The sequence below is a fragment of the Cupressus sempervirens genome, chromosome 6 (genome assembly GCF_028749045.1).
Source record: "Cupressus sempervirens isolate cs-2001-9-10 chromosome 6, ASM2874904v1, whole genome shotgun sequence".
Taxonomy (NCBI): domain Eukaryota; kingdom Viridiplantae; phylum Streptophyta; class Pinopsida; order Cupressales; family Cupressaceae; genus Cupressus; species Cupressus sempervirens.
The window spans coordinates 538115659-538187747 of record NC_143123.1 but is presented as its reverse complement, the minus strand read 5'-3'; the positions used below and the strand labels follow the sequence as shown (position 1 = coordinate 538187747).

The window sequence follows — 72089 nt, the reverse complement described above, 5'->3', positions numbered from 1 at the left end:
GTTACATTGCTAATAAGTTGTTATATTAGTCAAGTGATTTTATGAGTTTGAATAAGTTGTTTGAAGATTGTTAAAAGTTAATTGGTACATATGGACCTAAGGATAACTACTTCACCACCCCCACCCCCCCCCCCCCCCCCCCCCCCTCTTCCCCTTTCTTCTCTCTGTTATGCTGAATATTTCTAACACAAGGGAAATGTGGTAGTGGTTGTGGGGGGAATTTGGAATCATAAGGATATGATGAATGATTTTAGCTACCAAATGGAATTATAACTTTTATTTCAATGGTGGATTATTTGTTAAGGGAGAAGGGTTAAATATTTAAGAAAAGAAGAGATGAAATGGATGGTCAAGATGAAAACTTGAGGAAGGGTCACATGCAAGGAAGGGAGAGCACATGGATTTTGTTTTCTAAAACTCATAGCCTTGAGACAAGTGTCACAAGGAGAGAGATTGTGAGAAGAGATCAAATCCTTTGGGGCCAATTTATTATTAGAATTAGAGTAGAATTAGGATTGTCAAAATCAAGGATTGAGATTTATAGTGTCTATGCTCAAAAATTGAAAATGGAATAAGTATTGTTAATTCTCATTTACCTCCAAAACCAACATTTTAATCTTCCACCTAAATAGGTGGATTTGGAAAATAGATTCCAATTCCATTTAAATAGGGATTAGGGAGGGACAACACAAATTTTATAACATTTTAAAATCTATATGTATAAACATACATCAAAACGATAGTATTTTGTATTATATGGTTGATTCTTCTATTGCTTGTTGCCATGTTATACTTTATAATGTTATCAATAGTATTTTGTATTACATGGTCGATTCTTTCATTGCCTAGTGCTGGTAGATTGTGACAATTAGAATAAAAAATATTGTACTTCTTATTTCATTTCAAGTTTTTTCTAAATTCAATGAAGCCCAAGCCCTAATCCTTGCCCTAAGAGTCTCAAGAAATAGGTAGCAAACATTAAATCCACACATTAGTAGAGTAAAGAAATTAATTGTACCTCACACATGGCTTCATTGGTACATTGGATTGGATTCACCTTTCATTTTCCCATACAAGTAATTAACCTTTCATTTTAATTTTGTTGTGTTTGATTGTTGCTATTTCAATTTTCTTGACTTTCATCTTGTCTTATATGTGTGTTCACCAAATCCTCTCTGATGATGACCACCTTAAAAATGTATTTTATATAGAAAAATAAAAATGAATCTGATCTATGTGTTGTGGATTCTTGGCTTTGTAGAATTTGAGTCTTTATTTTATAGAAAGGATTTGAGTCTATGTTTCTCCTATTTCTATTATTTTGGGTGATTTCCTCTATCTTTCTAGCTAGTATTCCAAATCCAGGGAACTAAATATAAAAAATAAATCTTCTCATTATGAATTATAGGTGAAGAAAATGGGTCCATCCATATTCTTAAAATCATTTATGGGGATTTAAAACTTCCAGAATTGTCAACTACTAGAATTTGATAGTTTCAACATTATCTAATTCTAGCAACCAAATGAGCCCTTGAGGAATGTAACCACTTTGGGAAGAGGTATGAGGGAAAAAATTATATGATATGGATGGAATATGTAAGAGGGATGTAAGAGCATTTAAGTGTCACATTAGATCTAAGGATTGAGACATGTGAGAATGTGGCAAGAGTTGAGTTAGCTTTGAGTTAGGATTTATTAATACTTATACTTAAGGTTGTGAACATAATTAGGGTGAGATTAGGAGTGGACTAGGATTTTATTAGGAGGAAGGTGAGAGTTTATAGAGAATGCAAGTGGATCAATTAATTAACTAGGGTTAATTAACTAATTAATGGGGGCTTAGTATGAGTTAATGGGTTGGGTTGAGTCTGAACCAAGGATCTTGGGTTTGGTTAAGGATCAAGCTTGGGCTAAAGTTGATTAAATTGGAATTATTTAATAAAAATGGTAAAATGGGAATTAAATTAAATATAATTATCTATTTATTCACTTTAATAGAGGAATAGGGATTTAATTAATTATTTGACTATAAGTTATCATTTCAATAATTAATTGGATTGTAGTTAATTAATCAGGTTAAATAACTATGTGATTAATCTAATTAATATCAAATATTTAATTAATAATATACTATAAGAGAACTAAATAGGATTACAAATTGTGTAATCGGATTCAAGTGTTTAGATTGTGTAACCATCAATGAAAAGGGGGAGATTTTTGTATAATTAAGCATAACAAGTGATTAAGGAATCATTAAGGATTTTTTGGTATGGTTGTCATTAATTTCAACTAGTTACTGTCATATGTGATTATTTTTCTATAATTAGTGTTGATTATATTGCTCTGCATACTTTGTAGATTGATAATATATCGATGAGATGTTGACATTGTGTTGAAGACTCTTTAGAGAAATCTACTTCAAATTTTTGAGGTTTAGAATGTAGTACAATGGATTTAGTAGTTGTATGTATTTTGTTATGACTAACTCTAGTTTTTGTGTGAAATGCAAACTTCACATTTCTTCACATGAATTTTTTTGATGGTACACTTATAGAAATGTGATATTGATCTCCTTAGCTTCATTCTTTTCAGTTGGCACGAGATTGTGGATTTTGGAGATTTGGTTTCAAAGTTTGATGGTGTTTCTACTCTAGGTTTGGTCAACCTTGGTATTTACACTTTATTATTTGATATCAGTTAATGCAAGATGGAGTAGAATTTTTACAATGTTATTTTTTGGTCCCAAATACAACATTTTGTGGTCCACTACTCATTTATTCCCCCCACAAGATTATTTAGCACCACCCTATTTCAAATTATATTCGACTAGTTGCTTGGTTGACTATAGAAGACTTCACAAGTTATTGATTGATATAAATAGAAGAAAATTTATTATGGATCATGCATAATCGAGAAAGTGGAGAGTGGAAATTGTATAAACTAGACTTAAGTACAAGTGTGTACTAATGTGAAGAGGACATATGGAAAATGATTTGTCTCCCTGGTTGATTTTCTATGAAGAGTATATTTGAAAATAATGTGGACATTCACGTGTTATAACTATTAGTACAATGAATATTAATTGGTTGAGTTCATGTGTATTACTAGTGGTTAATTATTATCTTTTATTTTTCTTCTTTGGCAGTGATTTGTATGTCTTTGAACAATAGGTCCTTTGGTAGTGAGCCCTTGGAAGTGTGCCTTTCTCTATAGCAATCACCTTTAATAAAAGTTCTTATATTTAAGAATAATTTTCTTTATGATTTTTCTCTTAATATGGTTCTCCACATTAATCTTTTGTTTGATATGTTTCATAATCGATGTGCTTTCTTGTTAGCATCTTTCTACAGTTAAGGATAAAAGTGATTTTGGTAGAATTGATTAACAATGTTATTAAGTATAAAATTTTGTGGATAATTAATTCATGTCTCCTCTCTGTTAACTTGCATATTTAATAATTCGACACCCATTTGTGAATGATCCATCCTTTATTTATACTATTCTTGAAATTGCAAAGTCTTGTTCAATTGATTGAACATAATTTAGAATTGGTCTCGACACTAAAGAATCTCATGGTGGACATGATTGAGAAGTGGACCAAAACATGTGTTATGTGGGACCAAAAATATTATCACACACATTACATATCAATTTTCATTCTATGAGATATTTAATTCAATTCTAAACCCTTGAGGTCGGCCAAACCTAGAGCAAGAACACTAATAAATATTAAAATTATGCCTCTAAAATTCAAACTCTTGTTCCAACTTAAATAAATTAAGTTAAGGATGTTAACAACTTGGTCCCAAAACAATGTCATAAAGAGAAATTATGAAAACTAATATAGACCATCCATTTTACAAAAAAAATGTCAATTAGAGTGTTACTCAAACAAATGTCAATTCCACTATTCTACAATAAAAAGAACGAAAATGTTAATTTATTGAGTTAAACCATCTTTCAATAATGTGCCAAAAACTCATAATCAAATATTTAACATAAAGTATATATACAATAATATTCTCAACAAAATTACACATAGAGTTTGTTGAATTAATGTACTAATGTGTTGGTATTAATGAAAACCATACTAAATTATCACATATCAAAACCAACTCATTTTTCTTAATACTAAAACATAAGGAAAAAAATACACCATTACTAACACAACAGTAGAACAACTAGTAACTCACATCAAGAGTGCATAAACAATTCACTCACAACATAGGGAAGATAATGACAAACTGAAGAACAATCTTTGTTATAGCAGTGGATGATTGTTTCGAGAAATACTATTATTAGGATCTCACCACAAGGGGTATCAAGTAGATAAATCATCTTTGTGAGATTGTTACTATATCGTCAGAAAATGGAAGCACTTCCATTTAGGACTAGGTTATCCCTCCAAGCAGGTGGTTTAGGGTCATGTCAAGTTCCTTGAATGGGTATTTTACTTGATCTTTCTCTTTCCCCCTATTCTACTTCTCTCTCCCCTATTTCTAGCCCTTTTTTGGCAACCTTTTCTAAAGATCTAAGATCTTTGACCTTCTAGATCAAGGATGACCTTCTAGGTCAAGCTCAACCTTGACTTTGATCTAGGTCAAGGACGACCTTAACCATGACCTAGGTCAGAGTTGACCTTGACCCTAACCTAGGTTAGAGTCGACCTCGACCTTGACCCTAGGTCTAAATTTCAAGTTTTGGAGGTTTCAGGATATCAAGCTTCGGAAAGTTTCATTTCTCACTTTCAAGTCGGTTGTTTCAAATTTCAGAACTTTAAACTCTTAAATTGTATTTAATTTAGGTCCATTTATAAGGGTTAAGGCTTAATTAGAATTTAATTCTCTTATGTCAGCATCTCTTAAAGTTTATGTCCTAGATTAGTATAAAAGGAAGCCTTTCTCTCTCATTTTCGCATCCACTTTTCATGAGGAGACAAGCCAAATATTTTCCATGATCAAGCATCTGCCTTCCATTGAATTTGAGCATAAATTCAATCAAGTGATTAGGAAAGTAAGGAGAAGGAAAGCATTCAAGAATTCATTCCTCTTCAAGTATCCTAGCATTCAATTCACCAAGGAGATCTATTGATAGCTATTGGAGGATTCAATCTCTTTAGAGCCCTCTTGTTGAAGATTCTAACATCCACATTCATTCAAGCCTCTTTCTATTCCAAGATCCATTCAAGAGTGGTGTTGAAGATCTAATGCAATTGATTTGATACATCCTACACTCAATTCTACATTTATTTGGAGCATCCATACTTGCGGATGTAAGGATTCAAATCCTCCACAAGGATTTCAATATAAGCAAGGTGAATAGTTCCATTTACTTTATTTATCTATATTAAAATTTCAATTCCATTTTTAAAGGTTAATTCCAAACTAGGATTTGACCAAGGCAAACCCCTCATCCAACAAAAAAACCCTTTTTCTTGTAGGAGCAGGTGCGGGACAACGAATATCAATGTAGATTTGAGTACCCTTTTCGAAAAAAAATTAGATCTACAAACAAAATTTATATCAGAGCAGTGCAGGTCAAGGTCAGAAATAAAGGGCTAAGATCTCACCCTGGCTTTGGGTCAAGGTTGACCTTCTTCAGAAAGATAAAAGGTTTATGGGTTTTCTCTATTTCTACATTTCTAGTCTAAATCTGGTTGCAAAATTTCCAAAAATTGTACACAAGCATCAGAAAACAACATTTTCTAGATTCACTCTACTTTAAGGTTAGTATTTTTTTTCAATTCAATTAAGATTTCAATACATACTTTTGATAACAAGATATAAGGTTTTCTTCTCTATTCATATTCTCCATAGATTAATTCTTTTATGCATTAGTCTTTTTGGTTAATCAATTTGGATCTCTCCTTTGGGAATTTGGATTTAGTGGTAGATCTTATATCCCTTTCATTCTTCTACATTTAGATGAACACTCATGATCCATCTTATTGTTACCACAATGCATAGAGTGTTTAAAAAGTTACATATAATTGACCAAGGGTTGAAATAAATCATGAGCAACATATACAGAAGGATCCATGCAACCAAAGGGGGGCACATTAAAAGAAAGAAATGAAATAGGATCCATGAAGTCTAAGGCCAAATCAATAATATGAGCATCATCCTAGTCATAATTATCCTAGAAAGAGTCATCAAAGAAAGATTTAAAAGCTATAACTATCAACTAATAATCACCTAGTGTCCTTCGACCAAGTGGCAGCACCTTTAAGATGTGAGTGCCAACACTATATTACCAAGTGGCCAATAGAGAATCACTAATAACAATTAAAGGGAATACACTCTTAATCCAATGATCAAGTCTACTATCTCTCCATGAGAACCAAATCCCTAGGAAGAGGCAGAAAATTTTCAATTTTGACCAATATGCATGCAAAGGTTGAGAGAACCACATAGTTCGTGGTATCATTCATCTTTAATAAATAAGCAATAGAGTTGTTGATGGCTTAAAATAAGGATTTTCTCACAAATGAAGAGCAATATTAATGAAGAGCCCACATTTGACACACACTCAGTGGTTCAATAAGAGAGTTAAAGGATATTTTCTAGGTTTTGACCAAGAGAGTGAGTCCATAAGCCCACAACTTTCTCAATACCATATATCTATCATAAAAAAAAACAATAAAACCCCTTAGTACAAGGGGAAAACTTGTGCATGTTAGAGCGGGGTTTCCATTGCATCAAATGACTAATCTATCAGTGCCTAGTAGAACTTGTAGTACACATGAGATGGTTAAGACCTTGTCAAAAATCTCAAGGGGAGCACTGGACAATTTTCCAACAATCCCCCCCTCAGAGTTACCCGAGGGTCTAAGGATTTGAACTCGCGACCAAGCTCTGATACCACTTGTTAGAGTGGGGTTGTCATTGCACCAAAAGAATAACCAGTCAGTTCCCGATACAACCACTCAACTTATAGTACATTGGAAGAGTTTAATGCGTTATCACAAATCCTAGGGGAAGTGCTAAACATTTTTTCAACAGTGCAATGTTACTGAAAGTTAAAAGTCTCCAAGAAAGATTTGCCCAATGATGGAGACCTAATAAAGAAGGTTAAAACCAAAAAATCTACAAACCAACCTGCACCATTAGTAGAAGGATGATATATATGTTAAGATGATATAAATGAATGTGGCTTTATGATATTTATGGAATGTTATGATTTTTTTCATGTCAATAGTTATGGTTAATGTGTGTGAATATTTTTAAGGTAACATGTAGGAACAACTTCTATTGCTAACTTGTAGCTAAAAGGTGATTACTTGTGGCATAACTATCCCTTGTAGCTCATAATGTCACAGTCATGGTCACAAAATAAGGAAGAATTTGTGAAACAATGAAGAACATGGTTTATAATGATTATAACCTATTCTTGCATGTTTTATATTTTATATATTCTTTGATGTTGTATGAATTTGAAGTGGACTATGATACTCTTAAATCCATTTAAGTAGGTCTTTATTGTTAAATGAAAGAATAGGGCATCTCCTCATAATCATTCAAGACTTGAGTGTCATTATGATAGTTGTTTCAAGTCCAAAAACTATCTAGTTATCAAGAATCATGTATAAATATTAGACCCTACTAGAGTTGGGAGGTTACTTAGAGAGTATCAATTAGTTAGTTAGTAGATCTTTATCCCACCTCACAACTCACACCCCACTTTTTCACTTGATGTAACGAGACCCCCCTTTTGTTTTTCCTTGTTCCTTTGTTTGATTTGTCCTTGGTTTACTTTTTTCCTTTTACTTATGGGATTTCAATCAAGGATTGGACTTCTCAATATCTCATTGGACCCTCAAAGCCTCGACCCAATAAAGACAAAAAATATATTACTTTTGAATTGTTTGTAAATCACTCTTTGATCAACTCACATAAAATTTTGAATCAATTCAAATTACAAGATAATAAACACATTGAACATATCAATTTTTAAACATCTACAAATTGATTTTGCACATTTCCAATTCTCATATTCAATAAAAATGTTTAACCACTAATTGAAACTATCTACCCTTTTAATTTCAAAACATTGATTGCAAATCTCCAACTAATTATTTAAAATCTAAACTTATTAGTCCTTGCCTATATGGCATGGACTAATGTTTTCAAAACCTTATTTTATAATTAATGATTGTTATGCAATTGGCTAATATCTTTGAGAAGGCAGATGTCATGAAGGTATCTTCTACTTGTTTTAATAAAATAACATTCCAAACTATTCTGTAGATAATAATACTGAGATATTTAGGGCACATTTTCCACTTGTTTCACTATTCTAGATCATCAAGCCTCTTTATTTCATTTTGATCCATTGTTTTAGTGCCTCCGTATTGGTGGAGGCTTATGTAGGCAAGTTTGAAAAAATAAATTATTATTGGGTATTCTAAATCTAGTAACAAAATCAACTATACAAACCACTATTTTTCCAATATCATAATACAGTGTATGAAAATCTAGGTGGATGAGAAAGAAAGTTCATAAATTACAAATGGGGGAAATTATTTTTCTACTCTCATAGCAATGTTCACGAGAATTTAATATGAGAGTGGTGACGAATCATATCTAGTACCATTTGTAATAACTTCTAGTATTGCAAATGTTTATCAAATTTATTAGAATGATGTGGTTGATTGGGGTCGACTTTAACACAAATCTATTAATCTTTGGCTTGGAGATCACATAATTTTTAAGAATAATCTAGCTTATATTTCATTTCAATGGTGACTTTTTATGAAACCCTAAAATTTACTCCTTATAAAATCCCTATATTCATTGTTGGCACAAAATAATTCTAATTCACTAAACATTTTCTTGCATGATGCAGGTTGTGAATGTAGTATTAGGATCCACATGGTTATTTTGAATTAAACACACAGTGTCCTTTGGGCTCACTTACCATAATTATATGGACTTCATTTTGGAATGACATAAATAGTTTGTCAAGGATTATGGATTATTTTTAGTGTTTATATGAATCAAATCTTATTGATAGTTAGAAATGTTTTATAATGTTTTTCAAAGATTGAATGTGAACATTCTATTAAAATTCAACTTGACTTATTTATTTATTAGTAAAAGAAAACTCCTTGAAGGGATAAAGCTTTAAAGAGATTTTAATCTAGAACAAAACAAAATTATGATCTTAAAGTATTCAATCTATTTGCAAATCTAGCTAATTTTTACTCGCCATTTTTAATCCTCCCCCCAAAATGAGGCAAGTAGAATATAATGCTTAGAATAATAAAGTTGTCCTCAATTATTTTGTTGAAATATGTTCCCTTTGGTAGTGCATTACTAATAATGATTTCAATTTGATATGTAAATTTTTATTCTTAGGAAGATAGATAATCCTTATTTTGTACTTTCACACTAGAAAACAATTTGTAGCTAGTTTTCTTTCAATGGAGCAAATTCACTTTACTTCTAGCCTCTAGACATTGTAACTTGGAAAAGGACCTAAAATATAAATCTCTTGTCTACCAAATTAAAGATAAGGCTCTAGTGATAAGAGTTCTCTCTCCCAACATTCGCCATATTTGATCTAATATGTTTTATTATTTATCATGATGAAATCCTACATCAACATTAGTATCAACATTGTCAATATTTCTTCTTTTCTATTTTATCAATTTCTACTTCTTGTGATCTTTGTACTTGTCTTTATTTTACATTAGTGAACCACTAGGTTCACTATATACAATAAAGACAGTACTCTCATATATATTGTAGCTCTTTAGAGAGGTATTAGATCACAAATAATGATATTTTCATTGTAATGAATACATGGAAATTACTTCTTTAGTGCCCTCAATGAATCAGTGATGTATTACAAAAATAACATGTGACCCAAAAAAATTCATAGAGAAATGTTCTATGTCCACAAACAAATGAGCACAAGTGATCTGAATTAGGAATTCAGATTACAATACCTGGTGTAGAATGTGTGGTATTGTGACTTAATTGAAAGCAATTAAAATGCAACAGTAGATGTTTCTGCAAGCCAAAAAGTGATCCATTCATTTCAAAAATAGAGTTTATACAAGTTTGATGGATCCCAAGGGTCACCATTATCCCTTGGAAATGAAAATGAAAAGTCCACAAGCTAATTAATTACAAAATAAACTCTAATAACTATAAAAAATACAAAAATCTATATTAAAAATTACATCTACTTGTAGAAGTCATAACTTTCTACTTGTGGCTCGAAATCACAAACCATCAGAAATTCTAGAAAGATCTTCTAAATTCTACATTCAGTGTTGGCAACACCAAAGCCTAGAAATGCCCTAGAGGCCTCCGAAAATGAAAAATACTAAAACATAGAAAAAGACAAAATTTTAAATTAAAAAATTTTATATATATATATATATATATATATATATATATATAATTAAAATTTTAAAAAATCTAATTTTTTGCATTTTTGCTTATGAAAACATCCTCAGCATCTTCCTGGACTATGTTTTGATCAACAAGGGGCATGAAGGAGAGGGTGAAGCTTTTTTTCTAAAGAGAAATGCTTTCATACAAAGTAGATTGATGACAAGTTATGTGTTCCAAAATAAAGTGTTCTTGTCTAGAAGTAAAAATGTTTTAGCAGAAGAGTCCAAAAGGTCAAAATTGAAGGATGAAAATGTTGGTGCATCTTTTTAGTTGTAGATAAAAGTGCACATGGAATTTTTTTTAGTAAGTCCATAATTTTAATAATGAGAGATGTATAAACTAGTAAATACTAGTGCAAATAAATTGAATGATGTCACCACAAAAGGCTAGTCATTTTCACTTAGAAGATGAAAATAATTTTACACATTGAGGGTTTTAATATATAACAATAAAGTTTTGATTTCCTTTATTAGTAAAGTATTTTAGAGTCTTAAAAACATTCTAATCAACAATTTACTCACACTAGTTTTTTTACACTAATAGAGACAATTCTAATCTTTATGTTATAATTAAGCATATGATTTAGAGCTTAATTTGAAACAGTAACTTTAAAATTATGTTTATATATGTATATGTATATACATACATACATACATACATACATACATACATACATACATACATACATACATACATACATACATACATACATACATATATATATATATATATATATATATATATATATATATATATATGTGTGTGTGTGTGTGTGTGTGTGTGTGTGTGTTTATCTTAGATAAAATGTTTATTTATTTTAGAATTTATTTTAAAATTAGAAAATATGATGAAATATTTAAAGAAGCAAATCAATAAATTAATAAAGTATCTTAAATAAATAAGTACAAATAATAAATGTGATGTATTTGATAAAATATTTAATTTTTATAATTTTATTTTAAAATTAGAAAGTATAATAAAATATACAAAGAAACAAATCAATAAATTCATAAGGTATCTTAAATTATATTTAGAAGTTATTTTTTAAAAATTTGTATTAGAAATATTTTTTTACAATCAATAAATAAAACTCTAAATTATAATAGAAATAAAAAATAACGCTAAACTTAAAGTTGATTTGTTTAAAATTTATAATAGAACATCTCAACAAACATTTTTATAAAGGAATTGTAAAGGAATATTAGGGGAAAAAACTCCAACTGTATACATTGCAAATGATCCATTTTCATTATAGTTAACATGGCTATTGATAATTTAACCGTTTGTTTCTTGTTTAGAACAAGCTTGTGTTGTTCCTACTCTTTTCATATGGGGGCTATCGCATAGATTATTATGGTCAATATTAATGGTTTAGATGACATCATCAACACATAGTTCTCCTATGATTCATTGTAATAATTATTTATTGTATTCACTTTTACTGTTTAATTAATATTCATCAATTACAAATAAATTTATTTATTTATAGTGAAACTTTATATTTATATTAATAAAAATTGGTTCAAAAATAGGTCCTGGAGAAAAGAACCAGAAAAGAAAAACTCTAGTCATTGCCTGATAGAAAAAGGATGTAGAAGAAGAAAGATTGCATCTAGAGAGAGTAATCATCAACACTAAAGATTCTTGTCATTGTGAAATCCAAATCTAGAACATTGTGATTACAGAAGAGCCCAAAACTCATACGAATACAATTATTAATCCAATCATTATTTGGAGTCGGAGGAAACACCAAGAGTCAAGCCAAAAACTGACATAAAAGTTTCCATCATTGATCTTCATCCAAAATTCCAATTGAGACTGTGATATTAGTAAAAATCCATCTGATGCAAGTACAAGCCAGCATCGTGAACTACATACAATATCTCAAGAGAACAAATGAGATCCATAAAAGGAAAATATTTGAAATTGCAAAGAAGTCATGATTTCCTATCAAATAATATTTGAGAAGGGCTCAATAGGATTCTAATCATATTCTTTTGTCATAATACTATCAAATAATTATTTTTTGTCAATTTAAATATTTCTAAAGTTGTATTGTTTATTTATGAATTTTTTTTTATTATACAAATTAAATATATCAAAATGGTTGGCTCAAATGGAGATTGTGTTATAGGATCTCTTTTTTCATAAAGTCTCAACCAAATTTTTGGTATGCTAATTTATTTTTACTAAAATATATATTTATATTTCATAAAATTATATAAATATTTCAATTAACAATTTAAGTATCATAATTAATTATATAAATTTATAATATATATAGAAGGATAAATAATATATTATTGCTATATTTTAAACAATATTATAATATATCAGTATTATACATTCTAAAATATTTCTTATATTAAACTTATAATAAATAAAATACTTAAATATGACAATAGAATGCTTAAGAAATATTATTATATAATACTCATCTAGTATTATACTAACTCTTTTAACTTAAGATAACATATTTGAAAGAAGGGTATATGCCACTTAGCCCTTAATGCTTAAGATATTTTGGTGAGAGATATAATTATCACAACTTTAAATTTCTCTATGGACTATTAATGAAGAAAATGAAGTTATTAATTATACTTGAAGAATGTTTAAGGGATTTTCAAAAGACCAATTATAAGTGTCAACATTCAAAATTAAATTCTAATTTCTAATTACTATAAAAACTATAACGACAAGTACATGCTACTATGTGACACTTGTTATTATTGAATTTGATTTTTCTATTCCAATTATTGTTCACAACCAAGGGCATCCATTTCTTCTCAATTTTATACATGTCTATGTAGTTCATGTCAGTAGTCCCTAATATCATACATATCATAATATGCACATTATACATGACACATGTGCATTATTTGTTCTTGGTATCGATCTACCATGCCTTTGGTTATATTGTCTACTTCAATGTGGTTTTTTCTTATATTAGTTTGTTGTTGTTAATCTCATATTGAATTGACATATGAGTGACAATAAACTTTTAAGTCATTTAGCAGATAAAACTTAGTTCATGTTGAACAAGTAATGTATGTCAAGCATAAGTTGTTAGATAGTGTATGTCGAGCGAGATATACAGTATGTGTCGAGTAACTAGTAAGTGTTGAGTCACTCAAGTGTTGAGCAAACAATTGATGCCAAGTGATTTAGATGCTAAGTGATCAATGGATGCCAAGTCATTCAAAGGTCGAGTTACAACATGGAAGATATAGTGGATGTCGAGCATCAGAGACACTTCATTGTAAGATACAAAGTAGTCCTAATAGGCTATTATAAATCCTTTAACAGGGTAAGATCTAACAATCTTGTAAGCCTTTAATAGGGCAGACCTTTCATAGAGTAGATCATAGTTTATGATCAAACATTGTAAACTTCATTAGATACACTTTAGTGAAGATTTGTGGGTGTCATCCCCACCCAAGTTTTACCTTCTCATTGGAGGGTTTTTGGGTAACCAAATATCTTGTGTCATATATGTTTTGAATGTTATTTGTTTCCATGCTATGGATGAATATGTATAGCTAGCTATTTCAATTTACATGCAAATTGAGAGATGGATGTGTGGTGAATGATTTTATGGTTAAAGTTTTGAAGGACTGATTCACCCCACACCCCCCCCCCCCCCCCACAAAGGTTTTACTCAAGTTGGGAAAGGTTATTGATAACCAGAAGGTTGAAATATAGCTTGTCCTACATCAGTTGAATGAACCAAGAGATGAGTTTAAGCGCTCATTAAAGAGAAGGAAAGATATAGCTATTGAGGATAATGACATACATTACCAAGAGATTGACACTACTAAATTATTTTCATAAGGTAACTCAAGTGAATTTAATGCAACAATTGCAGATCTAATAGAAAAGAGTGGTGCGCTAACTGAAGAGGTTAGAAATCTTAAGATAGAACAAGAAGTCCAGTCAATATTGCTATGTGAGGTGACTGAGCAGAAAAAGAAAGTTGAGGAAGATAAAGTCATGATTGAAAATGACAAAAGGATACTTACCAATAGACTAGAAGAGAAGACATCATAGGTGAATAAGATTACTCACATAAAACTAGAAATAATGAATCAAATGATGATTACCAATCATTAATTGAATAGAAAGGATATTGAGATTACAACCCTGAAATTACAGAATGAATAACCAATAAATGATCTGAAAAGAGAAAAATAATTTGTTGAAAGTTTCAATAAACCTAGTGAAGCCATCAAGTACTTTGAGAAGTTGATGATATCTCCTAGATCTAATGATGATACTATTGGATTGGGATACACCAGTACTGAGGAAGGAGAATTATCTAAAAGTGGTGAACAAAGAAATAACAAAGGTAAGAACTACAAACCTACTTGTCATAATTGTGGAAAGATAGGTCATACAACAAATGTTTGTAGGAGCTACAATGCAAATCAGAACCCTAAGAAGAAATTCATGGGTAATTTTCATAAGTGCAACATCAAGGACATCAGGCACATGAATGTAAGACCAAGACTACAAGCACACAAAGATTTCAAGGTTACTGCTACAATTGTAAGAAGTATGGACATAGAGTATATGAGTGTAGATCCAAGCCTAACTGGTCAACAAACAAGCAGACAAAGGTACAACACAATGGAAAATCCTACAATTGGGATTACAATATAAGGTATAGTTGTCACTATTGTCAAGAGTATGGACATGTTGCTAAGAATTGGATTAGAAAACATTTCATAAGTGACTACAGTAGATGGTTGAGTCAAACTATATGTTTTAGCTATTTAAAGACTGGTCACATCAACAGAAATTGTCCAACAAGGTCAAAAGCACCTAGCAATGAATTCAATAAAGGCAAAGGAAAGGTTGATGTTGAAGAAGTCAAAGTGCAAATGAACAAGACATGGAAGAAAAAGGAAGATTGCAACACAAGTTCAGATGGGATCACTTCATCCAATGGATCAGGTGATCACACCACCCCCAACTAGGCAATCAAAAGGTATGTGTCAGATTGATATTTTAAAGGTCAATTATACATTAGTTCCAAGGATTCAATTCTAAAAAAGATCATTTGTGCATGAAGTAAGATGCAAAGTATTAGTTAGAACTTTCAAAAAATCTATAAGTTTTCACGTTGTTGTCGAACATGAAAAATTTTACTGTTATTATCGAGTGAAAGTTTAGTTGATGTCGAGCTATCGAAGGTGATAGTCTTGGTCGAGCTCATTGTGGTTGCTGAGTGAATCAAAATTTCTATTGGAGTGGAGCTTACAGTTGTGTAAGCACTAAGCATTTATTGTGAAGTTTTAAGGGCTATATGGTCAATTTTTGACTCATTTGCAATCATTTGAGATTGAAGAGAACACGAACAGCTTAAGATGAATTGGAGAAATTGATTCAAGCATTTGCAAACTGAATTCAATTGCTGCTCACTACCAAATGTCAAATTTTTCAAGGTATTTATCATGTGTCGAGCTACATGTGAATTTACATAAACCCTAGCTAGTTGTAATAGTGTCTAGCTCTTCTGTTATTGTGGTTAAGGAAGGAAAAGAAGTCTTAAATGTTTATTTGATTAGTAATGAGATACAACAACCACATTTCTAGGAAATTCTTGATATTGCATACAAGGGAGACCTGTCTGGTGTGTTATCTATGATACCACCACAAGTTTTAATGATACAAGATGTAAGGTGTTGCTACACTTGTAAGGTAGGTAGTATAGGAGACATGGAAATCAGAGACTTGTATGAAGAAATGTGTGAAAACGGAGTGATGAAAGAGGGAAAAAAAATTGTACAGAGAAAAGGGTTAATTTGTGCCCTAGATTTTCCTAAAATTTTCAAGATAGAGTGGATTAAGATAGTTTTAAGCAGAATACATGACAACTCTATATGGTTAGAAGGCAGCCCTATCAAAATCACAAAGAGGATTATCCAAAGAGTAACAAGGTATCCTACCCTAGATAGATAAAGATTTTGAGGAGTGATGTAAAAGAGGCAATTGAGAATAATACAAGGGCAGTATGGAATAAGAGAGGGATGACCATAGACACAATCATTGATCCCCTAATTGCATTTGCAGTTAGAGTCATTGCACATAAGTTCTCTCAATCTAGCAGATAGAATAGTATACCATGTATAGTTGTGGATTTAGGCTATAAGATAGTAAAGAAGGACCATTCTTATTATCTTGTTGAGTTACAACTCCAACAACTATTAGAAACTTGGGAGCCATAAGAAAGACAAAAGGTGCACAATGAAAATTTGGTTCAATTCTTGTTTGTATATTTTTCTATGTGCAGAACACTTTTCCCTCATTTGGCAAAGTTGCTTGGAAGACCAACAGGTCTATTGTAGTGCAGAATGGAGAATGCATAGAGCAACTTGGAGATAATTTTGAGACTATAATGACAAGTTATTTTGAAGACTTTAAGAAGTCAATGAAACAAAGATAGAGAATACCAATGTCACTAGTAGAGAAACACTTAATGATGTTTTTTTTCTTATTGATGTTGATTTCACATATGTTCAAGCTATTGTTCCAAGAGTGAGATGGCTCAGGCCATTACCTTATGAAATTAATGTGGATGAGGCATCTATAGCCATCATTGCTTTACTGGCAGAGGAAGTAGATAAGAAGGCTACTACATGTGGAAACTATGATGTAGCCAAGTCTAAAATCACAATAAACTTGAAGACAACTTATGTGATGAGGAAGAAGAACAAAATTGTGAAAAATCTCAAGGAACAATTTGGTGAAGAGGCGAAAGGAGATGAAGAAGAAGAGGATGATGATGAAGATACACCTACCCAAGCACCACTTTCTCTCACACAGGGTCAAGGTGAGGACCAAGGAGAACAAGAAGCAGAATTTGATGAAGGTGTCGAGGGAGAAGAAGCCAATGAAGCACCTATTGCTATAATAAAGAAAAAGAGAAAAGCAAAGAAGCTAGCAGTAAGCAAACCCAAGAAAGTTGTGAAACCTTTAGAACAAAAGCCTATAGTTCTTGTCACCAAGGCTAGCACAAGAGCTACTACTAAGAAGACTCAAGAAGTTGAGAAGCCTAAAGGCAAGAGGGCTAGTATAGCTACCAAGGAAGATGAACCTAAGAAGAAGCAAAGGAGGAAATATATAGCTCCAACTAAATCAGATCAGGAGAGGATCGAGTCAGATGACAATAGTCAATTTTGAGTGGTAAGCCATAGTCCCTCTTCTGATTTGGACAACTTGTGTGATAATATAAAAAATAATGTTGATTTATTAGGGTTCACACATGTTGAGTTTGAAAAACTTAGTAAAATAGAAATGAATAAGGTAGAAGAATCTATGTATAAAATGATGGCCACATTCAAGAATACCCCTATTGAGCTTTCCAACTCTTTACCCAAAAGTCTATATGATAGAGTTGAGCAAAGATGGCAATTAAGTTTAAATACTGAGAGGAATATTAGGGAGACTAATCTTGCTAGAGTAATGTCTGAATTAGATAAGTCATCTATGACTAAGGCCATTAATAATTATAAGGGGAGATTTTCTCCAAAATACAGAGCCTTCAATATTTTACAAAACAACATTGAGGAAGTTGTCAAATAGAGCACCCAGATATGGAAGGTTATTTATGGGTTGCAGAGAAAACAAGCTATTAAGCAAGCACCTGTGGAAGTAAGTGAAGAAAAATTTGAACAAGAGATAGTTGAGATAACACATGTTGAATTTGCAAGGGAAGGACATGAGGAAGGTAGTGTAAAAGAAGTAGATACAAAGGCTACAACTGAGGAAGAGCAACAACAAGTTCATAATGTACTAGAGGTACATATGTCGAGTGTCAGTCCCCCTCATGTGGACAAAGTGGATCAACAAGTAGAAACAGCAAAGATCCAGGATGTCTCTAAAAACACCACTCAAAATATCAATCCCTTGACATAGGAAGATATGAAGAAGATATTAATTGATACCACCACCAAGGAAAAACTATGTAGTTATCATGTATTGGTGAGTGTGGATGAGATTGAGAAGGCAGAATTGGCATCTATAGGGAAGAAAATTCAAGAATTATCTATTGTCCCCCCTCAATCTATAGAAGTGAAATCTACAATGTTTGTTGTAGTATATCAAAGGAAGGACACAATGTCATCACATGTCAACACATTGGTGCAAAATGTTTTAGCACATATAGTTTCAATAGTTGAGAAAGATGAGACACTAGTCCAAATAGGTCAGGAAGCCAATCCTACACCTATAACACAAGCACAAGGTGATAGAGAGATCACAAAAGAGGAGAAGGATAGGACTAAAGATTTAGTCTTTGACTATGAAACCAAGGAAGTGATGGCAATTCAAACATTGGTTACCCTACCAGATACTGCTACTCCAAGTCCTAGTCAAGCACTTCATAGGCCAAGTGTAGAAGCTACACCATTGTAGTCATCAAGGCCCAGTCCTAGTACATCTAGGGTTGATGAGGTTACATCTTATGGTGATATCAACTTAGATGAGGTGATTGAACTGCCAAAGTTTGATTTTGCATAAATCACTATAGAGAAAATGAGCATATTACAAGATGCTCTAGCCAAAAAGAAACACCAAGAACTGCTCAGAAGAGAGCATATGGAAAATATTTTGGAGAAGGTAAATAATGAAGACTTGGGCACAAATGTCAAATTATTATAATGGTCTGAGAAGAAATTTCAAGTCAAGGTAACTAAAAAGATATCTAGTGCCATTGCACTAAGTCAGGTCAAGAGTTAGCAACCAAAATTAATGGTGTGAAGAAAGTGTTGGAGAACATTTTATCTCTTTACACCAAGTTTTATGATGTACCCTTGTTCACACAAGAAGTGCAGGGACACATTGACCACCTAGAGGGAGATTTGAAGAAAACATGTACCATCCTACAACAATCTCCTAGTCAAAATTGGTCTTATTTTAGACAATTGATGTCAGCCCAAGGTCAATTAGTAGCATTACAAGCTCAAGATGCCAACATTTGGGCTACACTAGTCAACATCCAATCCATGTTGACCCCTCAAATGGAGGTGTTACACAAGGAACTAGCCTTTACAAAAATAATGATGAAGAAAGATTCTAATGTTTCTACTCATGAAGGTCTAGTTAACCTTGTTGTTGAGTTAGCTATTCAAATCAAATAACTAGAGGTAGTGTGTGACAACTGGGATGCAACACTAAAGCTCATAATGGGGGTTCATAAATCACTATTGGACAAACACACTATTCATGTACCACCCATGACATAAGTGTCAAAAAGGGGGAGAATGAGGTAAAAAGGGGAGAATGAATTGGAGAATGATGAATTTTGACTAATACAAAAGAGAATGAATGAACAAGTTTTGGGGGAGACCAAACAAAGGGGGAGATGGTACAAAAATAGAGCCAGCACAACAACACGACAGATTTACTCAATGGGAATATTCAGATTCAGAAAAGGACAATCAACTCAAGGGGAATTATAAAAATTTTAGGTATGATTGATAAGTCACAAGTTTTGCAAAATTTTGAGGTTTTGAAATTTTGTATATAAGTCGAGTACTAAATGAAGATTATCTAAGTTATGTTCATAAGTTAAAGTTATTTGAATATAACCAAGTGTTTTTGCCACTCATGTCAAAGGAAGATTGTTAATCTCATTATTTTTGGCATATGAGTGACAATACACTTAAGTCATTTACCAGATAGAACTTAGTTCATGTTGAACAAGTAATGTATGTCGAGCATAAGTTGTCAAATAGTGTATGTTGAGTGAGATATACAGTATGTGCCAAGTAACTAGTAAGTGTGGAGTAGATAGTTGGTGTCGAGTGATCAATGGATGTCGAGTCATTCAGAGGTTGAGTTACAACATGGAAGATATGGTGGATGTCAAGCCTCAGAGACTTCAAGTACTAAGTAAAATAATTTTGGACATAGTTGTTTGTAATGACACAAACTTCTATGTAAACCATTTTTGAGCCAACTTAAGGATTTTTTTACAATTCTAGATGATAAGATAAATCTATATTGAGGATCCCTATGTAGTACATGCAACCAATCAGTTAAAGGGATGGATTAAATGATAAAATGGATGAATCACAATCGTTGATTTATACCTAACCCTAAGTCACCTAGGTATTCTTAAGGAAGGCAAACCTTAAAATATTGTATGTGCGAAGAGAGAAGTTTGCATGTGCAAACAGAGCATTCATGGTGGCTAAGGGGTTGAGAATCAACTTATGAATTGCAAAATCAATTAGAGGAGAACAAAGGAAAGAAGTTAGAGGACAGAAGTGATACATCTAATTAGAGAGGATCAAAGATACATGTAAAGAGGTGATATGTTATCTAGTAGCAGAGTGCTAACTGCAGGATCATTGTTGAGACATTCTAATAGGTGAATGAATTAAATCTCTTAACAGAGTAGTCCTAACAGGCTGTTGTAAATCCTTTAACAGGGTGCTTACTTCATTGCAAGTTTAAGTCCTTTAATCAGACACACTTCTAACAGGGTGTTGAAATTCTTTAACAGGGTAAGATCTAACAATCTTGTAAGCCTTTAATAGGGCAGACCTTTCACAGGGTAGATCATAGCTTATGATCAAACATTGTAACCTTCATTGGATACACTTTACAACTGTAGTAGTGGAGATTTTTGGGTGTCGTCCCCACCCCAGTTTTACCTTCTCATTGGAGGGTTTCTAGGTAACCAAATATCTTGTGTCATATATATGTTGAATGTTATTTGCTTCATGCTATGGATGAATATGTTTAGCTAGTTGTTTCAATTTACAGGCAAATTGTGAGATGGATGTGTGGTGAATGATTTTATGGTTAAAGTTTTGAAGGACTGATTCACCCCCCACACCCCACCCCCATCTTAGAGTTTACTTTTCCTATTGTATTTCCAACAGTTGCTTGTTCAAGTCATATATAAAAATAATTGTTCGCATTCGTATTGTTGTGATTATTCCTATTTAAGAGCAACAAATATTTAGTGTTGGATCATGGCATTGCCCTTGATTCTTTATTTCAAAATATGATTTGAGAAGATGTCAAAATCTAGAGATACTTGCAATACAATAGTTTCATTGCCCATTGCTCCTTTGCATGCAACCATCTCACGTCTTTTAGTAGATGCTTCATAATTGTAATTGATTGATTAAGACAACACTGCTCTCTTACGTGTCTTCCTACCCCACTTTTTTTTTTATGTGCCTACATAAGACATGGACTCTCAACCCTTGTTAGTCTCGCCTATATAGGTGGAGACTTGTGTTTTCACCTCATTTTTTACATTTTGTTTGTGTGTATTATAAAAATATTAAAGTATATTTGTAATGTGTGTATTATATTATTATTATTTTTAAACAAACAAAAATAAATTATTCTATGTTTCTTCATTAGATATAGGAAAAATTATTCCATTTTAATCAAGTTGATGTTTGTTGTGGTGTATGCATTTTTTAGATAAATTAAAAGAAGGATTATTTTTCTAATATGAATATGATTTTTTTATTTTTTTGGATTTGTAAGAGACCGAAGCCAAGATTCATTATTATTATTATGTGATGTGATTAATTATTATTATTTATTAAGCTTGTGTAGAGTCAAACCCAAGATCTCTCGGATAAGAAGCTCACAATTTACCGTTGTGTTGTAGGCTCTTGCCTAGTATAAATATGAAAATTTACTTTTTATAAAACCTAATTTATATTTTAATAATCTAATATAACTGTTATTATAAATCATAATAAAATTACACTTTGTAAAATTAATATTTTATTTCTTTACAAAATATTTATTAAAAATATATCTTAGCTTTTAAATTTTTTGTATACTTCTATATATAATAATTAAATAAAATTTATGTATTAAATAAATAAAAATATATATTTAAATATTAACTTTTCATAAATTAACATTAAAAAAAAAATTATTATGTGGGTGAGTTTTGCAACATTGTCTATATTCCAAATTAAAAAAGTTCTAATCTTAAGATGCTCTAACTATATTTTCAAATAAGTTTTCCATAATATCTTGATATGTAATGATAATGGTCAACCTCTTGAGTTCCTCATGTACACTCCATGTAAAATATCTTTTTGAAAGTTTTAGTTAAATCTTTGTATTTAAATAGTTTATGAATGAACTATGCATACAATAAAATATCAATTACAAAAAGATGTGAATAAATGAATAATTTAAAACATGTCATTTCTTCTTAGCATTTTATAATATTTTAATATATTTAAAATGTAAAATATAAATAACTTTATTTAATTAAATATATTATAGTGTATATTTGATTTTATTTAGTAAAGAAAAATAAATGAATATATAATACATATGGTATGAAATTCATCATATTTTGTAACTATATGAATGATCATGTCAAAGTTAAATCATAGAAAATTATATATACCTATACATATATATACATATATACATGTATGTATATACATATATATACATATGTATATACATATATGTATATATATATGTATATATGTATATATGTATATAGATATGTATATATGTATATATATACATATAAACATACATATGTAACATACATACATATATACATAGATATATACATATATACATATATACATTAAAAAATAAAGTTACGATAAACAATGTTTAGGATATAAAGTGTTGCTTACTCGTGAAACTTATCGAAGTGCCCTCTTCTCCTCCTTCAAATCATTCTTATTCTTAAAACAACATTAGAAGGAGGACTTGTATTACTTGTACTATTCTTATGATTACTAAATTACAAAAAAGAAGAAGTTTATCTTAATTATACTTTTAAAGCATTTATTTATAGACTACAAACATATATAATTATCAAATATTTGTTGTTGATTGAAAATGAAAATTGATTGACCATTGTTGGGATCTATTTATCAAAATGCTACTTATCACGAGAAGGTTATGAAATTTTTAAATAAAAGTGAACATACTAACACAATAAAAAATAAAAATTCCTTATGTTTTTTTATTTTTTTACATTTAATAAATTGTCCCAAAAATGAATAAATCAAGAGAAATGTATTATATTGTCTTAAGATATACTCTATTTTACATTTATATTAGTACCTATTATTATTTATAAAATCAAAAATCTATATAGTTTACATTTATTAGTTGAGAGGCTCTTCAGTCTCAAAAGAAGACCCTGAATCCATGCAACACAATTTTTTAGTGTAATTTGTTATTTTTTTAAATTTAAAACATCAATTTTCAGCGAATTTCATTATTTCTGAAAATTTAAATGTGAATGAATTAAAATATTACATGTCAATAATATCATGAGAGTTTTTCCTACCAAAACAAATAATTCGTTATGGTTCTCCAATTTGTTGGGTCAGTTACACACGAGGAAGTTAAAATGGTATTATTGAAGCTTGGGAAGGGGACACAAAGATTGGGCTGGAGAGCTAGAAAGTTTTGGAGAAAGGATTGGAGAAGTGAACTGATAACCATCGTAATCACTAAGTTCTTTTGTTTTCTTGTCAATATTTCTTTTTGATGAAGCTTTGTACATGGTTGTATTTCATTAAAATATGTTCTAGTATGTATCTGCATTGATTCTGTATATAGTTTTAAATTGTGGAAGGATATATAAATTATACATTTTTGAATTGGATTTCACCATAAACCTTTAAAAATACATTCCATGCTTCCTTTGTTTGATGGATCTCTAGTACTATGTCGATTATTTTAGAAATATGAAACTTAGCAATGGTTGCCTCTGAAAATTATTTCAAATTGGGAACTGCCATTGCCAAAGCCCTATACACCAAGTCAACAATTGGAAAATAAGAAAATAGAAAATACTCTAAAAATTATATTAGAAAAAATAGCTACAAATGTTCTACCATTACTTATAAGCTTGTTGATTGCAAAGATCCTTCTTGGCGATGTTGCATGAGATATGACCATATCAAATCCCTTGATAGTATTCATTAAGAAATATATATTGTTTATTGAACAAACCACCCATCCAATGTGCCAGTTGGGTAACCATGACATTGATTGATATTTTTTTTATTTTTTTGGTCGGTAATCACTTTTGACTAGAGCTTTGAACAAGTGAGGCCACATTCTTGAGGGACCTCATCCTCAAATTTTGTCGACATTTCAATCTTTTTGTCATCCTCTACCACCACTGTGCCATATACCTTATACCACCTCAATCCTTATCACTCTAACTCCATATCACTCTATCCACCTTATCCCTCCATTACCTTATCACTCCAATCTCCTTCATTATTTCACTCCTTATGACTCCTGAGATGACTACAACTCTACACCTTATAACTCCTTAATACACCTTATCACTCCACCTCCATAATTTTGTTCACGGGCAACAAGTTGGGGACCACCACCATCTCATTGACACAGACATCGACATGGGGACACATGCTTCATTGCAATCTGTGTCAACTTCATTGCACATCAACACAGGAACACATTCTCCACTACAATTTGTGTTAACTCCACCTCACATCCAGGCATCACCAACAGACCACCATCGTTGAGGGTAATCACAACATTGACCCCAACCAAAATATTCACACCACACACTCCACTCATATTCAAACATTTCACCTCCCATAAGTGAGGCTCGTGACATACCGTCACGTTGCGGGGTCATCCCCTACATGGATTGATATTGATTAATTGTTAAAGCTTTAATTTCTTTTCATTAAATCTCCGCAGATTTAAAAAAAATCAAACCTTAGAATAATTTCTTAGAGAAACTCATGGCCCTCTACCTTTATTCTATGTTGGATATCCATTACTGAAACTTCATTCCAAAATTTCCATTGCCACAGGCTTGAATGAGTCTTATGGGTTGATTTGGTGAGTGTTGTTCCAAATGTACTGTCACACCTTTCATTCTTCCCTTCATTTTAGTGCACCCTCTCAAATTCAAAATTGAAGATACTGAAATCTTGAGTTTATTTTTGAAGGGATACTCGATAGACCATTGCTTGAATAAAATTATGTTTGACTACATGAATGTTATATCAATAATATTGTACTCTATTCATTACCATAAGTCATCATCATCTTCATCCATAAGGGATGGTGGTATTTTCCAATTATCCGTTGCCTCGTGATTTTGACCTTCAATCAATAGTTGTAGAACTTGAAAATAAAAGCCAAGCATTAATATTATCAACTAATTCACAATTATTTAATTACTAATACATGCTAATATAAGAGGTGTTTTCATAAGAAGTTGGATTTGTTAAGGTAAAAACCAAAGACCTTTAATCCTCGATGGACGCTAGAATGTTGAATCCCTTATACACCATGATGTAGTGAATACCATCTTTTGCATCTGGTGAATCATATTGCCCCCAAAATTGAGGGTCTACAAGCTCATGAATGTTTCCAGACTCCAATAGGTGCTTGGCCTCAAGCAAACATAACAAAGTTTTGCATAAATATTAAGCATACTCTTCGAATAACAATCAATTTGTTTCATTTGGTCTATTTTTCATGTGTGTTTAACAAAAATGGGTAAGGGATCTATGAAAGAACATATGAATTATGTGTCCTTTAATTCAAGTCAAGGACAAGAAATTTTTGATAAAAATTCATGGTTGCATTTTGAAACCTATTTTCTTAATGCTAGTGCTTAGTAGAAACTTTTCTTAGACATGTCATAAAAGAGTCAGCTTGTGCCCTTCTTTACAACATGAAGTGGTTAAATAGAACTTGTTTTCTTTGGGTTTAGGCTAGGAAAGGGAGGCTTGGACTTAGATATGGGCAAAAAAATATTTAGATGAATACTTTCACTCACCCAAGCATCAATAGGTCTACGACTTGAGATAATCTCAAGAAAAAGTACCAAAAATGCAAAAACATTAGTTTCCTCGTCAACAATGCCATGTAGGAAATATTTTGGTGCCAAGTACTTGTTTAAGACATTTGAACTCATTGAACAAAAATCTTAAAAAGAAGACTAGCAATTATGAGAACCTTATCACAAGAGTCTAGTAAATAAGAAAAAGAAATTGCATACCCAAATGTTCTTTCAATTGGTGTGATAGAATGATGAGTCCATTGTGTTGGAAGCCATTTTGCTAAACCAAAATATGATATATGCACTATCCCAACCACATATTAGATTAATAACCCAAAAACAACAAAAGTTATTCATAAAGAAATATTTTTGAATTGAGATGAAATATTTATCAATATCTTATTGGAATCCAAACAATCATTGTGTGAAAATCCATAAACATATATCATTCTAAGATACATGGAGAACTATCTTTAAAATTGAGAAATAAAGCTACTAAGAGTTTTTTAAGTTACACATCAACAGAATCCCACAAAGTTCCATTTCATTGCAACAATGAATATGTGTTTCCTCACCTAGGGTTTAAAACCCATCCCTAGAAAAATAGTTGAAGCCTTTATGTCTCTGTGTATGATACGTCATTGGCAACATTTGTTTAGATAATACAACCCCTTGTTGTTCCAATTGCTAAGTTATAACTAATTGACCATTCCAGTACTGGAGTCTTAGTGCTTGTTTCCAATATATTTTTGAGATTTAGATCTTTATTGCATTGTTTCTCTCTATACCATGGTAATTAAACCAATGTTACATTAATTGCCTTGAAAGTGAGAAAAAACTCAAGAAATGCTCAATTGAAAAACATTTGGTGGAAAAAAATTGAAGATTTTTGTTGCAAAATTTCAAATCCTTCAATTTTGGTAGGAAAACCTAAATATAATTATTTTCAACAATAACTGTAAAATCTAGATTTTTGCACAAAAAAATTAACAATTATTCAACACTTGTCACTTTCTATTCTCTTATCAATCTCTTATGATCTACTGTATGATTATATATTAGCTAAATAACATTGCCCCAACTAGTCAAACAAGGAAATTTAGTAGCCCTAGATCTTACAACCATTTTGAGATGATGAAACTTACCATGAAGAACTAAAGCCAAGCTATCATTTACATAGAAATGGAATATAAGATGAAGTCCATTCTCAATGCAACATCCTATTAATGAGGTTGCATTGGGATGGTACACATGCCCTATGATTCCCAACTTCATTAGAAACTCTTTCTCTTTTTGTTCATTAGTGTTTCCCTTTGCTAGACCTTGCTTTACAATGATATCAAGTACAAATGAACATTTGTTTATGCTCTACCATGAATGAGTCCACAATCCTGATGGAGGAATATGCATGCTTCACAATTATACCCGCCCTCTTATTTTGTGCAACAAATACAGTATGAATAAGATTTTTCTATAAAAAATAAAATAAAGAATATTATCATTATTAATATTGTATTTGTCGAGATGAATGTCTTTTCTACTCCTAGATTGGCAACCAATTTTGTTAGCACATGATGTTATTACATATATTGCAAAATCTACATCCAAGGTAGAGAAAAGCTTTGAGGCCTACCACCAAATGTTGACAAGGTTGGCAAATATAGAGATTCCTGATGACTTTGCATCCAAAGTATACATAAATTTTTTAACTAAAACTATTACTAAAAGAGATGTTGGAGCTCAAGAAACATGTCACATGCTCCTTGAACTTCTGTTGGTGGAATGTAGTAGAATATATGCTAATCTTATTATTTCCCAAAAAATATTCAAACCTATTAGCACAAATATTGAAGAGAAGAAAGCATCATTCATAGATTCATGTAGAAGAAGACCTATTTCTATAGAATCCATCTCTTTGATTGATGCATGTAGATCATGGATATATAATAAAAATAGAAAGAAAGATAATAAGTGGCACCATAGGCAAAAATTTGCAATTGTTAAAGTGTATCCAATTTTTGTTTTGATTCCACCACGTGCATAAGATAAGATTATTGATTTTTGCTTCTTAGAGTTGTTGTTATATAAATCATTTCATGACATTGAAGTTGACATTGGTGATGATAGTATCACAATAGTTTCAAATTGGGAGACATTAGATTATATTCCATGGCATGCCAAAACAAGAGTGGATGTAGAAAATAGTGATAGCAGTTCTAAATTTGAAAGTGATAACAATGCAATAGGCCTTGGTAACATTATAGAGCATGAATGGGAAATCATCTCACGGATGCATGGTGGTCAAAAAATGGAGATTTGTAAAGTTGATATGCTAGGAAGAAGGGATATGGATAGACACCATAATGTTGAAGTTGATGAAAGATCAACCCCATAGCTCCCAAGATTCACTTGCATGTAAACACTTGTCACAAAAAGAGAGAAGCAAAAGCTATGGAGGTTGGAATTCCCAGATCCATGGATGAGACATTCTTAATGAGCAATAAAAAAAGATTGCTATTATCAAAAGTAAATTAATAAATTACAAAGAGATCAATCCTTATAAAAGGAGATCAAAAATCTAATAGGTAACTAACCTAGGTTGCATTATAATAATTAATAAAAGAATTAATTATTATATGCCCGAAGTTTAACTTAAGTAAACTAGAGATAATAATTGGCTTAATAATTAAATCAATATGATTTAATTAATAAGAAAATACTTTCTTTACTCTAACAACCCCCTTAAGATAAACTTAGGGAGTAGCTAAGAACCTAGAAATTACTACTAAAAGTAAATTTGGGTCCCAACAACAAAGGCTTGATGAGGTACCCAAGCACAACCAAATCTCTAAAAAGAGGAGAAATAGAAAAAACCACATGGGAAAAACCCTACTCCAAAGAGACATGGAAATATGTGAAGAACCTCCTTATAGCAATATCGTGAGAATGCTCGAAATAACAGAATACAAAGTGATAGCAGAACTCAGAATGAATCTACTGATCGCAGGCCACTTCAAGGGGGTAACCTCTTTTGAGCAAGCTCAATACAATAAATTCGTCCGTGCCCATCAAGGGCCTCAACCTATTCTTATATACTGAGTACGATCTAGAAAAGTAATACTACCTATGCATGTGGGATAATAAAATATACTCACGGGACGACTTACAAAGCATATGCGTCCAACAACACTACTCTAACAAAATAAACAGAAGGAACACACAGGTTCCTAACATCCCCTCTCCCTTAGAAAAAAGCTTTGTCCTCAAAGCTTAAGGTGTGGAAATTGTTGTTGAATCTGAAGAAGGGGTTCCCAGGTAGCATCCTCTGGTTGCATGCCATGCCACTGAATCAAGACCTCAGAGATGGAGCGAGAGCGAAGCTGGCGAGTGTGCTGGTCAATGATTGCCACCGGCTCCAGGATAATGGATCCTTCCGTATCCATTTCAGGGAGAGTAGTTTGTGCTCTGACAGTGGTACCCAGAACTTTCTTTAGACAAGAAACATGAAAGACTGGATGAATGCGGGAAGAAGGAGGAAGTTCCAGTTTATAAGCAATTGAACCAATCTTCTGCAGAACCTTATAAGGCCCATAAAATTTTGGGGCCAGCTTATGACGCCCTTTCAGCTTTAGGGAGGATTGTTTGTATGGCTGTAGACGAAGAAAAACCATATCCCCAACTTGAAATGAGCGCTCAGAACGGTGTTGATCTGCTTGCTGTTTCATCCGATTACGGGCCATGTGAAGATTATCCTGTAAGGTACGAAGAATCTGATCCCTGCTGCGGAGAACTATGTCAACTGCCTGGACTGGTGAGCTGTTGGGAGTGTAGGGAAGGAGCACTGGAGGTGCCTGACCATAGACTGCTTCATATGGAGTCATTTTAGAGGCAGTGTGGTAAGAGGTATTGTACCACCATTCAGCTAAAGGGAGCCACTTGGCCCACTGATGTTGCTGTTCGGAAGTGAAGCAACGAAGATAAGTTTCCAAGCATTTATTGATAATTTCAGTTTGACCATCAGTTTGTGGGTGATAGCCTGAACTCATCTTCAGTTTGGTGCCAGTTTTCTGAAACAGTTCAGTCCAAAAATGACTGGTAAAAGTTGCATCACGATCAGAGACAATGGAAGAAGGGAGTCCATGAAGACGAAATATCTGGTCCATGAAGATTTGTGCAACAGAGGAGGCAGTATAGGGGTGGCTGAGGGCACAAAAATGACTATATTTCGAGAGACGATCAACCACAACCAAGATCACTGTCTTGCCATCGGATTTAGGAAGCCCTTCAATGAAATCCATAGAAATATCAGTCCAAATCCGTGTAGGGATGGGCAATGGTTCGAGCAAGCCAGGAAGGAGGGTCGTTTCACCCTTGTGGCGTTGGCAAGTATCACATTCAGCCACCATCTGTTGAATCGTCTGTTTCATCCGTTTCCAAAAGAAGTTTCTCCTTGCTCGCTCATAAGTTTTGAGGAAGCCTGAGTGCCCTGCTGAAGGAGAAGCATGGAGTTCATAAAAAATAGCCTGATGTAGAGCTGGGTTCTGAGGAAGCACTAGCCGACCCTTGTATCGAAGAGAAGCACCATCCCAAGAGTAATGTGGTATAGCAGAAGGATTATTGGCTAGCTGGTGAATGATTTGAGATAAAGAAGAGTCACTGTCATAGCCCTACTGAACAGACGCTAACCAATTGGGAATGGGCATAGAAATAGCGGAAAGGGAAGCTTGATTATCAAATGTGCGAGAAAGAGCATCTGCCACAATATTCTCCTTACCCTTCTTGTAGGTGATCTCATAATCATACCCCATGAGTTTGCTGACCCATTTCTGTTGTGTAGGAGAGGATACCCGTTGTTCCAGGAAGTATTTCAGACTTTGGTGATCGGTTCTGATGCAAAAATGACTCCCTAAGAGGTATGGCCGCCACTTCTGTACAGCATGCAAAATAGCCATCATTTCTTTTTCATAAGTAGAGAGGGCTAGATTCTTACCAGAGAGGGCTTTGCTAGTGAACGTAATAGGATGGTCATCTTGCAGGAGAACAGCACCCAATCCATTGCCGCAAGCATCACTCTCAATAGTGAAGGGTTTGGAAAAATTTGGCATCGCGAGAACAGGTGTACTGCACATAGCCTGTTTCAGTTGTTCAAATGCAGTCTCAGCAACAGGGGTCCAGGAGAAGGCATCCTTTTTTAACAGAGCTGTCAATGGTGCTACAATTTTCCCGTAATCTTTGACAAACTTGCGGTAGTAGCCAGTCAACCCCAAAAAACCCCGAAGGCTCTTGAGAGTTTTAGGATGCGGCCAAGTTTTCATGGCATCTATTTTTGTAGGATCCACCCGCACTCCATGGTGTGCAACAATATGCCCGAGATACTCCACTTCCTCCTGGCCAAACACACATTTAGATAGTTTTGCACAAAGTTGATGATCAGAGAGAAGTTGCAAGACAAGCTCCAGATGATGGAGATGCTCAGCCCAAGTTTTGCTATATATGAGGATATCATCAAAGAAGACCAGAATGAATTTCCGGAGGTATGGTCGAAATATGTTATTCATCGCTGCCTGAAATGTTGAAGGAGCATTCGTGAGGCCAAAGGGCATGACTAAAAATTCATAGTGACCATCATGTGTGCGGAAGGCAGTTTTAGGTATATCCTCCTCATTAACCTGAATTTGATGATACCCAGAACGAAGATCTAACTTGGAGAAAAAATGAGCCCCATGAAGTTCATCAAGAAGTTCATCAACAACTGGAATGGGAAACTTGTCCTTTATAGTGAGATGATTAAGTGCTCAGAAATCAATGCAGAGTCGCCATGACCCATCTTTTTTGCGAACAAGCAGAACTGGAGAAGAAAAGGAACTGGTACTAGGGCGAATAATACCTTGCTTCAGTAAGTCACGGACAAGTATCTCGATTTCGGTCTTCTGATGAAATGGGTAGCGGTAGGGCCTGATGTTGGGCGGAACACTGCCAGGAAGGAGCTGAATACGGTGGTCCTCTGGACGAGAAGGAGGTAATCCCACAGGTTCAGCAAATACACCAGAATACTTGTCCAAAATGTGTTGGAGATCGGCAGGAGTGCTAGAGACTGCTGATGGCTGCATCTGAATGGAATGGAGCTGAGCGATGACACCATGTGAATTCTTCTTAAGAAGTTTTTCCATACGGTGTGAACTGATGATGCTGAGAGACCCTGGTTGTAAGCCTTTCAAAGTGTGTTGGTGCCCCTCGGCTGAAAACTGCATCCAAAGTTCAGCAAAATCCCAGAGAATGGGGCCAAGAGTGCGTAACCATTGGGCACCCAAAACCACATCACAGCCACCTAAGGGTAAGGCAAACATGTCAGAGCGCATGTTATAATCTCCAATAGAGAGACGCACATTGCGACATTTCCCTTTACAAGGTAAAGTGCCCCCATTGGCAATCATGACTTCAAAGCTAGAGCAGGGATGGATAAAGCAATCAGCCTGTTTGGCTATTCGTGGATCAATGAAGTTATGAGTGCTACCAGAATCAATGAGTATAGTAAGAGGGATCTTCTTGAAGAAACCCTGGACCCGCATGGTTTGTGGAGTAGTGACTCCTGCCAAAGCATGGACAGATATCTCTGGTGGAGCTTCTGGTGAAGGAGGTTCAGGCTGGTGAGGCTCAATCTCATCATCCACTGTTTCCTGAGCATCTACATATTCTTCCAGTTCCGGTGGAGAATCCACATCCAAGAGATAGAGCTTTTGCTGAACACATCTATGGCCCCGAGACCATTTCTCATCACAATTATAACAAAGCCCTTTGTCTCGCCTGACTCGCATCTCTGTTTCAGACAAGTGCTTGATCGGAGTAGTTCTGGGAGCTGGTATGACTGGAGGGTTGTGAGAACCTGTATTTCTGAATGGAACAAAATTAGATCTGGAGCGTTGTAGAGCACTAATCTTGTCTTCCGCTAACTTAGCCAACCCAAGGGCTTCCATCATTGTAGTAGGTCGAAACATTTTGACTTCTGAGCGAAGTGCATCCTTCAGACCACTGACAAAACAACTACAGAAGAATTCATCAGATAAGCCCTCTGTGTAATTAGCTAATTTTTCAAACTCTGTCTGGTATTCTCTTATAGTGCCTGTTTGACGCAGTTTAGTGAGTGCTCCTGTGAAATCATCAAAGGAACTAGGGCCAAAGCGCTCCAAAATGAGGGTGCACAATTCTCTCCACGTTGGGCCTACATTAGCCTTGATGTACCAACGGAACCATTGAAGAGCTTCATGTTCCAAATGAAAAGATGCAAGGGGGACTTTGTGGTTATCCAAAGTATTATGCAAGCTGAAATACTGCTCTGCCCTATAGATCCATCCAGTCGGATCAGAACCATCGAAGCGTGGAAAATCAAGCTTTGGTCCACGAAAATTGCCAGAAGAGGACCCAGTATCTCCTGAATGGTTTCGGCTCATGGCTGACTGCTGAAAGTTAAGACCCAGAATTTTGTCATCCAGATCTTGAAGTTTGGTTTTGAGGGATGCAATTTCCTCTTCCATGATTTTTGCTCCTGTACGCGTAACAACCATAAAGCAAGGTTTTTTTTTTTTTTTTTTTTTTTTTTGGAATGGGTAGAAGATGAGAAACAAAAACTTTTTTAGTTACGGCAAACTTGGAGTTGGGTAAAACTCATATAGGAAATGGGTGTTCGACGGGTGGTGGGAGACTATCTGGGGACAAGGGAAAAAGAAAAATGAGGGTTTCAAGGGTAGGGAGGCGAAATGAGGCGAACAGTCCAAGAGGGATAAGGGAGCAAAATGAGGAATTGAATCTTGTGGCTCAGTTTGGTGGCGATTGGATGAGAGGTGAAAAAGATAGGGCAAATCCTAAAATTAGATAAATGAGGGATTTAGGGCTTTGATATGTAAAATTTGGGGTTGGGTCGCCAAGGAAGGAAGTATGCGAAATGATATTGCAGACGTTCTGCGGAAGTATGAGCAGAAACAGAAAGCAAACAAGGAAGCTACGACTAAAAAACAGAAATTTTTTTTTTTTTTTTTTTTTTTTTTTTTTTAAACAGTCGACTTAGAAAAATTCACTCACAGACAGAACAACTGAAAAGAGTTATTGCAATAACAAGAGATATTAGAAGTGAGAGGAACCTGAAGGCCACGACAGAAAAAAAAATTTGATGTAATTTCCACCCAGCGAGCCCAAGAGAGTGCTCTGATACCAGATGTGAAGAACCTCCTTATAGCAATATCGTGAGAATGCTCGAAATAACAGAATACAAAGTGATAGCAGAACTCAGAATGAATCTACTGATCGCAGGCCACTTCGAGGGGGTAACCTCCTTTGAGCAAGCTCAATACAATAAATTCGTCCGTGCCCATCAAGGGCCTCAACCTATTCTTATATACTGAGTACGATCTAGAAAAGTAATACTACCTATGCATGTGGGATAATAAAATATACTCACGGGATGACTTACAAAGCATATGCGTCCAACAACACTACTCTAACAAAATAAACAGAAGGAACACACAGGTTCCTAACAAAATAATGCTAAAAAGAACTAGTGAATGACCGAAAAAGCCTCCAAACTAGGGAATGTCCCAGAAGATAGGAACAAAAGGTGATCATGAAGAACACCATTGAAGCATGAAGCTACAAACACTGCCAAACTACTGATCTAAAAAACCTCCACTATATAAAACATTATCAAGTAGAGAAGACTAAGTCTGAAGAGATGATCAATCAAAGATGGAAGGTATCTTCATGGCCTTCAAAAATAGGAATGAAAGAATGTTTATATGATAAATGATCCATCTCACCAAAAAGAATAGGTATCCAACCATTGCAATTGCCTAATACATAGGATCAAATATTGAATACATAGCTCACTCCATCGAACCAAGAGAGCAATAAAACCAACATAACCCCCCTATAATGCTAAGAGGTAAGACATGAATATTGAAACTAAATGCAATATCTCCTACAAAAAGAAGAACTAGGAACATCGAGAGTGCAAAAGGAGTACAAAAACCTATAATGGTATGTGTCATCGACACATCATGATGCTAATGTTGTGGAAGGAACACTCACTTGACAAAGGAAGATGGCAAATATGACCAACATGAAACCCCTCAAGGCACTTTATAATGTAGTGTGAGTACAATAAAACATGAAGATGTCCAAGATCTTGAAATGCAATAGAGTGGCATTTTATCTCAGTGCGTTTGCAAAAATAATACAAAAGGATGTCAACAAAGATCAAAAGAGACATAAGATTGATACAAGAGATAGTAAAACCCATGGAAAATAATCTAAAGAAACATATTCAATCATTAGACTTGAAACAACCAAGATATCCACCAGAATGCAAAAAAGCAAAAAAATTGAATGAGATGTGCTTGGAGTAGAACCTAAAAATATATAATGTCTCAAAATATGTCTCCCAAAGTGCAAAATAGAACCTCTAACTTTGACAACATAAACCAAGAACCAAAAAGAATCAAAATTCCAAATAAACTACACCATTGGAATGGGCTCAGAACCAACTTTCTGATGATATTTTATTTGCTAAAAATGGAGTCCAGATGAGCAAGTTATAGCAAAAAAACCATAGATAGATCAAAAAAGCATTGGAAAAGAAAAAAATCAACTACCTCAGGATCTGTACCAGAATGCATAAGGAAGAGTGCCCACAAGTACTAGAAATTACATTGGGATTTGTGCTAAAATATTTTTATCACCGTATAAAATTACCTCAATTTATGTGAGAAAACTTGAGTTTCGCAAAAATCTTGATTCATGACCCAAAAACCTTAGGATGCGTACCAAAAATCTTGATTTGTGTAGCAAAAAAGCTCGATTTGTGCACCAAAAAATCTTGGTTTGTGTGCTAAAAATCTTGATTTGCATACCAAAAATCTTGATTTACGTGCCAAAAATATCAATTTTTGTTTCAAAAAATCTTGATTCATGTGCAAAAAAGACACAAAAAGAAAATCACCACCTCGAGAAATGTGCCAAATCTAGAAGCAATATTATTTTGCCTAAGATTCCAACTATGTCCAAATCAGACAAATTTTATATGAAAATAAGAGTTTTTGGGTGCTTTGAGCTCAACGGTGATGTCCGTTTGGACTCAAAGTGACCCAAAAATTAGTGACCCCCCAGATTCAATACAAAATAACTCTACAAAATGGAACCCTCTATAAAAAAACACAGATCTGAAAGCCAAGCCAGACCTATCATAAACAAAACAAGGGGCATGAATATCTAAAGCTCTAATACCATGTTGAAGTTGATGAAAGATCAACCCCATAGCTCCCAAGAATCACCTCCATGCATACACATATCATAGAAAGAGAGAAGCAAAAGCTATGGAGGCTGGAATTCCTAGATCCATGGATGAGACATTCTTGATGAGCAAAAAAAAATTGCTATTATCAAAAGTGAATTAATAGATTACAAAGAGATCAATCCTTATAAAAGGAGATAAAAAACCTAATAGGTAATTAACCTAGGTTGCATTATAATAATTAATAAAAGAATTAATTATTATATGCCCAAAGTTTAGCTTAAGTAAACTAGAGATAACAAGTGACTTAATAATTAAATCAATATGATTTAATTAATAAGAAAATAATTTATTAGTCTAACACATAATTGGTCAAATCAAGACAAGTCAAATGAATATACTTCAGATGCAATCAATTTTATTGGTAGAATGAGAGAAAATGGATGCACTATAAATCTTTAGTGTCAACAAAAAATCAGTAGCAATAAATTGGGTGAAAAATTAAAAAAGGGAATTTGATGTTATTACGACACACTACAATGGTGGTAATAATTTAGCACCCTTGTATATGATAATTTAGGGTATAACTGGTACAGTAAAGTCATATCTAATTGGTGCAATCAATAAATGTTCAAAAGAATCTGCATTGCCTAATTGTTGTCCACTTTTATTACTAGCACCAACAAGAGTGGGCTCATACAATATGTGTGGTTCAACTATACATTCAAAGTTGAAGATTCAAGTAATTGATTTTAGACAATTAGAAGGAACATGTTTTCCAAGTTTCCAAGAAGAACTAAGTCATATAAGATATATATTAATAGATGAAATAAGCTTTATTGGGGAGAAGCTTCTTGAGAATATAGACTCCAGACTTCGTCAAACATTTCCTCAGAATTCCAATCTTAACTTTGGAGGTATTCTTATTTCAAATTTATATTGAATATACTACAAGCAAAAAAAATTAACCTGCAAATTAAATATTTGATTTACTAAATTGTTGCTAATTATATTTTGCATTTGTTTTAGGAATCTTAGTGATTTTAGTTGGTGATCTTGGTCACTTCCTCCCATAAAAGATAGAGTAGCATATGACAAGAGGAGACATGCAAAGCTACTGTGGGAAGATTTCAAGGTTGTAATCACATTGGAAAAAGTTTATAGACAAGATGGAGACAATTTAGAACAAAATAAATTCTACCATTTTCTCACAAATATTAGAGATGCTCGCCCAACAATAGAGGATTGGAAATTACTGATGTCACTAACAAAATGCAATATTCCAACAATAATAAATGAAGATTTTGACAAAAATGTTCGTTTATTTTCAACAAATGATAATGTTACCAAAACATTAAAAAAGAAACTACATTCATTGAGAGAACCAGTTGCACGTGTTGTTGCTACAAAATTGTCAAACTATAGTTCAGTATACGATAATTGTGTAGATGAACCTGATATTGAATTATTGATTTCAAGGAGAGCAAGAGTTATGCTCATGTCAAACTTGTGGATAGAAGTAGGTCTTGTAAATGAAGCTTTGGGTTATGTTGAGGAAATATTGTACATGCTGGGTAGTACATCACCTGAACTACCCTTGTATGTCATGGTAAAATTTGATGCCTACTCTAGCTTGCCATTCGATAATGGACATTCTAAAACAATACCTATTAGTGTTGTACAAAGAGGTCCTACCACTCAAATGCCTTTGAGATTGGTGTGAGCATTGACAATACAAAAAACTTAGGGTTTGACACATGATAAAGCAATAATTAATATCAGACCAAAATAAAGAATAGGAATGACATTTGTTACAATTTCTCATGTAAAGTCAGTATAGGGCCTAAGGATAATGCCACCATTTTCTTATGAGCATTATGAGAAAATGAAGAAGGGGAAACAATTAGAAAAAAGAAAAGCTAAAGAAAAAAGATTGAAGACTTTAGGAATAGACTAACAAAACATCATGAAATAAAAAATTATTGTTGTATAGTATAATATGGTCCTTTTTACAACACTTGAGTTATATACATTTATATATTGACGTGTTATAAACTTATGACTTATTATATTTCATGAAATAACAATTTCAAAAAATCGGCCAAAAAATTGTAAAAAAAGATTGTTCTACTTCGATGTTCATCCTTCTAATTGCAAATTGTTTTAAAAAAAATCTTTGTGAAGTTGCAATATTATGAGAAAATAAGAAAAATATACAAAAATAATAATTGCTCTTCAAAAGTTTATTGTTCTCATTGGATAATGTTATATTCTTGTCAATCAATTTTTTATAGTTATTATGCTATGAGAAATCAAGTTGATTGAACCCATAAGATTTATTGAAATAGATAGAATATATATTTTGTCTCTTTTATTTTTTGTTTCTATATATTAGAAGGGAACAAAAATTTTGAGACAAAGAACAATTAAAGTTGATGACACATTTCATCAATTTGATCTTCAAATAATACACGTTAAAGAAAGAACAAATTATTTGTCTTCTAAAAGATGTCTCTTAGAAGCAAGTTTGTTGAAATTTTATCCATCGACTCTTTGAAAGTTTGATCACTTCTACCGAGATCCTATTTTTTCACAACTAGTTTGCTACGAAGATTGTGATCCTGCAAAGCTTTATTTTGTTCATGTAGAGGTTTGGATTGAGAAATCTCCTTATCCCATATAGTCTGTAGAAAATGGTCTTGACTGGTTAGAAAAATTAATCGATCTCCACAAACTAGTACTCAAGTTCTATCAAGTTATCATTATCATGGTCAAATTTTTAGATTGCAGTTTGGTGGATTACAAAATGCCCCATGGAATCAAGTTGTGGTAGATAGATGGGGACCTCAAGGAATCTTCCCAACTCTTCTGATTTTTGAACGAATAAGGAAGATTTTCATAGGACAAATATGTACATGGACACAAACTACTTGTGACTTTTAAAGAATAAGGTGTGGAATTATAGACACATGGTATTTGTGATGTGGAACTTATGAACATCTCTATTGGTTTGACATTTTGGATTTGACAGATTATGATTTGTTTCAATGAAACATTGTTCGATGTCATGATGATTGATTCTAATTAGAATATTTAACTCTTTCTTTCTTTCCTAAAGCAATGTAAATATGATGTTAAAATAAAATTAGTGAACTTTTGAAAGTTTAATACAAGAATTATTCATTTTAGTTAAAAAAGATTCATTATGATTTACATTCACATATGTTAAATGTCAAATTAATTTTTACTAATATATAATTTTTAATTTTTGTTTGTGTAACGATTTGAGAATTTGAAAGTTTAAACTATTTTCTTTTCGCATTAAAAGATTACATAAATGTTTTCATTTTTTTAAAAATAATTTGGTACTAAATATTGGAAATTTTATATGTTCTATGTTTTCTATTTTATATCTCACAAATTCTGACGTGTTTCAATGAAACATTGTTCATTGTGATGATGATTGTGATTCTAATTTAAAAATTTGAATCTTTGTTGTTTTTGTAAAACAATGTAAGTATGGTGTTGATTTTTTTTCGTGAACTTATTGATTTTTTACATAAGGGTTAAATATATCTACTTGAAATTATTTTCCATTAACTTTTGAATTGAAATATGTCATACATCAGATTCGTCTTTTCAAATATATAATGTACATATTTTTTATCTAACTATTTCTAAATTGGCAAATAAGGGAGACCCCTAATACATTGCAAAGAAAATAATATATTCTTTAGTCGATGTTTGTAACTCAATATAATTGTGTCATATTTTATTGCTAGTATTCATTGGATTTTTCTATATCTAGATTATATCTTTGTTTTCCTCTCAAACTAATAAATTATAATCAAATATCATTCTTTTTAAAAATATTTTCATTTCAAGAAAGATTGTGTGTGTGTGTGTGTGTGTGTGTGTGTGTGTGTGTGTGTGTGTGTGTGTGTGTGTGTGTGTGTGTGTGTGTGTGTGTCTGTGTGTGTGTGTGTGTGTGTGTGTGTGTGTGTGTGTGTGTGTGTACATATACATATATATATACACACACATATATATACACATATATACATATATATATACACACACACACACATATATATATATACATATATACATGTATACATTTACATTTGCACATGCACATGCACGCACGCACACACACACACACACACACACACACACATATTCAGAAATTGAATATGAAATTATCATGCTAAGTCCTGTTGTTTCTGTGAACTTGGATGACTCCCCTCAAACACCAATTGATAAATGTGAAAATTATGTACTGCAATGTTGTTACCAAATGATTCAATATTTTGAAACTCCAACATTGTCAATAGATTATGTTTCTGATAACGATATTTTGTGAATGCAAATTGTTGTGGATAAGGTAAAGGAGATGTGTAATTGAGTTTCTTGATTTCTAAAATATATGGAAGAAGTCCAACATGATCATCATGAAAATGAAGGATGAAACAATATTCTCATTGATGATTATTTCATTAGGTCGCTACATCGTAACAATTAATATATGTTGTTAGTATTTTTCTTTTTGATTTGTTGACATTTTTATATAAAATTGGGATACAAACTTAATAGAAAAGGACATTGTGTTGAAGTATATATATAGTCATTGAAGTTTATATTAGGTATTCTATGTTGGATTGTCATATAGATTCAATTTGACTCGTGTGTATTTTTTAAAACATCCTCATAAATTTTTTTTTGGTTGAAAGTATTGTAATAAATAGATATAATTTATTTTTATACAAGTTTAAAATAATAATTATTTCTAACAAATATCTATCATATTTCGAATGAAATTTTTTCTAGGCAATAATTATAAAAATAAACAAGCGATAAGTGTGTTCTTTTTTTATTGTAATCTTTAGCACTAAATGTATTGAACAAGTAATTTTTATTGCTTTGTGTTTACTAAAATTTAAATAAATTGTTGAAATCTTTTATGTGATTGCAAATAATTTCAGTCAAACAAATCAAATAATATTTATACTATTTTTTTTGTGTTATCATGCCAATATAAAAAATAGAAATTAATTTTAATTTAATATTTGAAAAAATGCCTTCTTTGAATATATAGGTGGTGTTTTATATAATATCTATGTGACTATATGCATACATTTTTAAATTATTATGTCAACTTATACTTTTATCATAAACATAAACAAAGCCAACATTAAAATAAATAAAATGTCAATGTTATACTTATTTTAACACTCACCCCACTTCTATATTATACATTGTTAAGTTATAATTGTTTTGGTAGCAACTATATAGATCCCACTATATATCATATAAAATCGCTTGAGTCCGGACCATTATATAATTAATCAAACTTAAGTGAAATGTATATTATATTAAATTACACAAAAATCACAACCATATTGATTATTGAAGGAAGTTTATAAAAACTATCAATCAAGTAAAAAAAAAATTTAATTTTTAAATATAGTTCTCTCCAAACAATTGCTTCATACATAATCTTTGACCCGGTTGTAGGAAAACTTAAATAGTGTCACTTTTATTGGTAGAACCTTAACCCTAGGTATACATATTGACTAAGAATTAGCCTATAATGTAATATACTATTTCAATTTGTAGTTTTTTAAATATTGAGTTACAAACTTTAAGAACATTGACTTCAAAGGTTTTCCAACCTATTACTAAAAATTGGGGTCGTCCCTAATTTACAAGAATATATTACCTTTTAAAATATAATTTGTAAGCATACTCTCATTTATATTATTGATAGATTCTTAGACCTAATTATAAATATCAACCCAAAATTTAGTGCAAGTCTATAATCTCATTTAAACATGAGTAAAGTTACACCCTTATATATATCATATAGAAATTCATACCCTCCACTATTTTTAGTTGTAATTCTGAATATATTTAGTCATAAAAGATAATTGAACTATATTGTTATTAGTAGACAAACACAAATGTTGCAATAAATTTCAGAGACATCATATCATAACACCAAATGAAGTGATTTCATAAAAAATAAATAGAAAATGACTCATTTAAAAAAATTATATATAAAACAAAACTCAACACTAATTGGAGATATTTGTTAATAGAAGGAAGATATGATTAGAAGGGGAGAGAAAAAGATGAGGTAGGGAGAAAAGAGGGAGGATGAGAGATATGAGGTAACTAGAACATGAAATAACATTATTAAAAAATTGAACATAACAACAACTAATTGAATAATAAACTAATTTGAACACTAACCCTAACCATATTTGAATATTATACCATATGGAACCTTAACTCATATATTAAAAATCTAATTTAATCTAAAACACAAAGTTTGGTTCTATGTGTGATCTTATAAAAATAAAATAAAAAATATATAATCTAGATATGAATACAAAGTCAATTTGTGATTTACTTCAAAGACTTTCCCCTCCTGAAGCTACTTGCTATATATCTATTATATAATATATATAAAGAAAACATTGATATTAAAGTCTTGTATCTCTCTGCTTTCTTATAATATATAATAGATATATAACTAGCTTTAGTACCTATTATTATTATTAGTTCTTGCCGAATGGCAGGATACTGTAGCATCCAAGTGGATGCAAATTTTGAAATAAGTTTTGACCAATCTGAATGTTTTATTAATACATTCCAACCTATTTCATAATGTTTTCCAATTTTGTTTATTATTTTAATTTGTGAAAAAATGTTAAATTTGAATTTCCCATTGGATGTTGTTGTGAACAGTAGAGTATCCAGTATTTTTTTTTTCCCATTTTGTTAAAAAAGAATTGTGGCAGAGGTGGCCTATCAAACATAGCAACGGTGATTTCATTAATAGTATTGACCTATCTTCTAAAAAATATCTAGCAAAATTCGACAACATTTAGTGTTTATAAATTTGGGATATGATCTAAAATTATTTTTTGGTATTGTCAATGACATTTTTTTCTTTGTTGTCTTTATTGCTTTGCTTTTTTTTTCCCTCAAATGTCTTATCCAAACAACTATTCTCAGCAAATTGTCAGACCTAAATCTTTAGCAACTCTACCGTATTTTGATTTGGATTTATAACGTGCACTGTACAGTTGTCATATTGTCAGAGAACATGTCAATTTTTGTAGAAAATGTTGTCATAATTCTTTTGTCCATCTTTTACTTATTATCTTGGGGAATGTTTTTCGGTTGTCTGTTGACTGCATTCAATTGGATTGTTGAATTTTGGTCATCTAGAATTTCTATTTATTAGAAATTGTTGATTTTGTAGGCATCAAGAAAATTAGACATTCCCTTATGAGTGCTTTTTAGAAGTAGTTTTGTTGGAGACCCATTTTTGGCTTTCAATGTTTGTGAAAGTTGCAAAGATTGGGTATTTTTCTCCGGTAGATTTTTTTTTCCCAATTTTGTATTCATCTGGTAACATATTTTGCCTAGGGTTTTTTTTATATAAGAATACATTTATTAAATAATCTTTCATTCTGGAAGCTGCACACATTATTTTTTATCTTGCTATATTTATGAGTTCTCAAAATTTGAAAAATGTAAAAATTAATTTTTTCTCAAATTTACATTTAACTATGGCATGTCAAGAAAATGGGAGGGTTTAACAAAATTTACAATGCACTTGAATAAATAGATACCCTTGTACACTAACCAGTCTATACTACCCAACCATAAAATATTTTTAGTAGTTTTCTAACAAAAGGATTTTTCACATCTTTTTTTAATGGATCTTATTTGTTCTTTTCATTTTTTCATTCCTTCATTGATAGATCTCAGTGTGTGATTTGAAACATTTAATACAAATTAGTATTCAATAGCATAACTTAACTTATTTATTCTTTTGATCTTTTTCATTCTCTTGATAAATCTTAGTATGTAATTTGAAAGATTCAATATAACTTATTTGTTCTTTCTATCTTTTTCATTTGGTAGATGAATTTTAGTGTGTGATTTGAAACATCGATATAAATGATACACATAACCAAACCTAGAAACAACAATTGGAATAGAAATAAAATTAAATAATAACAAAATAATATAGTGACTTTTGAGAAGAAAAATATACCAAGATCAAAACAATCAAACCAACTAAAATCGTCATCTTGTACAACCTGTCCAATCCTGTGTGCACTAAATTTCAGGAACTCTAGGATGTGAAGTAGAGAAGGAATTTGCTTGTATAAATAAGGAGGCCCAGTGATAAACTAAAATGGAGGGGAACAATTATCGATGGTTGTATATCTAGAAAGGAAGGAAGACTTTGAAAGATTTGTGAGAAAGTAAAATAATATTAAATCTATGGCTAGCATGTCGAGATCTAAAATTGACAAATTCAGTAGTCAAAATTTTGAACTATGTAAGTTGAAGAAGGAGAATCTTATAGTGAAAAAAGTTGTTGGGCTCTAGCAACTACTCTAAGAAAATTCTTGGGTAGTGAAGGCTAGGTAAAACTAGAAAAAAACTGAGTACAATCCAATTATGTATGTCAAATTCTCTACAAATGAATTTGTTTAAGGAGAAGATTGAAATTCATTATGGAAGAAGACAGGGATGTTATATCAATATAAGAATATTTTTACAAGATGCAAGAGAGTCCCAAAATAGTATGGTAGAATACAATCAGAAAGGGATCAAGGGCATACTTGCCTTATTGCCTAAAAATACAACAAAGAGTGGACTCTTTTAATATACTATTTGCTAAACTTAGCAAAGAAAAGAACACTTTTCATGTCTTTGGCAAACTGCTCTGCTCAAAATATCTCCACAATCATCAAGCCAAAAACCATCCAAGAACGTAGTAAATATTACCTGACATGTCTACTAAAACCCTTGATAGCTTAACTGCTCTCAAAATGGATTCAAAAATTTGCCAAAGTTTACCCCACCACGAAAGGGTAGTCGATGTTGGTAGTTCTTTAAGCCCAAAGAAGATAAAACTCAAAAGGAAACAACAGTAAGTCTAATTAGTACAAAAATATAGAACCCAACTACATAAAATATATAAAAAATTTAGATTCAAGATAATTTTGCAATCATTATTGTGCACACTTGAAAAACTCAAAAAAAGAGGGGTTTTTAAAAAGCCCTAAATGCTCTATTGTTTTATAGCTAAGATTATCCTTACAAAAATAAAATATCCTCTACATATCATTGGCTGGAAATTAGCAAATTGTCATCTATTGATGCATGACAGTGATAGCAACTACATGTGAATTTTATATACTAAAATTGTGACTTTGCATTAAACATGCATAGGAGTTGAATTCCCAACATAATACAGTGGATCAGAATACGTAAGGTGAATTATATTCTAAATTGGAAAAGGTAATGAAATGAATGACATCTAATGTGAATGAGATTGTATTCTATTAAGGTAAAATATCAGTCATTATAGACAAAGATTACTTTTCTATTAGTATTCATGCATTTATTTGATTTGTAGGCAGAACCCAAAACTGACAAAGGATATACTCAATAGATTATAGACACACCCCTAGGAACAAAATAGTAAACTAGAGGAGAATCTCCTTAATCTTGATCCCAGTGACACAAGAATTCACCTCCAGGCATCATAATCTTATGACTCATCAATTCTAGCTTGACTTTCTTTGCAAATTCCATCAAAACCCACAGCCTTGAAGCTAATTAATAATTTCACCAAAATTGAAAAATTTTAGCGATTCTCATACCTAGGTTTTAAATTTTTCTACATAGGAGGGTAAACTTTGACTATAGCTAAATCACGTGAATTGGAAAAGGGATAATAAAAAGGGAAAAAGAACAAACCCATCGCCCAGAAGAACAAGCTTGAAAGTTGGAGGCCTCATCTTTGTATGTGCATTCATTTTTCGATCAATTAACAAATCAATGCCATAAATTCTCCAAAATCCATCATTCCAGACTAAAATTGATTTAGAAAATGGCAAGCTCAAACTATAATTGCTATCAAACCCTCTAATAGAAGAGAATTGTAAATAAATTGGTGGAATCGTTACTGTTTTTATAGAAGTTCTAGCATTAATTGAAGGTTTGTGATCTATTTTCTTCTTCTAATGAGATGGATGAAGAGTTTTGTAGGTAGATGCATGAGTTAATAAGTGTTTGTGGACATATGTTTTTGTTCCAATGGAGGACAGATTGGTGGCTGGTGTCGCGTTCACTCACTCATGCATTGCATGTCCGCTTTTATTTAGTACTTTGAGGCTTACAACACCTGGCATGAAGTAATATTAGGAAGGAAATGATTGGTTAAAGCAGTGTCATATCATTGTAAGCAAACCTATGTGACTTGTCCTCTTGTTTTACTCCAAAGTGTACACATCTGCTTGCTTTATTAGAGGCCATTGTCTCTCAATCATGATTTGGTATATTTGGTAGAGAAACTCTCAGTGGTAGTAAAGATTTTATTTTGCTTATCAAGGCATGCCAACCACTCTGATCATCAATTAGAAGATAGTATATATTTGTTCCTCCTAACCACGTCTTCCCCGGTATTTATCATCAAGCATAATGAGTACAAACCCCATGTGCAATAACTAATAACATTTTATAAAACTTAAATATTCCAACGAAGTCTCAGACTGAAGAGGATTAAACAACAAAAGTAAATCATACTGAACGAATTAGAATCAAAACACTGAGGCTCGCACTATATGCCTTCTTAAGCTTCTTCTTAAGAAGAGCACAAACTGAATGGTAAAAACCTCACATATTATATATGACATGCTTTGGAAGCAAATAAACATTATAAATTCACTTTAACAGTGTTCGCGGCCAAAATCTGAGAACTCTTCACAGTGTAGATTTTGGCCTTTTTCTACGGGGTCTGTAGAATGCCTAATAACATACTTAGCAATGTATCTAACAACAACAGTAGATTCACTAAGTCTAGATCCAGTAACCCATAGAGTTTTAGGGATGGGAACACATGGATGATGGACCTCTTCCTCGAGCTTTTGGTACAATAATACTGATCATGGGAACACACTGAAAAAAAGTTTATTAGCTAGTTAATCAAAAAAACCATGAATTCAACTCTTAATTCTATTAATCTGTATATTACCAATTGAAAAAGCATGAATGTAGCTCTTGTTTGAGAAAACATGAATTATAGTATTTAAAAAGTAGGAGAAGCTAGGTCCGGTTTTCTTTTTCCTCTGCCTCTTAATAATCATGTAGGGTCGACTCCACTCTAAACACAGGAACACTTCATCAATGAAGGTTGTGTGGTAGTTTTCAGCTTTCGCTATGGCAGGAGGAAATCTTTAATGCAGTGAGCTTAGGGTACTAATAGGATTAAAAATTAAAATAAATTTAAATATATATTAGGTTACTTATTAATTTTGGATTAATATGATTTGAAAATATTATAATTTCATATAAAAAATAATATGATATTCAAAAATTATAATTTAAAAAATGTTAACAAATGTGATAGTTGTTAAATGAGGATTGAATTAGATATTGAGAATGTCTCTTTTAGTGTGAAAATGACTTCTAATATGCATTCTATGTATACATTATAATTTTGTTACAAACATTTTTATATTTATATATGTAAATTTTAATTTTGAAAACTAAAACAACTAAATAGTAAACTTTTTCATCCATTTATAATTTTTTACCTAAAATTATTTTCTATTTTAAACTTTTTCATCCATTTATAAATTTTTTACCAAAAAGCATTTTATATTTTGTAAATAATAAATTCTTATTATAAATGTTAAAACTAAAATGAGCTGTGAACAAATTGTATACAAGCATAACATGCAAACTTTAAGTGAATTCAAACTAGATTGTAAACTAAAGTGTTTGGTTTAGTTTCATAAATCCTAAATTTAAAGACTATTTATCATTTACACAATCTTATGTACAATCACTTCTTAAACAATTGTATATAACCAATGGTCTAGATGTAGTAGAGCTCTTGTTATTTTAATTCTTAGTTAATCATCATTTAGGATTTATTTTCAGCCTTCTCAATTAATTTTGCTTTTAGACATATCTTTACTTAAACTACTTTTCTTTTTAGTTTTTTTTTTTTTATGGCATTTGTAAACTCTATTTATTCATATAATTTGTTAATAAAATAATAACATTTTATAAGCAATAGACATTGTCTTATTGATCTAGAAAATAATTATTGAGTAAAAGGAGCAATGGCTCTATTTTCCCACTCCAAATTTCTTTTGTGGTGGAATAACAAGCGTGAATACCACAATTCTCACATATGCAATCCTTTTATTAAAACCTAGCCTACTCAACTCATCCTACAAATATTTGGTGTGGTTCTCGATTTTGTAAAAATCAGACAAAGAAAGCCTTGTGATTTTGTACATTTCCTTTCTTTCTTCTTTCATGCCCTTGATAATAAAAGTTATCTTCTCCAATGCAGATAACTTATGCAATCAATATCAACCATCCTGTATCATCCTCCAGTTCTGCAGTGAAACTTTATTGCAAATTAGAATTAGCCCTTCATAAGGGAGCCTAAGAATCCCATCATGAAAGGGAGAGTTAGCTCAATACTAACCAAATCATACAAAGGCATAGGACTTTTGGTTTAAATCCTACGAATCCAAATTTCTACATGAACTCACGGCATTGGAAACAAAGATACCTTAAAGCAATTAGGTACCATTTAATGGACATGCCCCTAACCCTCCTATCCCATCGTCCTCCTTACACCTTAAAAAATAAAATGTTTAAAACTAAAAGTGGCCTTCTTTAAATTGAATTGTCAAGGAGATCATACAATGAGCCAATGAGGAATACCATCAAAGTCAATGCTTGACTTGGGACAGAAATAATAGCAAAAGAGATAAAAAGTTGGCATCTCATTCAAGTTGGACAACAGATGTGATTAATTATTAGTATCTTTGTCTACCAAAAATAACCAATTATTTGGTACATTTTATAATTATGTTTTAATTTTAGAATTTTAGGACAACCATGTGACTTTTTGAAGAAAAAAATGTTTATTCATTTTGAATATGTGACAGATATTATGTTATCAAAAAGTGTGAATGAATTTATATTCCAAGTCTAAGTCCTCAGCGGGATTGTCTAATGATTGGTGCAATTCAATATGCAACTTTGGAGCCTGTATTTGTCATAGAATGCATAAACGTTGAGAAAGTATTGTGCAATGTACTTGGTGAAGAATTCTTGGAAAATAAATTTGGGTCAATAGTTTATGCAGATATTGTTTCTGAATTCCTCACCAATTGTATGGATCTTTTAGAAAATTGTGAAATTGTAAAGCAAATGGAAAATGCATATGTGAAGCCATGCTTCAAACCTGTTGAAGACTATGATGCATACATTAATGCATATGTTATAGAGATGAGTACTAGCCTCATAGGTGGCTTGTTCTCTTTTGAATCTTTGAGCTCTTGTGATGTTACGAATTGTGTCTATTATTCCCTAAAAATTGTAATAAGCAGTAAGTACAAACCTTTGGTGGACCATGCATTACTTGTTCACCAAAGTCATTTTTCTAAGGTTAGCACATCAAGAATCTCAGATGTTTGCAATGCAATGATACTTCTACAACTACATATTTCTCCTCTTGTAATTCCACCTTATGTAAGAACCATTTTCTCAACAAAAGTTCCACCTACTGGGGATGTTATATAACCTATTAGGCATTCATCTATAAGGAATTGAAATGGATGAGCATATTATACATATATGTACATAGTAAAGAACATATGCAATGGATAAATGAAAATGTTTCATAACCTTTGCACCAAAAATACATATAATTGTTTTGTTTTGGATGCATTGTATTTATTTTCATTTAGATTATCACAATGTATAATTCATAAACCAAATTAATTTGAAATTTAATCACAACTTGATACAATTTAGTTTAATATTAAGAGATCCATGGTTAGGAAAAAAGAAAAAAAAACTAGGCATCTGAGTATTACCATAAAATTTCAAAATGAATATCAATAAAGTAATATGAGACATATTTCTACTATATTTTTGTTTATAAGTTAATATTATTCAGTACATATTCCTCTTCATTTTCACATATTGCATAATGCATTCCATAATTGAATACTTTATATAAAATTTCTTATTGTTTATATTTTGTACAATTTTTGGTTCAGTAATATTTATCAAAATAAATATAATAGATTTGTAAGGAATCATTTTGTGAAGTATGTAATTAATTGTTGTCCTTTATTTGTTTTTCAAGTGTAGAGGTTGTGAAAGAGACACTGAGGATTGTGAAATTGAAATAACATCTCAAAAATAATTGATAATTGACTTATATGTTTTCATCTTTTTATGCTCACAAAATAACACAACTCTTGTTGAAAATTTATAATTTAGATTTAATTTTAAAAATTAGAACTTAATAAATGAATAAATAAAAAGTGATAAGAAGATTTTTTTTAGCCAGTTGAAAACTCTACTATCACATGTCATTGAATTCAAATGCATTTATAGTTTGTGGTTTCTCAGATGTTTGCAATGTATTGATATTACTCCAAATGCATATGTGTCCCATTCTAGTTTCATAATATGTATCCATGACATTCTTGAGCACAATGCACTCTACTACTAAACATATGTAAATAGTAACAATGCACAAGCTCCTCTTGCATCATCTTAGTCATATTGTACAAATCTTAATTTTTTGTGTCAACTATGTATAGAAATCTACACTTTAATTAGATACATATTACTATCCCACGAAGAATATCTCTAGAAAAATAGATAACATTGAAGTTAAGTTATATCTTCGAATTCAATTATTCATAGCAAAAACTAAGAAATGTTGCTCGTTGTCGACAGGTTTTCCTCTCTCCACATTACATGAGTCTGAATACTCTAAATGCATCTGCTATAACATACCCTCCAATAGATGAATTCTCTAAAATTCCACAATCTAGTGTCCTTGAAAAAATCCTACAACTCCCAAGTGAATGCCAAAGAAAAATATTGGAAAGCTATTTTTATGACAACCATGCTACAACGTTTCAATACAATGGATGGGGAAACGTTGAGCCGATACAAGAGACCAATGAAATTCATGTTCTATCTCTATTCATGACAAATGGAGAATTAATTTACCTAAAATATCTCTAGTGCAAGTATATAGGGAAGTTCATATAATAATTCGTTGTCAAGATATTTTAGTCTATTTCTCTTACAAAAATCGTACTGTAGAAGAATTGACTACCATTTTCAATCCAACATGCAAAACATTGTTTTGTCAACTATCACCATTTAGAGAAACTAATGAAAGCGACACACTTATATGCATAATAAACCTTCTCAAATCATATCAAACTCTTTCACTTGAATGGATTATAAGATATGATAATATAGAGCTTGTAGGACAATGGTATGATGATGATACAGGAACCCTAGCAACTAAAACCATAAAGCACCATTACTCATACCATTATTTGTTTGAATTTGCAAATAGTGGCATGTCACCTGGCATTCATCTTGTAGCAAATATTAGAAGATGGTGCATCCTAAATGGATGAATTAATTGTTACGTCATGAAAATTGCCACAAGCAAATACTTATGATGTATAAGATTAGCCTCCATTTTTCAATAGTTAAAAAATCTAGAACAATATGTATCTTCTCATTTGCATCTCAATAATATGTGCATATCTAAGTTTACCTAACTATGTCTTTTACTACTATGAACTAGTAGCAATTTCATCAATTGCATTTGACATGGAAGGCTAATAATCTCCTCTTGGAAGTTTGTGATCTTTTTTCAATACATAAATTTCTTCATTAGAAATCTCACAGTCTATGAATAATGCACTATTAGTTCCATTACGAAGCTATGAGGAGCAACTCAAAATAATGAATGCATTGAAAGGGTGAATGTTAGTAGTTCAACTTATGATGGATCTGATTGAAATTCTCTAATTTAAGATAGTTGCAACAATGTCTTGTTATAATTAAAGTAGAAGCATGTAAAGTTCCCTTGTATACATAGTCGTAATATTGTCCACGCCTACTCATGTATATTACTATAGATAAATTAACATTTATATCTTTCAACTTTTGTGAATTAAGAATTTTATTTTAAACAAATCTTTCAAATTCTTCCCTTATTGAACCACATGGAGAATTTGAAGAGCAAGATGTAGGATGGAATATATAAAATAAATTTGTTCATCCATTTCACATTGAGCCATAATCTGCTTTTCAGTGGCAAGTTGAAGTGAATATATTCATGTGGTAGGGTTGACACATTTGAGGGACACGTCTATTCTATATAAATTTTAGTTTCACATCGAGAGCCATTCAAGTTGTTCACAAGTCACTGTGTGAAATTCTTAGAGGACAATGGAACTTCTTGAAATAGTATTGGGAGTTGGATTATGCTCTCTCTTGGTTCTATTTTTCATTTTGAATGAAACACCTACTCTCATTTCTTTTTTGGCTTTGAATGTAGTACTCTTCTATGCAATTCTCTATGTATTGGAGAAATATATGTAATGTCCATAGACAAGAACAAATTCACAAACAATAAAGTAAACATTATAACATTCAAATGTAGTAAATGTTGATGATGTCATGACATGACTACATCACAAATCTAATGAATAAGTGCAAGTTGTAGTTAAAGTAATTAAAAATTATAAAGTATGATGGTAAATAAATTGTTATTACTTGTTTATAATGTGTCTTAAATTTTAAAGCATAATTGTATATTCATTCATGTTTTCTATATGATATTGATAAAAAATCCCCTTTGTAATAACAAACTAACTGTGTAGTTGTTATAACAAAGGGTGCTGACAATGTTTGAAAATAATGACTTCTCTCTATTTCATCTATTGAAATAATCTTGTTTATGTAAATTGTTTATTCTCTTCACAAAAGCAGTAAAAACCATGACTACTTTGACATCAATACCAATTGTTGATTTAGACAATGAAGAGACATCAACTTTTGAAAAAAATAAGCAGACCTCTTGAGAAAGAAGAAAATGTTCCAAGCATAAAAAGTACAAGGATGTGAGGAGATGACCTTGGGGTCGCTATGCTGTAGAGATAACAAACCCAGAGACTAAATGTCAACAATGGCTTGGAACATTTTGAACTCCTGAGAAAGTTGCAAATGCATACAGAGAAGCAACTCTCTTCATGAAAGGTGTAACAAAGTGTATAGATTGTCATATAAATTTGTTGGGAGCAAACAATGAGGTAATTCCTAGCGGTGACATAATGACAATGATAGAATCTCTTAGTCAAAGGAAGCATATTTCAACAAACATGGAAAGCCATATTTATGGAGAGCTGACTGATATCCCTTAAGCAAACTTTTTCCACTCACCATGCCTTTATGATATCACATTTGACAGTATACTAGTCCCTAATGCACAATGTTTACTAACATCTACAAATATGAATCATTGTCAATCTTGGCATACTCAATAGTTATAGTGTCCAACAAAATTATCTAACTCGTATGAACCCAACTAGTGGACACAATGTAGTTATCCTCAACAAGAACCATTATACATCATGGATACCCAGAATCCAAAATAAACATAACAACAAGAACCCATATCTTAGCCATATAGTACTTCAACCATTCATAAAGTTCTCACCAGAAAGCCAACATTAACATACAATTCCACTGTTGGAGATTCAAATTTTCACCAAGCAGTTGTTGGAATTCTCAAATCTGAAGATTCAAAATGGATGAAAGTACAAGGTAGCATTGGTATGTCCTCGAACCTTTTGCTACATTTTATATTGATAAATTAATTGATCAACATTTATATATATAAACAAATAGTTAGTATAATGAGAACATTGGCTCAATACATATCCTCATTTCTATCTACTACTTTATCTAATTGTATCATTCCACAATCTAATGTAGGAAATGATACTATGACAAGGCCTACAAGACAAGAAATACTACCATGGAACCCAACTAGCCCACTCATCTAGTCAAATGCATACAATTATGACTTGAGTTTAACAAACCTTGAACATAGTATGCACCATAGAAGCGGTTCTACCTATGCAACAGACAAAAAAAGAATATGCTCAACATATGGTGATTTGCACACCTCAGACAATCTTGACAATAAACACCTTGCATTGTATGAGAAAATTATTTTGGAAATGAACGTTATAAAGTGCAAGGTATCAGAAATTGAGAGCATTGTAACTAATATTAAAAATTGTCTATTTAATGGTCTCAATGGAAGTATCCACCCACTATGAAATGTCTTGAGACATTTATATAATAGGTCTTGTTATTTAACAAATTAAATACATATGATGTAGGAGGACAATGGTGTACAAACATAAAAGTGAATTTGCAAATTGAAGTTGACAACATAATAGAATTCTCATTGTTACATGTGGCTTTCTTATTTAGTGACAATATAATGGATTTACTTGAATCTAGCTTTTCAAAGAGAATTCAATAATATTTAAAACTTCAACAATGATTATTTGGAGAGTATAGAAAACACTATTCATAAAAAGTATTTATTTATCTACAAGTGTGTAAAAAAATATTGTTCCAATGTCTTTGACATATAATTTATTTAGAAATGTTATTATTTTGTTACTTAGATTATCAAATTTATTTGATTATTAACCAATCTTATAACTAGTCATTGTTTTCCAAGATTGAAAAAAATATTTCTTAAAAAAAAAATTCAAAAATAGTGTTAGCAAATATATCTTAGATCACATTGGTTTTTGGTACATGCCTATATTTCTTCGATTATCAAAGTTGTAGAATATTACAATTAGTGTATTTTACAATATAGGAACAATAAAAGATGTTTGTTCAACATGTAATAAATATATTAAGAAATATTTTCTATGATATAAGAATACTATGGAAGCTTATGAAAATAAACTCTTGCTACCTACAATTGCTTTCAATAGTGTAATAGGTCATGTGTAAATGAGAGGATTTGCAAATTACTATTGTCTATAATTGGAAACATCCTATATATCTAGTAATATTGGTTGAAATAGTATAATAGCAATATCTAAATGATAGGAGCTTTCGAGTAAACTAACAAAATTATCTACGAAAACTATTTTATTGTAAAGTGAGCCAATATAAATGAAACATTAATCTGAACATTGATTTCTAATCAATGTGGGATGCCAACCTATAGCATATGGTGTACAATTATAATTTAGAACATAAGTATCAACATAATACGTTTGAAACAAACAAACAAGTAGAACTTGCAATTTAACAATCTAGCAAACATAAAAATCAAACTCATTAGTAGAAGACTTCATTATATCAACAAATTGCAAAATTTGACATCTAAAAATAATGAAGGGAGACCAAAAGAAATGCAACTGTAATTTACGTACAAGTGACATTGACAAAACTCTTCTAAAGCATGGCTTATATAGGCCTCATGACTTCAAATACAATGTCGGTGATTGTTTATTTGATACATTTGAATATCTACTAAAATTTTGATATACATCAAACGAAATCGATAATGAAACAATAGATTTCTTCATTACTTGCCTCGAAAATGGTGATGAGCAAGCTATTGATTCCTATAACCATGAACTCCACCCTCAAAGCTTGAAAGAGCTCCACAATGTAGAAGACATTACCACTTATTTGCAGAGAATACGACTATCCACAAAGCCATCAAATAAGATAGAACAAAATGGTTTGTGGGGTGATATATTTTGCATACATTGGATATCAAAGTGGCTCAATATTTGTATATGTATTTGGTCTGCATCTTATGGAAAATGATATCTAGATTTCAACAATCAACTTGATTCTACTCCATTCAATATCCTATTTCATAATGCAAATCCTTTGTCAAGGCACTTTGAACCATTGCTAACCAATGCAATCTTAAAAAAAAATCAACATAATATTAAATTTCACAAATTTTAAAAATATGACAAGAAACAATGGCAAGACAACTCAGAGAAGGAAAAAAAAACATCAAAGAGCTACAATTTGTCTACCAATGATAAGCATAATATTGCAAACAACCAAGACAATATAACCTTGCGTGCAATGAAAATATTAATTAGGAATAAAGCTTGCAACATTAATCAACAAACAATTACAAATGAAAACATTAATATTTTCTTAACGAATAACCAAAATTATATAAAAGCACAAAACAATCCACAAGAACAATAAATAGTAAATGAAAATCAACTAAGACAACTTTGACACCAATTGATAAAAAAAATTCCATAGTAGAAGACACACCAAAATATCCTTGCACAATTTGTCAACTTCTTAATTTCAAGAACGATATAAAACAATTCAAAGAGGAACATAGAGTTGTATACCAAAATTTGACAAAATCTTACTTGTCACTACTCACCGAGTACATATGTAAAATATATAACGATTCTCTTTTAAAAAAAAACTTAAATATGTTGTTCCCCACAACATACGCAAAAATAAGCCATTACTAACTATACAAAAAATGACACAAGTAGAGGAACGTTTAGTTTCACTAAGAATTGCATTTGCACAAATTTGGGAATTAGGATATAAAAAGTATCAACATGATCTAACTGGTTTCATCATAAATATCCCTGTAAAAGTATACAATATTCAAAATTCTCTACCACTATCACTATCAAACACGACAACAATTGCAGTGGCTCTTAAAAGACAATTGCAATATAAAAATGCATTTCAAAAAGGCATGGTACGACCATATTTAATAATGTAAGATTTATTTGATTTAAGAAAGATAACCCTTTACCAAATGCAAAATGTAAAAATAAATGAAAAGTGGATAGAAACATTAGACATCAACAATGATGAGAATGCCTACGAAAACAAAAGTTGTTCTAAAAGTGAAAGTGAAAGCAATCTTAAATATGACAATCCAACTGGTTCTCTAATGCCTGGATACACAGACTCTATGTGTATCCATAATATGGATGACAAAATCATTCAAATTGCTCCTATTAATAATTGTTATCCTATTGGTATTTTCAAAGTATGCAGAAGAAATGAATTTCCCAACCCTTTTCTTCGATGAGCCACACAATATTGACATAATGGAAAATTTTAGTTATCAAAAAATGGCACAATGGGAACTACTTCATTACGACCAAGATTTTTCACTTCATAGAACAAATCTTTTTTCAAGGCCATAAAAATACTTATACATCAGGTCTTATCAACACTATGGATACAAATTAGAAAAGGACGCAAGTTACTTGCAAAAGATGCAAAGCAAAAACCAAATTTGGAAAAAATCTTAAAATCAGACATTGGATATGTAGATTTCAAAAGAATCTAAATATCCCTAGACTATATGCATCAATTGAAAAAAAAACATATTTGCTATGATTCAACAACTTGGACCACCTACATTTTTCCTCAATTTTACAAGTGTGAAGAGAACTGGGAGCCCCTAATGTTGACTCTCCAGTATTTGCATAAATTACATCAAGAAAAAACAAAAACAAGAGATACATTTCAATGCAATGACACTAACAAAATAATACTTCTCAAGAAAGACCCAATAACATGTGCAAGGTACTATCTATTGATATCTGATTGAAAAGATCATTTGATTAGAAAGATTGCTAAAGAAGGTTATGTGTTTCAATCATTATTTTGTCACTGATGTCAAACCTACTATTTGTTGGTAAGATAATTGCTTATATGTTTCAAGTACTATCACTTAGTTGATTGATGAGGAGGATTTGATCAACAAGATGTAACAAAAGTACCTAGAGGAAAGGTTGAGTTATGATTATGTAATTAAGTACAAGAATCAGTTAAGACAGTGATAACATAATGTATTGATGATCTACTTGAGGTTACAAAATGACTGGCTACACTTAGAAAGTTCAGAAGAATAAAGTTAAACAAAGTTCATTTGCCAAGCTTGACCAAGTGGATAGTAGGTTCCGAGCAAAATTATTTCAAGCTAAGCAAAAAAGTCAGTTGGAGCTGAGTGAAAGCAAATTCTAGTGGATGTCGAGCAAGTTAGTAGATGTTGAGTAATTTTTAGTTGATGTCGAGCTAGTTGATGCCAAGTGATTTTATAGCTGATGCCGAGTAACGCAGTATGTGTTGAGCATCAAAAGATTGATAATGTCGAGCTACTATATTATGACAAAGAACAAAGATTCATCAAATAAAAGCTGACAAGTTTGTTTTCTTGGAACTTGTGAATCAGGAGGAAGATAAGATTGATGAGCTGGTGGCATAGAATCTTATGTAAACCATTTTGGAGGCAAATTCAAATGGGTTCTAAGAGAAGTTTCTAGAGAAGACAAGATATGGGGTAGATACATTGTATCCTACCTAATACATCAAAAACCCTAATTTTGATGATGGATAATAAGCAGGAAAAATGTTCTAATTTCCTATATATAGGAATCTCTAGTAATGAAGCAAAGAGTTAGAGAGTTTGATGTGAAATCTGATAAGGAGAAGGAAAGGGGTTTTGCTTCATCAAGTGACCCAAGTGAAGAAGTCTGCAATGGTGTACTAAGCAAGAAGGCTCAAAAGGGTGAATGCTTGAAGGGTGAACAAGCTATCAGAACTACAAAGATTGGAAGCCAAGCAGAGTTGAGGACTGAATAGAGATCTGTAATCTACAAGTAAGGTTGTAAGTTGTATCAAATCAAAGCTTTACTGTTATTTTCTAACAATTGTATTAGCCTAGGGTAAATCCTTTGGAGTAAGGTTGACTTAACAATCATTGGAAAATCCTTTAATAGGGTGGCATTCCAAGTGAATGGCCTAAAGTCCTCTAACAAGACTCACTTCTAGCAGGGTCACTGAAATCCCTTAATCGAGTCACATTTAATAGTGTGTATTGTAACCTTTAACAGGGCATCACTTCTAAAGAGTGAAAAAGGATTAGCATGTTACTGGTAGTTTTTGCCAAATTGGGTTTCCACATTAAATCATTGTGTCAAATATGCTGATGGATGTGTTATGTTTCATGCTTTACTTTTTTACAAGTTGATTTGATAGTAAAATATAAGTTTTAGTTGACACACAATGAATGCATGCATGGTTAAGAATGTTTTATGTTTTTACTGAATTGTGAAAAGTTTTATTTGTACATTTGGACCTTGAATAACTGATTCCCCCCCCCCCCTCCCCACCAAGTTATTCTAAAAAAATTCCAACAATTGGTATCAGAGTCATCTACTTAAGAGGATTAGTTTTAAGGTACAAGAAGCACAAAGATCAAGATGTCAAAGAGAGATGTACCCAAGCTCAATAGATATAACTTTCCTGCATGACAAATTTTGATGAAGCTACACCTTGGAGGACTTGGAGATTATGCACAATCTTGCATTTCAAGTTGATCCAATAGGATCCCTAACTGCTAAAGATATGAAGAAAAAGAAAGAACACAATTAGGTGATGTTGGAGATTGCTTCTGCCCTAAGCTGTGCTGAATTTGATGATATCAAAGGCCTTAATAGTGCAAAGAACATGTGGGATGCCCTAGACACCATCTATGGAGGAGACAAAAATGTTCAAAGATCCAAGTCAGAGAGCCTCAGAGGTAAGTTTGATGGCATGAGAATGGAAGAAGGTGAGAATATTGCTCAATATGTTGCTAGAATAAAATAAGTTGTCAGTGCAATAAAAGATGCTACTGGTAAAATAGATGATGATACTGTGTTAAGTAAAGTCTTGAGGATATTGTTGCCTATTTATGACATTAGAGTTTTTGCAATCCAAGAGTTAAGATGTATACCAAGAAATGATTTAACCCTTGAAGGTCTAGTAGGAAGACTCACTACTTTTGAGCTATCTAATTTTGACAACTACAAACTAGAGAGTATTGAATCAGTTTTCAAAGCAAAATTTTTATTGAAGGATTCTAAGGAGGTAAAGTAGAAGAAGAAGAAGAAAAGAAAGGTAAGGTATGCATCCAGTGACAGTAACACAGATGAGGAAGATATTGAACAATTGGAAGCATTGTTGGCTAGAAGATTTCATAAAGGAAAAGACAAGCTCAAAGGTAAGTTACCTATCATTTGTTTCAATTGCAATGAATTTGGTCATGGTGCTACAAGATGTACACAGAAGAACTACAGAGAAGGAAACAAGCACAAAAACAAAAGAGAATATGATGAAAGAGACTATAGAGACAGAGGCAAGAAGTCATGGTACATTGCTGATGAACATGACTCTGATGAAAATGAGGATGAAGTGGTATATGTTGCAATGAAGGATGAATTTGATGAGGATGAGGCAACTACACTTATGACTTGTGGGAACAAGAATGACAAATGGATCATTGACAGTGGATTCTCACATCACATGACTAAAGACGAAAGTAAGTTCATTACCTTAACCTATTATGACGGAAATAGTGTAAGGTTTGGTAATGATGCACCATGTTTGATAAAAGGAAAAGGGTCTATCAAAATCACAGACAAGATTTCATGTGACAATGCTTATTATGTTGAAGGATTGAATTATAACTTGTTAAGTGTGTCACAATTGAAAAATTTGGGATGCAAAGTTGAGTTTGAAAATAAATCTGCGAAGATATATGACACAAATGAAAACTTGATTGGAAAAGGTGATCAAACTAGAAGTAATATGTTATATCTGGATATAGAAGATGTTACTTGTCTTATTGCAAAATTTGATGATGTATGGCTTTGGCACAAGAGATTATGTCATGTTAATTTTGATAATCTAATTAGTATCAGTAACATGGAAAGAGTTAGAGGTTTGCCTAAGTTGAAGAAACCATATAATATAATATGCAAACAATGTTAGCTAGGCAAGATGACAAAGATAAGCTTTCAAAGTAAAGCTTATACCTCTAAGGAAATACTTGAAATTGTTCACACTGACTTATGTGGACCTATTTAAGTGAAAAGCTACAAAGGAGATAAGTACATAATGTTATTTGTTGACGATTACTCTAGGATGATGATAGTCATGTTTCTAAAACAAAAATTAGATGTTTTTCAAATGTTTAGTAGTACTTAGCAAGAGTTGAAAAATAAATAGGTAAGAGTCTGAAATGCTTGAGATCAGACAGAGGAGGAGAATTCATTTCAAATGAGTTTGAAATGTTTTGTAATGATAGAGGAATCAAAAGACAGACATCTGCACCTAGGACCCCTCCATAAAATGGAATTGTTGAAAGAAGAAATAGATTTATAATGGATTGTGCTAGAACACTCATGATGGAGAAGAATGTTGCTTTAAAATGCTTGAGAGAAGCTATAAGTATTGTTGTATATACCTTGAACTATGTGCAAGTCATGAAAGGTAATCATTCAACACCTTTTGAACTATGGTATGGATATCCACCTAATGTGAAATACTTTAAGGTATTTGGAAGCAAATGCTATATTCTTAAAGATGTTAGGAGTGGAAAGTTTGATGCAAAAAGTGAAGAAGGTATATTCTTTGGTTACTCCACAAGAAATAAAGCTTGCAAATGTTTCAATGCTAACACTAACAAAATTGTGGAAAGTGCAAATGTGAATTTTGATGAGTTTACAAAAGTAGATGAGGCTGAACCTACAAAGGAACCAGAAGAATACAAATCATTTGTATACTATAATGAAGGAAAATCTGCTGAAGAAGATGCTACAAATCATGTTGCAAACCAACAACAAGTCTCAATAACTGCCAAGTCACAACCTATGAATGTTGAGTTGTATTCAGATGTCGAGTTGTAGAATGAGGAAAATACATATTTTGATTCTAAGATTAGTACACATGAAAGAGATGTTGAAACACTTGATAGAGATGTACATGATGACATTGAAGCTAAGAGATAGCATGTAGTTACAAGAACTGAGCCTAGACTATCCAAATATGTCAAAAGACGTCATCTTGCAAATCAAATCATTGGAGACAAAGATGTAATGCCAATGACAAGAAATAGATTGAGAAGTGAATCATGTTTGTTAAGCATGAAGGAACCTAAGACAGTGAAAGATGCATTGGAAGATGATGACTGGTACAAAGCTATGGAAGAAAAAATTCAGCAGATAGAGAAGAACAAGACTTGGAGTCTAGTTCCAAGACCAGGAGAGAAGAATATGATGGGCACAAAATGGGTATTTAGAAACAAGTTAGATAAGAATGGTAAAGTGATAAGAAACAAAGCAAGACTAGTTTGCAAAGGGTATGCATAAGAAGAAGGAATTGACTATGGTGAAACATTTGCCCCTATTGCAAGAATGGAAGGACTAAGAATTTGGCTTGCTTATGTTGTATAAAATGGATTCAAAGTTTATCATATGGATGTCAAGTCTGCATTTTTTAGTGACATATTAGAAGAAGAAGTCTACATAGAATAGCTAGAAGGTTTTGTTGATAAAAATAATAAGAACATCGTATATAGACTACACAAAGCCCTATATGGATTGAAACAAGCACCAAGAGCATGGTATGAGGGACTTCAAACTTATCTTGTGAAGATTGGATTTGAAAGGATGGATGATAACAACAATTTGTACATTAAGATAGATAAAGAAAAAGGTATACTATTATCTAAAATATTTGTTGATGATATCATATTTGTAGGACAAGATGCATTGTGTAAGGATTTTGCAAAATAGATGAAGCAAGAATTTGAAATGTCAATGTTTGGTGAGATCAAATTCTTTGTGGGATTACAAGTATATCAAATGAAATATGGTGTATATATCACTCAGTCAAAATATGTTAAAGAGATATTGAAGCCATTTAGACTAGAGAATTCCAAACCATTAAGTACACCTATGGTGAAAACACTCAAGCTATCAAAGAATGATGATTCAGCTGAGGTAAATTGAACATTATACAGATCCATGATTGGCAAATTGCAATATGTAGTACACAACAAACCTGATATTACATTAGCTATGGGGATAGTTGCAATATTCTCTGCCAATCCCAGAGAGAATCACTTGATGGCTATGAAAAGGATAATGAGATACTTAAAAGGAACAAAAGAGTTTAGTTTATACTATAAGAAGAATGAAAAGTTTGAGTTGAGAGCCTACACTAATGCTAATTAGGCTAGAAATATTGATAACAGAAAGAGCACTAGTGGAGGAACATTCTTCTTAGGCAAAAGACTTGTTACATGGACTAACGAGAAGCAGAGTTGTACTTCCCAATCTACTGTTGAAGCAGAGTATTTTGTTGTTGCTATTAACTACACAAACATTATATGCATCAAACAACTACTTAAGGGAATGAAGGAAGAAATCACAGAACTAGTGATGCTTTATTGTGATAATACAAGTGTTATCAATATATCAAAGAATCTTGTGATGCATACAAAGATAAAGCACATTGCAATCAAGTATCATTATGTAAGGGAATTGGTTCAAGATAAAGAGGTGAAGATGGAATATATTAACACAAAGGAGCAGATTGTTGATATCTTCACAAAAACATTACCTAAGGATTCTCATGAGTATCTAAGAGGTAAACTAGGGGTGATACCCCTATCAAAGGCTATGTAAAAGACGAAGGGAGTGCCCTGCATCAAACAAGTTGACACTCATTTAATACAAATTGATGCAGTGGATCTTACTTTAGGAATTTCCTAAAGTAATCACAGAACTGGAACTGCAAAATTAGTCACAAGCAAGGTGACAGAGGGAGAAAATTGAAGAACCTACAAAAGCCTATATTTGCATATATTAAAGATTCCAAAGTGTTGAGTATATGTCTTTGGAATTGTTGTCAAAGAGGGAGAAAGTACATTAAACTGATCAAGTGCATGAGGAACAATGGAGAGAGTACATCATCAGAAGATTAGAAGACCAAAAGAAAGAAAAAGGGAGAAAACATAAAGCAATCAGAACAAGAAGGATCAGAACAAAAAGAGGGAGATATTATGTAGATCAACTCAGTATGAAAGAGAAAAGATATAGAAGGAACTCAGAGGGAGTTATATTTTGTAACCTAATCAGAAGATGAAGTTGTTGATAGAGGGAGAAATTTCAAATACAAGTTTTCTTTTTTGGTATTGTCTTACTATTTTAACCTAGTCAGTTCAATGGAACAAGATGTTCATCATTTTTTTGACTTGGTTGATTAGTTTGGTTTGCCATCAATGCCAAAGAGGAAGATTGTTGATATCTGATTGAAAAGATCATTTGATTAGAACAATTGCTGAAGAAGACTGTGTGTTTCAATCATTGTGTTATCACTAATGTCAAACCTGTTATTTGTTGGTGCAACAATCGCTTATATGTTTCAAGTACTATCACTTAGTTGATTGATGAGGAGGATTTGATCAACAAGATGTAACAAAAGTACCTAGAGGAAAGGTTGAGTTATGATTATGTAATGAAGTACAAGAATCAGTTAAGATAGTGATAACATAATGTATTGATGATCTACTTGAGGTTACAAAATGACTGGCTACACTTAGAAAGTTCAAAAGAATAAAGTTAAACAAAATTCATTTGCCAAGCTTGACCAAGTGGATAGTAGGTGCCAAGCAAAATTAGTTCAAGCCGAGAAAAAATTATGTTGGAGCTAAGTGAAAGCAAATTCTAGTGGATGTCGAGAAAGTTAGTAGATGCCAAGTAATTTTCAGTTGATGCTGAGCACCAGTAAAATCCAATTGATGTCGAGTGATTTTACAATTGATGCCGAGTAACGCAGTATGTGCCAAGCATTAGAAGATTGATAATGTCGATCTAATGCATTATGACAAAGATCCAAGATTCACCAAATAAAAGCTGACAAGTTTGTTTTCTTGGAACTTTTGAATCAGGAGGAAGATAAGATTGATGAGCTGGTGGCACAAAATCTTATGTAAATCATGTTGGAAGCAAATTCGAATAGGTTCTAAGAGAAGTTTCTAGAGAAGACAAGATATGAGGTAGATACATTGTATCCTACCTAATCCATCAAAAACCCTAATTTTGATGATAGATAATGAGCAAAAAAAAAGAAGTTCTAATTTCCTATATATAGGAATGTCTGGTCATGAAGCAAAGAGTTTGAGAGTTTGATGCGAAAATTTGATAAGGAGAAGGAAAGGGGTTTTGCTTTATTAAGTGACCTAAGTGAAGAAGTATGCAATGGTGTATTGAGAAAGAAGGCTTAAAAGGATGAATGCTTGAATGGTGAACAAGTTGTTAGAGTTGCAAAGATTGGAAGCCAAGAAAAGTTGAGGACTAAATAGAGATCTGTAATCTACAAGTAAGGTTGTAAGTTGTATCATATCAAAGCTCTACTGTTACTTTCAAACAATTGTATCAACCTAGGGTAAATCCTTTGGAGTAAGGTTGACTTAATAGTCATTGGAAAATCCTTTAACAGGGTGGCATTCCAAGTGAATGGCCTAAAGTCCTCTAACAAGGCTCACTTTTAGTAGGGTGACTGAAGACCCTTAACCGGGTCACATTTAACAGTGTGTATTGTAACCTTTAACAGGGTTGGCCTTTAATAGGTCATCACTTTAGAAGAGTGAAAAAGGAGTAGCATGTTACTGGTGGTTTTTCCCAAATTGGATTTCCACGTTAAATTATTGTGTCAAATATATTGATGGATGTGTTGGGTTTCATGCTTTACTTTTTTGCAAGTTGATTTGACAGTAACATATAAGTTTTAGTTGACACACAATGAATGCATGCATGGTTAAGAATGTTTTATGGGTTCATTGAATTATGAAAAGTTTTATTTGTACATCTGGACCTTGAATAATTGATTCAACCTGCCTCCCCCCCCCCCCCCCTTTTGTTATTCTAAAATAATTCCAACACTATAGACATAGGATCAATGCTTTGAGAAAACTACTATTTGTGGAAAATTCACTATTTGGAAAAGTTGTAGATTATTTTTCGGTGACTGAATTTCAAAATAGGGGAAATGAACATGACCACATGTTAATTTAGGTTGAAAATGCACCTATCTATGGAAAGTAAACAAATGATGAAATAGTACACTTTGTCAATATGCACATAACATGCAATACTAATAACTTAAAATCAGAATATGCTAATTTGCACAAACATCACCATACTAGACAATGCAAAAGAACTTTGTACAAAAAATGTAGATATAATTTTCCAACCCCCCTTTGCCAAATACAATGATTTTGGACCCATTGCCTGATAAAGAATCCATTGTTAACAAAATTGCCAATCAAATTTTCCAATCTTTGGAAAAAAGAGACTTTAATAGCTCCTTCACATTTAAAATTTTAATTGATGAATTGCAAATAACTGAGAGTGAGTACATCATTTCACTACGATCAACAATAGACAAGCCAACCATATTCTTTCGAAGAAATCCTTCACAAATATGGAACAACAGTTTCTACAAACAAATGCCAAAATTATGGAGAGCTAACACTGATGTCCAATATGTGTTAAATGCATATGTTGCTGCCATGTATTGTAGTTCATACACAACAAAGGTTGACAAGTCCATGATGCATGCATTCAAAACAATAAGAGATGATCACCAAAGTGAAAATATAGATGCTATTAAAATGATAACAAAATTAGGAAATGCTTTACTAAATTTGCAACAAATGTTAGCACAACAAGCTGCACATTTAGTTCTATCACTTCCCCTTAATAAGATTTCATGAAAACATATTTTTATTGATACAAGATCAGATAATGATCGAATATTTGTACTCAAATCTACCTCAAAATTAAACCAAGAAGCAGATGACTCAGAAAATGTATTAGCAAAATCATTAATAGACTACTACAAAAATTGGCATGAAAGTATACAAAACATATGCCTAGCTGAGTACATCTCAAAATATAACGTTAGAGGAAAAAAGAAAAAGGTAAAATAGAAAGCAAGTATTATACAGTTTACTAGTTATAATAAACACAATGATATAGAAAACTATTGTAGAGAACAACTACTTCTTTTTGTACCATTTACAAGTAATGAATCTCAACTGAAAGAAAAATTTAAAACTTGGGAAAGTGCATTTACTTTTCATGAAGATACAATAAGACAAAATAGTTCAAAATTCTACTACAAATTAAATCAAACATGGGGTGACATTGATAAAGAGGCTATAGAAATCAATAATCGAATGTTAGAAAACAATCACAATAATAAAACAAATAAAACAATTGTCATAGATGATGTATATGACATTCACGACGATATTCAAATTAAAACATATAACAAAATTACAAATACAAAATATGTAGGTTTTGAAATAGGAAAGCACCCTAAAATAATTGCTAATGACGAATACTTTAAAATTAGACAAATGCTAAAAACAGAACAATAGGCAATAGCGAAAGACATTGTGTGCAAAAAGTTCAAAAAAAAAAACACCACTTCACTTATTCCTTACATGTCGAGCAGGCACTAGTAAGACCTCTATGGAAAATATGATCTATCAAGCACTCTTGTGTATATATAACAACACAATTAACAACAACCCAGATAAACCAAAAGGAATAGTTGTAGTTTATATAGGAAAAACAACATACAACATCTGTGGGATGACTATACATTCTACATTTCATATTCCTTTCAATAAATTAGAATTTCTTTCACTAAATAGTGACACACTAGACAAAATGTCCAAACATTATGAACAACTTAGAGTTATATTGATTCTGCGCTACATAGACAAATGACTAAGAAAAATAATGCGCACACCAACATCTTATTTTGGCAATTTGGACACAATTTTTTGTGGTGACCTATATCAAACCCAACCAGTTCTTGACTCTTCAGTATTTGAAAATAGGACTACAAACAAAAACTTGATGCCTTACAACTTCTGAAATGATAACATCAAATGCTATACATTACATACCACAATGCATCAAAAAGATCAAAATTTTATACATATACTTAATAGAATTTGATTGGAAAAAAAGACAATGGATGATATAACTTATCTTAACTAGTAATGCTTACGGCCAATACCAAATGACCCCACACTTCCTTTCCTTTTCTATACGAAAAATGACGTATATGTACATAACCAAAAAATGCTAGCAAATATGTCTAGAGAAGTTATTGTTCTAAGGGTCATAGATGAATATGAGGACAACATAAATGGCATAAGACTCTACAACCATAAGACAACTCTCCCAATTGAAATACAACTAAAATGAAACATGTTGATAGAGTTATACTCAGGAAACTACAATACAAGTGATGAATTAGTCAATGGTTCAAATGGAATATTCAAAGATTACACAAACCATAACAATTTAGAGATTGTTTGGATCAAATTTAATGGTTCTAATATTGGAAATCTCCTAGAAATAAAATATGCACAATACTACAACCAGTGCATTGAGAAAGCATGGATCCCTATTGTACGAATTGCAAGACCAATCCAAACAATCTCAACAAGCAAAAAAATTACTATTAGAAAACAATTTCCAATACAATTAGTGTGTGCACGCACAATTCATAGATCTCAAGGATTGACAATGGAAAGATTAGCCTTTGATCCAACAAGTATAAGACAACATGGAATAGCATATATTGCATTATCACGTACAAAAACAATAGAAAACCTATATCTTGTTAAACCACTCACTCCCAAACATTTTCACATAAAACCAAAAATAAACATGGAAATGGAACGCTTGCAAACAAATGCTTGTTGAAAACTTGACAATGAGGCTTCATGCACAAATAATACTGAACATTTACTATTATGCACATTAAACACATGAAGGCTACATGCTCATGAGAATGATTTATTCGATGACATTGAAATTATGTCATCGAATATTATATGTTTGCAAGAAATTCACATGAATTCAATTAAGCAAAATTTCATTTTAAAACACTTCATTGTTCACGTCAACCATGCAATCCATGGCATTATGACATTGGTAAGAAACAACATCAATGTAACAAAATCATCAAGTCACACATCAAAATATGTAGAGGGAATAACATTGACCATAGCAAAATCTAGCAATATATTGAATATTTGCAATATCTATTCAAGGCCAAATACTCCCTTCACAGACATAAAAAAATGTATTAGACACTCTAACTTGCAAAATGCATTCAACTGCACTCACCTATATTCTAGGAGATTTTAACGTTGACATGTTAGCCAATACAAAAAATACAAAAGAAATAAACAATCATATGCAATATATGAAATACAAATTTCTACTCGAACATAGGCATACCATGAATAAGCCACTCATAGATCACATCTGGTCAAATGCAACATCAAATGTATGCTTTATCCCTAAAACAAAGGTATATTGGTCAGATCATTTCTCTATGTTTCTTAAAATACATTTACTAGACACAATGACTATAAAAAAATTGACATTTTCTTCATTATATCATAAAACTTTAAATATTACATTGACATTTTTCTATGTAATCAAAATTTACTCACATAAATCATTTTTTGCATGTCAAACAATTTCACATAACAAATTTTATTCACTACTATATGAACATTAAACTCTAAATTTCAATAATTGCATTCTACAAATTATGAAAAATGTCCACGATAAGAAGAAATTTGATGCACTAAGCCAATTTCTCCTACCCATAATTTATGCACAGGAATCAATGGATGCAAACAAAAGAGCAGGAATGGCTACACAAATGAGGCAAGAACAATCTACAAAAAGGTAATCTCTATTTGCTCTCATGAATTTTAGAATTCTATACTCACATGGAAAATGTACTAACATACATGCCAATGCAGGACAAAAGTGAAAATTGTTGGCTACATTACTATAAAAGGTTGAATGCAAGAAAAGGAGGTAACACGTTTGAAGGAGATGTTTTAGTTGTCTACAAAGTCAACCTTAAAAAAGTCAACAAAACACGAGAAGTGCTATGAGCAGATCTGACAGATCATAAAGCAGAGATGACAATAACAGTGAGTGTTAATGCAAACTTAGTACACCAATATGAAGACAAAATAATCCCAGGCATGGGTGTTTCTATTACTGAATTTGACATTGAACCAAAAACAAACTTTGATAGAGGTGGTTGTGACTGCATTCTTGTACTAAAAGAGACAAGCGTAGTGGAAACAATCAATTGCATATGTAAAGACTACAATTTCATCCCCAATAGTACAATAAGGAGCTTGCTGAATAGCACAAGCAACTACCCTATTGGAACAATAGGTGCATTAGTGGTTGTGACAAAAAAGAAACACAATCTCAACATTCCAGAAATAAAGGATGAACATTCTGAGGAAGATAGAGCATAGGTAAGAATTAGTGGCAATTATTTCTCAAATTATACTTATTCTAATCAATAGAGCCTTTATGATGCAAATAATCCATGTAATGATTTCAACTATGTATCTGTATATTTTATGTAGCTAGAAATCCATCCAAATTTTATTCAGCACTACATCTTAATAGAAGAACATCTTGCTCAAAATAAAACACCAACATTGCTTTTTAGAAACATTGTAACAAAGACGAACAAAAAAAAAAACACTTCGTACAGGCCTCTCCACATTTATTTGCAAGTTAAATGATATAATGACATTGCAAATGTTACATGAGATAATGCATAAAACTAGAGAGGTAATATATAACCAATGTATCAAATCATTCCTCAAATTTTGTAATAAAACTTGATATGATGAAAGCTTATGACAGGGTTTGTTGGAAATTTTTGCTGCAAGTGCTTTCCAAAATGGGTTTTTCAAAGAATTGGTGCAAATGGATTAAGGCATGTATTTCGGGTGCTTGGTTTTCAATATTAATAAATGGTAAACGGGCGGGCTTCTTCTCTTCTACTCAAGGGATTAGGCAAGGAGACTCCCTATCCCCAGTTCTTTTCATCATTATGGCTGAAGCCTTTAGTAGGACCATTTCACATCAACATAAGCTCAGTAATTGGCATGGCACGCTTATTTCGGGTACACATATTGCTATAACACATTCTCTATTTGTAGATGATACACTTTTATTTGGATTGTCAAATGTTCAAGAAGCTAGGCATATTCTTCATGTTCTCAATCTATATTCAGCAGTGTCAGGTCAAGCCATTAATGCTCAGAAATCAAAAATCTATTTTTTTAACACAAACAAAGTGATTTCTGATAAAATTAAACAAATATTGGGTTTCTCAGAAGATTTATTACCTTCTATATATTTGGGCATCCCTTTCTTTATGGGTTCAAATAAATCTTCATACTGGGACTCTATCATTCAACGTATTCAGAGTAGAATCACTGCTTAGAAAGTTAGATGGTTATCCTTGGCTGGGAAAGTCTTGCTGATTAAATCAGTATTAGCTACAATTCCAAATTAATTTTTTGTTGTTCTTAAAGCTCCCCCCCAAAATTCTAGTTCAAATTCATAAAATGATTAAGGGCTTCTTATGGACAATTAATATGGATGATTCTCATAAGATCCCACTTATTTCATTATAGGACATGTCAGAGATTCCAACAGTAGGAGGGGCAGGTGTGCATGACCTTACTAAAAGAAATGAAGCATTTGGTGGGAAATTGGTTTGGCAAATGTACACTAAACCTCAATCCACTTGGTGCAAAATTATGCAACAAAAATATCTGGATAATAATGATTCTTCTAGAATTCTCTCTATTTTGGATCCTCCTAAAGGTTCAGTTATATGGGATTTCATGACAACTTCTCGTAATATTGTGGTTAATTATGTTTCTTGGGAAGTT

General features: G+C 32.0%; 1 pseudogene; it reads right to left on the bottom strand.

Annotated features, from left to right (window-relative positions):
* Positions 1-25446: 25446 nt before the first annotated feature.
* Positions 25447-49967, bottom strand: LOC149553375 (putative receptor-like serine/threonine-protein kinase At5g57670; annotated as a pseudogene).
* Between the last annotated feature and the right edge of the window lie 22122 nt (positions 49968-72089).